A 64311-nucleotide genomic window follows, 5' to 3' on the forward strand; every position below is an offset into this window, starting at 1 on the left:
TGACAGGACTTGGCTGAAAGCCTTCTTCAGGTTTCTAATTAAATGTTTATTCTTCAAGCTTGTTAATAAAAGTGCCTGCTATTATCCAATAGACCAAAACACACTGTTGAAATTAGTGTCCACTAAATAGCTGCCAAGTAGGTAGTGCAATTACTGAACATGTTGCTATCAATTACCACCAGTGATGGTTATCTGCTCAAAAGAGACATTGTGGCAGTGTAGTTCCAGTGCAGTTTATCTGATTCCATCCTCTGTCTGTCTCATAATGCTAACTGGCATTAATGAATATGCTTGACCATGCTGATAGGGTGTGTCTATGACATGCACCATATGTTAGGTCTTGCCCGGTTAATACATCCTGATTGTCATCTAGCGAGATGGAGCGATCATGCTGGGTGATTGCCCTAAACATATGCTGGTATGCAGATGTTTCGCCCTCGTTAATTAAGCCTTGTGAACAGCTCATCTCCTGTCGCTCCTGCAGTGTCTTGTGTGTTTTGTGTGTTTGTGTTCAAAGAGCATGCATGGGTGTACAGACTGTTCGTCTGCAGTCTTTCTGTGCTGACTGGTGCAAAACAAGGGGAGGAAAATTATGACATACCCTGTGACAGCCTCTAGGGACTCTGAATGAGATGATCTATGATGGAATAATGATTATTTTAGACTCTTATTTGGTTTAAACTGAATGAAATCACCATCGTTTGGTTATAGGGAAAATTAAATATAAATGATCACTTTATTTATTTACATTATTGCCATAAAATGTCATATATATATATATATATATATATATATATATATATATATATAATATATATATATAAATTAAAATATATTATTAAAATGTATTATTAATTTAAAATTATTGTTTTATTGTATCAAATGAATGCAAATTCAATTAGTCATAATGTCAAAACATTATGACCATTTCAAAACACTGCTTTATGAAGCTTCGGAGCGTTATGAATATTTTGTGTCGAATCAGCGGTTCGGAGAGCCAAAGTCACGTGATTTCAGCAGTCTGGCAGTTTGACACGTGATCTGAATCATGATTCAACACAAAAGATTCATAACGCTCCGAAGCTTCCTGAAGCAGTGTTTTGAAATCAGCCATCACTATGTACAAACCTGTTACAAACCCAAACAACTGTGACACTGTACAAATTGTGAATAAAAAAGGAATGCAATAATTTACAAATCTCATAAACTTATATTTTATTCACAATAGAATATAGATAACATGTCAAATGTTGAAAGTGAGACATTTTGAAATGTCATGCCAAATATTGGCTCATTTTGGATTTCATGAGAGCTACACATTTCAAAAAAGTTGGGACAGGTAGCAAAAAGAGGCTGGAAAAGTTAAATGTACATATAAGGAACAGCTGGAGGACCAATTTGCAACTTATTACATCAATTGGCAACATGATTGGTTATAAAAAGAGAGTGGCAGTGTGTCTCAGAAGTCAAGATGGGCAGAGGATCACCAATTTCCCCCAATGCTGCGGCGAAAAATAGTGGAGCAATATCAGAAAGGAGTTTCTCAGAGAAAAATTGCAAAGAGTTTGAAGTTATCATCATCTACAGTGCATAATATCATCCAAAGATTCAGAGAATCTGGAACAATCTCTGTGCATAAGGGTCAAGGCCGGAAAACCATACTGGATGCCTGTGATCTTCAGGCCCTTAGACGGCACTGCATCACATACAGGAATGCTACTGTAATGGAAATCACAACATGGGCTCAGGAATACTTCCAGAAAACACAATCCACCGTGCCATTCGCCGTTGCCGGCTTAAACTCTATAGGTCAAAAAAGAAGCCATATCTAAACATGATCCAGAAGCGCAGGCGTTTTCTCTGGGCCAAGGCTCATTTAAAATGGACTGTGGCAAAGTGGAAAACTGTTCTGTGGTCAGACAAATCAAAATTTGAACTTCTTTTTGGAAAACTGGGACGCCATGTCATCCGGACTAAAGAGGACAAGGACAACCCAAGTTGTTATCAGCGCTCAGTTCAGAAGCCTGCATCTCTGATGGTATGGGGTTGCATGAGTGCGTGTGGCATGGGCAGCTTACACATCTGGAAAGGCACCATCAATGCTGAAAGGTATATCCAAGTTCTAGAACAACATATGCTCCCATCCAGACGTCGTCTCTTTCAGGGAAGACCTTGCATTTTCCAACATGACAATGCCAGACCACATACTGCATCAATTACAACATCATGACTGCGTAGAAGAAGGACCCGGGTACTGAAATGGCCAGCCTGCAGTCCAGATCTTTCACCCATAGAAAACATTTGGCGCATCATAAAGAGGAAGATGCGACAAAGAAGACCTAAGACAGTTGAGCAACTAGAAGCCTGTATTAGACAAGAATGGGACAACATTCCTATTCCTAAACTTGAGCAATTTGTCTCCTCAGTCCCCAGACATTTGCAGACTGTTATAAAAAGAAGAGGGGATGCCACACAGTGGTAAACATGGCCTTGTCCCAACTTTTTTGAGATGTGTTGATGCCATGAAATTTCAAATCAACTTATTTTTCCCTTAAAATTATACAATTTCTCAGTTTAAACATTTGATATGTCATCTGTGTTGTATTCTGAATAAAATGTTGAAATTTGAAACTTCCACATCATTGCATTCTGTTTTTATTCACAATTTGTACAGTGTCCCAACTTTTTTGGAATCGGGTTTGTATCTTTAAATCGTTGTGTTTGCTTGTCAATGCATTTTAGTTTGTATAAGCCAAACTATGTGAGATAATGCATAAGCAATGATGTTCTTGAATTCAAATTAGTAAATTGTGTCTTGAATTACAACCGTGTCCGAAATTGAAACTGACCATTTGGTTTCTCTTTACAATGAAGAAGCCATGCCAGTTGCATTACTTACACTGATACAGCATTTAGGCAAGTAAAATGTAAATTAGACATGATATGTGTTTCTGGAGAACTGATTATGCACACTATTTGTATAATTCCATTAGACTGAGATGTAATATTCATAGATTTTAAAATACACTGTACAAGACTACTTTGGTTCCCAGATCTGTCTCATATACATATCTATATACAGTGCACAGTTTTATTTTTTAAATGAGTACACCCCCTCTGAAACTTCTGAAAGTCAACAATTAGTCAATTACTTAGAAGACATGTTAGGGTTCTTTAGAGATTTAATGTTCCATTTACCAAAGAAGCATGTCAAAATTAGATTTTCTTATCAAGGTGATAAAATGTTGTGTAGCAAAAATGAGTACACCCTCCTAAAAGTTACTAAATAAACCAAAATAAAAAAAAATTCTGGTCCCAGGTGAAAAAAAGTAAATTTCTATAATGTACTTAAAGTGCTCTATTTTCGTGCACTAATTTTGTACTTAATATACAAAAAAATCTTCTTTAGTACTACTTAAGATAATCTTAAGAACATCTAAGTGTACTCAACTGTGCTATTTTGAGACACCATGAAATATGAACTTAAATGTGCTTGTAATATACTATCTCTGTATTTAAAAAATGTATTTAGATACTACTTATAGTACATTTGAACCCATAGTGTACTACAAGTGGTAACTAAATACATTTTTTATTAAGTACAAAATTAAGAAAATAGAGCACATTATAGAAATGTACTTTTTTCACCTGGGGTGTAAGTTTAAGGCAATGTTTGATCAACAGGTAAGTATGTTGAAGCAAAACATTTAAAGAGAAGTCATTTCTTAAATCATTCTCAGACTTAATGCTGATAACACTTGGGAGAGAACTGTCAAGAGACTTATATCTTAGCACAAAAGAGGACAGTGGTACAAGAGGATTACCAAATCATTGTTTTAAGTGTGAAAATATAGCAAAAGTAACACAGAAATTCTAAAACAATGGACTTGTGACAAGGCCCCTGAAATAATCAGGCCTTCATTTTAAGCTTTCATTTAGTGATGAGGGATTTTTTTGCTAGACAGAGAGCAGGAGAAATACCAAGCGAGTGTCTCAGAGCCAGCAAAATCTATGAAAAGAGTGACTGTTTATCTCAAAGAGTACGATTCAGCCTGCAGAAATGACATGCATGGTTGTTGATGTTCTCACTGGAACTACCTACTGTAGCCAAAGCACAAAAAAGTGAGTTAGCCATTTCCAAAGCCCATATTTACAAAATATAGATTCTGGGAATCAATACTCTGGTCTCATGAGACCAAATCAATTATTTTGGATCTAACAGCATCCAAAATGTTATGGTGTTGCTAGAGGAGGAGTACAGTGAGAAGTGCCTGGTTCCCACAGTAAAGTTCAGTGGTAGTAAAGCTCTTATATAGGGATGTATGAGTGCTGAAGGTGTGAGGGAGTTGTGCTTTATCAATGCTGTCATGAATTCCCACAACACTGTGTAATTTAATACACAAACTTGAAACAGAATATGTTACCCTTTCCTCATTCCCTGCATTTTGGGCATTTTTTCAGCATGAAAATGAGGATATGCATTCTCCCAAGGTGAAAAACCTTGTGTGGACATGTATTGCACTCAATCTTAACACTCTTGAGCACCTGTGGGGGATTCTGTAGAGATGAGTTGAGCAACACTCCCCATTAAAGATCAGGAGCTCATCATCCAGGAGTTAAACAGGACAGATGTGACAATTTGTCATGAACTTGTACACAAGAAGGGTCAGAGCAGTATATTTAAAATTATGGAGGGCATACTAAGTGCTAGAATATTATAACATTTGTTGAATTAAATCTAGGGTGTACTCAGTTCTGCAATCCTTAATTTAAACAAAATTGGCTAATTTACTTATTTTATGACTATTAATAACATAACAGTTTTTATTATGTATATGTTTAATACATTTTAGTTTTGTCATCTTTCCATGAATTGTATTAGTGATCATAAAGAAAATACTGTACATCTTTTGTATTTGTTCAGAGGGGGTGTACTCATTTATGCTGTGCACTGTAAATATATTTGAACTGGACTGCATAGCTCAGTGAGTTTTCACATTAAACAGATCAGCAGTCATACAATGCCACTTTTTTAAGTTTCTTTATAGACATGAGGACATCTCAGGTGCACAGCACAACACAAGAGGTTTCTATCTTCAGGCAGTGTCTGTGATGTTACTTTGAGTCACATGTACTTTGGAAGTAGGACAAGTTTTTTAAAGCGCCTCTGACGTACTGAGGCTCTGAGTGCAGCTTCTGACCTTGGGACTGCTGATCTGGCAATAAAGAAGCAGGAGGTAACTCACCTAACATCTGCTTTTATATCACCTTCTGTAATGACTGATGTCCAAGCACTGGCAGATGGTCCTGATGGGGATTCTGAAAGAATGACAAAAGTATTCTGTTACCTCTAAATAACCTTCATGATTAAGCAAAAAAAAAAAAAGTTTGACTCAGAAACAAAGGCGTTTGAAAGTGAATTTCCAATGATGTTGAACAGAGATGGAATGGTGGTGTGATTTTGTCAGATTTCATCTTCCTTTATTGAACATTTTAATGAACAGATTCCACAGGGAATTCCGTGCACAGAGCCAGAACCAATTCTGACAGATGGAACAATCAGCGTGACATATAGAAGAATGAGCCAGGAATCTGATAGCTCGAGACCACCATGTGTGGACAGTATGGCCAGCCTGAGCTCCAACTCCACCGATTGCCCAATTTGCAATGAATCGTACAGCTCCACGGGTGAGCAAAGTGTGGAATTCCTGAACTGTGACCATAAAGAGTGCCAACTCAGTTTGATCAACATGCTGAAACGTGCCACAGACTCTAGCCGTGTTAAATGCCTCCTGTGTCACCAGAAAACCCCTCTTTTACTCTGGGAGACCTATAGAGAAATCTTCATAATTCTCATCTGAGACAGAGCGGTTGATTTAGAGGCTTGCGCAAATAGACGAATGAGATTCAGCAATGCTAGATAATGTAATTTAACATAGCTCCCTTATTCTTGTTTGCCTGGCCATTCTTGCAATAGCCCTGTTGTCTGCTTTTGCAAAATAGCCGCAGGCAGAGAACTCCAACTGTGAACTAATTTATTGAACTTGACAACAGATGCCACTAAATTTTTTTTTAAAGAATTGTGAGTGGTGCTTGCCCATGCAAAACCCATTGCCAAAATGCTAGGGTGTTCTGGGTGGTTGCCAGGGTGTTGCTATGTGGTTGCTAAGGTGTTCTCATCCCTAGATATGACTTTGCTCCCTCCTTCAATGTCAGTCTGTATTAAATATATAATATAATATAATATAATATAATATAATATAATATAATATAATATAATATAATATAATATAATATAATATAATATAATATAATATAATATAATATAATATAATATAATATGCACAAGTTTTGATACTTAGGGCTACCTGAAATATGAACAATTAATAAATCTGTTTTCTATTTAAATATATTTAAAATGTAATTTATTCCTGTGATGCAAAACTGCATTTTCAGCAGCCATTACTCCAGTCTTAAGTGACACATGAATCCTATATTCTAATAAACTATATTTTATATATAACATTTTCAAAAATAAGTAAAACAAGTAAACAGTAAAAGAAAAATCAATAAATGATCACACATCACTCTGCACAACCTTGAAACACTGTCAAATCTTCCATGTTCCCTGTCATCAATAATTAGGACACGCTTGCATACAGAATTTTAAAGAGTCTCAAAATTCACTGACAGAGCCACATATATCATTGTCTAGATCCTCACAGATGACTTTTGATATGGATTAAAACGGTCAAAAATAGAGCAGCTATATTGTGCCTCGCTTTAAGAACAGACAGTCCTCTTTCTCATTTTAAATAGCATATTTTTGGTGTAACATTTGGCTGGTTGAAAGTTCTCCTCTTGGTCTGCGTCCTAGATTTCTGAAGAAGAGATTGGACATCATTTATAACCATAGCAACCCTCTGAGGTTGGTGCAATGCCACAGTACTTCTGTGTGCATACTTTAACCCAAGATGTTCGTCATCTTGATTTTTATTAATTTACCCAATCTTTCCAGAAAAACTTCAGATTTACAGGTTGTAGGCAGAGGTGATCATCTGAACAAGACATTATTACTGTTTTCCATCTGCTTACACTCTATATTCATGTAGAATATTTATGTAAAAGACACATTTTTGCATTTAGGCTACACATACAATTTGCAGTGCTAGACCAAGTCACTATTTATGGCGATAGAAGGACCGGGATGGAAGGGTCAGTCATCAATAATAGATTGACATACCACATACATGAGAAACACATCATGTAGGTCTGCAGTTGACATCTAGGACACACCAGAACAGAAATTTTTCTTCTTAAACCAATACCAGCCTGAAAACACACACACACACAGACAATATGATGAATAATTCTGGTTTGCTGAAGCAATATACTTAAAACATGTGATACTGGTATTATTAAATGGGTCATTATGTAAACAATAATTTTATCCAATATTTAAAAGGTGCAGTAGGTAAGCAGCACAAGCTTGTTGTTTTGATTCAGTAAGAACTGCAAAAAGTGGCTGCTGTTTGTTTGTGGTGCTCTGTGACTGACATCTGTCAACATAAACTCTGCACAGCATGAAACGAGCTGAAGACATATGAACAGGTGTCGAATCTGCACAAACAGGGTGTGTGAGGGTATGTAAAAACATGTTGACAGGCAGGTAGGACATCATATTATTTCATTCGGACCAAATATAATAATTTTATGAACATTTTATGGTCCTACGCCTTCCACAGACTATATATATATATATATATATATATATATATATATATATATATATATATACACATTTAGACCATTTCAAATAGTTATTGATATCTAACAAAAAATGTTTCTGTAGATAATCACCTATTGCATCTTTAATTTGTGTTAATACATTATGCATTCATGATGCATGTCATTACCCCCGTGTTTAAAAACTAAATTAGCAAATACTTTATTTGTAATATAGCAAATATAATACTACAGTCACAAAATTGAGAGGACAGTTAGTTGTGGTTTATTTGTCGAAATACAAACACGTTCATTTGAAGAAAAATATTAAATTAACTGTAATTAACTGAGATATTCCGCTTATTTAAATGAGATTTACAGAATGCTCAGGATATTACTTGACATAATGTTTATATTATGACCTGTTGCATTCCCAAGTTATATGTCAACCATGTTACCATCATATTCTCCCCTTTTAAAGTAATAAATGATTGCTTAAATGTGTATATTTGTAGCAATAGCCAACAATACATTGTATGGGTCAATACATTGTAAAATCATTAGGATATTAAGTAAAGATCATGTTCCATGAAGATATTTTGTAAATTTCCTACCGTAAATATATAAAAAATGCATTTTTGTGAGTGGATATGCATAGCTAAGGGATTCATTTGGACAACTTTAAAGGCGATTTGCTCAATCTTTTGATTTTTTTGCACCCTCAATATTCCAGATTTTCAAATAGTTGTATCTCGACCAAATATCGTCCCAAACCATACATCAATGGAAAGCTTATTCAGAATTCAGATGATGTATAAATCTCAATAGGTTTCTTATGACTGGTTTTATGGTCCAGAGTTACAAATAAAAAATGTATATACATTTTTTTTTTCAATAAAAAAAAATTCTGTCAACTTTCAAATTTCTGAAGGCTAAATATACGCCAACATACATTAAAAAATGAATTAATTTAGCTTCTTTAAGTATGTTTAAGTATTTATTAACACTTAAACATTTATTAACAGTTTAAAACACTCTTACAAAATCCCCTTATAAACTTGACTTTAAACATCACCCTATCATTTCCTTTTTCTGCTTATTTTGCCACACAAACACATTAGAGGTGTGTCATCTCCTAACTAGTCTTAACTATTCTTTGGTAAATGGTCTGTCTGTATGTGTGTGCATGTGTGTGTGTGTGAATGAGTGTGTGTTGGCAGGAACGTCATTATATAACGGCTGCAGTGCAGGCTGGGCCAGCTGTATTGATGTGCAGAGATGTGGGTGTGGGGGGGGAGGGAGCAAAACACGGCCGAGGCCAGTGAGAACCTTGTCGCTTGGTCAGCCTTTTGTGTGGCTCCCAGCAAGAGAGAGACATCCAAGTATTACAACACCTCAGACAGCGAGGTAGCACGCGCCACTAGCAGCGCATTCACGGCTAAACTCACACTCTTATGCCATTTTAAAAACATAAACAGAATACCTACAAATCATTCTTGAGATAATATCATCCATAAATCAGCTTGGTTTAGATTTCTAATGATTTTTCTCTGCTACAGACTACAATTAGACTTTATAAATGCATAGTAAATAACCCCCCCCAATCCCCCCCCCCCCCCCCCCATACCCCCTGAGGCGCATGATACATTATTTAAAGTCGACGGCATAACTAGATCAATTGTGACCTAATTTACAAATCCCCTCTTCATATCAGGCTGTGACATTCACATGTAGAGGGATTATTTCCCACGGATAATGAAATATTAATAAGGTTTCGATTGCAGGTTCTCTAACACAGGGAAATTAAATCAAATCACAATGAGGGAAGCATGACAAAATCACAACACAAAACAAGTGCGTACGTACAAAAAAAATCTGTATATTAATAGGCCAAAATTAACTATTCAAGGTGTTTAAATGATTTGTGGCGCATGTTTTATGGCGCGCTACTGTCACTTTGTCTCATTAACACCGTGCATTGCCAGCGCGTACAAAATGCCTACATGTGAATACTTTGAAACTTCACACTTCAGGAGAGAGGCTTGTTTCCTTGGTAACCGTTTTTTCCCCTTTTGTCCTTATGTGCCTATCAGTGCATAATGCTGCTCAGCACATGCACCTGCATAGAAAGGACTACCCTTTTTACCGCAAGCGAGCATACACATTTTTTTTTTCAAAGCACTGCTCTTGTTTGGAGGTTTGACATGCAATATGCATCTCTGAAAATAAATCAAAAATAAAGAGTTTTGCACAGATGCTCTTTGAAAACAGACAGCACTTAAAGCCTGGGATGCTCAGGGAAGAGACCTCTCAGACCTGCCATTTTATGTAATTACTTTGAAAGTCTATGTTTGAGAGACGGAGCAATGATTTCATGATTGAAAATGCTGAAATATAGATGCCGTGCTTACATAATTGATCATCAGATCTAAAATACAACTATGAGCATTGGTGGTAACATTTAGCCATCTTAAGTCAGTCTTGTGGGAGGCTAAAAATAAAGGAGCCAAAAAGTCAAGGAGAACCTGCACTAGTTTAGACAACCATGTGTGGGTGCTTTAAAGACACTGATATAAATACAGATAAAAATTTTGCCAAGAGGGTTCTTTGCTGAGCCTTGAAGAACCTTCATTTTTATATCTGGGCCTCTCTTATAAAATATACTTTATCTATATTTTTTTGTCTTAAACAGTGTTATGGGAAAGAATATAAGAAAGTACCTCAGTTTGACCATGCATTAACCCCTTATACAAGGTTTTTAACCCATTTAATTCCAAATTTTCTAAGTCAGCACATGTATATACTTCTTGACAACACTCAAAAAATGCTGACCCAAATTTGACAAACCAAGCCACTGGGTTACATTTTTAACCCAATGGTTGAGTTTGTCCATATTTGACCCAAATTTTTTTAGAGTGAAAAAATACACACAAAAGTTACACTCTAAAAATGCTGGGTTAAAAACAACCCAAGTTGGGTTGAAAATGGACAAACCCAGCAAATGGGTTGTTTTAACCCAGCGGTTGGGTTAAATTTTATTTAACTCAACTATTTACTTAAAATGAACCCAAAGTATTTTGGAAATTAACATTTATTAATGTTTAATAAATGATCAAGTTTAACAAATAATAATTAAACAATAAACATTTATTAAATTGATTATTATTAATAAATGTTTAACTTTTGATTATTATTGTTGCCTCTAGTAATCATGTGTCTGATTTTTAAGTTCAAATCTATTTTGGGTCCATTTTAGGCCAGCCATATAGTCATTTTAAAACAGTAGTTGGGTTAAAGGGTTAGTTCACCCAAATGAGTAATAAATGACATTATTTTCATTTTTGGGTGAACTAACCTTTTAAATAAAACTGCCCAGCACATTGGGCAAACATGTAACCCAACCGCTTGGTTAAAACAACAAAATCATTGGGTTTGTCCATTTTCAACCCAACTTGGGATGTTTTTAACCCAGCAGTGTATGAAATCATGTGTTTCATTCCTGGTCACACTTATACAAGTTGCTCAATTGCACCTAATAGAAAGTAATATAATATAATCCAGTAATCCAAGAACAGAATTCAATGTAACATCTCCAAATGTGAATAAACCAGTATAATGGGCCTCTTGTTTTTAACCATGTTTGTGACCATGATTTATATAAGAGCAATTTACAATAATAATAGACCCTTTAAACATTATATGTACCAAATATGATATATTATGAGATGTTTTTCATGCTTCGTTCAATTTTTCAGGGGGCACACAACATCTCTGGTCATGTAAAAACGTTTCATTTCATTTACAGTTGGCAACTATTTGTAATTTACAGCAGTAACTCTTATTAGACCCATCAAATTGAGAAGTAAATCGTCAAAATGCTATCGATAGGATTAAATGGGTTAGAAACACTGGAATATATTGATAAGTGGTCGCCTCGAGACTGTCAAAACCATATGTCTTTTTTTACCCATATTTATGCTGTTATGAAAACACAATTCGCATTTACTCTAAATGGAAAAACTATTCTCCCTCTTTTTTTTAATTTCACGCTTGGATTGTTTGTGACATCGATGCGTTTTAATTCGAGCACAACGCCAACGCGAAAAACTGTAGGAGGTGCGGGGGCGCGCGTAAAAGAGCGCGCACAGCTGTCAGCACCAAGGACAGCGCTCCGCCGCAGAACAACAGCCGACGCGCAAAGAGACGGACGATACGAGACGCATCACTGGTTTCTGCTGCCAGGCTTCATGTAGTATGTGACTTTCTTTCTCTGCCTGTCTGCAGCCTGACTTCAAGGGGGAATTCAGAAAAAGGCTGCAGTGAATGCCGGTCTCTCAGATGCCATCGCCTAAATGAACTGGGCACCATGAACATATCGCTGCAGTGTGCGTGAATATCGCACCTGGGATTCTATAACTGCAACACTGGACATTGCGTTCATTCTCCTCAACCCAATAGCCCCCACACGAGGCTCCGGCAGCGATACTAGAGGAGGATACTGGAGCTCTCCGTGCGCTCTTCTGGCCATACACACGATGCGTCTGCTTCTGCTGGCTGCGTTATTCTCCTGCTCCTGCGTGCGAGGCGGCTGCGAGCCCAAGATTGTGAACATTGGGGCCGTCCTGAGCCAGAAGAGATACGAGCAGGTGTTCAAGGATGCGGTTACCCAGGCGAACCTGGTGTACGGAAGGGATAAATTCAAGTTGACCGCCATCTCCGTCACTCACAAAGCCAATGCGATTCAGATGGCGCTGTCTGTGTGCGAGGATCTTATTTCCAGTCAGGTGGGATTTTTAGTATCTTCTTTGAGCTGTGGAACTTCCATGTGGCAAGATCCAGTCTTAAATGACACGAATTTAAAAGTTGCCTGAGGGGGAAACATTTCCATGCAATATGCACCATTTAGAGTGAATTAATTTATGTTGCTTTCATAAGGCGGTGTTTTAAAATGCATGTTACAAGTATCACTTTTAAGTTACTGAAAAGAGTGGCATTAAATATGCAAATATATGCATTAGAAAGAGCTACAAATATACTGATGCCAATTAATAATTTCTAAGCAATTACTGCATGGTGGAAAGTGATCATCATATGACCCTTAAAATGACTTCTGTTAGCATAGCTTGATTTAGTCATAATAAATAATATGTTTGACTTTAATCAATCCAGTTAATTGAAATGTTTCCACTTGATGCATGTTTTTTAGGTTAGATAGAAAAAAAACTTTTAGACAAACATATTTACAGTATAAATACACAGATATTGAAGGGTGTTTTGTCATTTTAGAAAAAAAAAATGCTGAAAATATCAGTTGTTACCATGTATAAGAAGCCATTTCTACATATTCTGACCTCTTAATAAAATGTAGCACTGCTGATTGAGTCATATTGTATATATATATTATTTTTGACTTGAATAAAACCTGTTAATTCGGATGTTACCACAAGAAGCACATTTTTTTAGGTTAGTCAATAACATTTTTACAGTTTAGGCATTGACCTGCGGAGACTTCCTTGGACAGTCGAACTTGGTTTGGATTGTGGCAGTAGATTGAAGCTGCATAATTTGTTTAGAGGTCTAAATAGGACAGCCTGTCAGTTGATGATCCACGCAGGTCAATAGACTCAGTGGGAGGAAAGGTTAACCTACTGTAGCTGACCCCACAGAGCTTTAATGTCAGGAATGAGTGAGATGACCACACTGGCCGAGGGCAGCAGCTGCAAAATAAACTAGGTGACGCATGAAAAATCAATGATTTTCGATGTAAGCAGTTTCTATTTTCACATCACTGTATTACTGTATTACTGCGCTTGATGAAAATAAAGATGGGGGTGGAGGGGTCAACATAGTATCAGTATCTGCAAAGATGTCTTTGGAGTGGATGCCTCAGACTTACAGCTAATGTTCAGTATAAATATTCTGTTAAAGGATTAGATCAGTTCAGAATTAGAATTTCCTGATAATTTACTCACCTCCATGTCATCCAAGATGTTAAGAAATTAAGGTTTTTGAGGAAAATATTCCAAGATTTTTCTCCATATAGTGGACTTCAATGGGGACCAGTGGGTTGAAGGTCCAAATTGTAGTTTCAGTCCAGCTTCAAAGGGCTCTACACGATTCCAGATGAGGTATAAGGGTCTTATCTAGTGAAACAATCAGTCATTTTCTATATATAAAAAAAAAAAAAAATTATATATATATATATTGACCACAAATGCTCGTCTTGCACTGCATCACGTGTGACCTCTTCAACGTGATTACGCAATGTGTGGTGCATCGCAGAGCAGTGATACAACATTACTGATCGTTTCGCTAGATAAGACCCTTATTCCTCGGCTGGGATCGTGTAGAGCCTTTTGAAGCTGCAATGAGACTGCAATTTGGACCTTCAACCCGTTGGTAACTGTTGAAGTCCACTATATGGCAAAAAATCCTGGAATGTTTTCCTCAAAAACCTTAATTTCTTTTTCGACTGAAGAAAGAAAGACATAAACATCTTGGATGACATCATGGATGAAATTTTAAAGCTGCAGTCCGTAAGTTTCGCCTCTTTGTCGCCATCTCTGTTTGAAACCTGCAATTGCAGTTGTTTGCGGAATTATCATCTTTATGTGGGTTGTGCCTCGGCACGACTCCTCAGAGCGGATGAATCTAATGTTTGTTGTCAGTCACTAGTCTGGCTATCACCAGACCAAGCTCAATTTAAAATTGAACATTGGTCTAGGGAGTTTGCTATGTATTTCCTACTGCACAAGAGGCGTGATCAACGAGCATTAGTCACGCAATTGGATAGTCCTTCAACCAATCAGATTGACGTACTTTGCAGAGCGATGCGAAAACTCAGACAGGTTTACCGTGTGTCTCAATCAGCTCCCTAGTTCAGTAGTCAGGGCACTGATCAGGGAATCAGCCACATTCACTTTCATGATATACTGATTCACGACCTAGGGAACTAGGAAGCGGATTGAGACGCAGGTTTAGTTTGTATTGGTTTGTAGCATTGATCCGCGGTTTGCAGAAGCAGCAATGGCATCGAGCGATTTTTACAGGTTGTGCAAAAAAACATGAAAGTGATCGGTATTTACACCCACTCGAGCAATTTGTTTGTTCAGTGTAAATGAACGCGGAATATAGCCGCCCTAAACTACGTCATTGTCATGACAACCAAAAAGAATTCCAGTCAGCTCAGGTGGCGCGAGATTCAAGAAGCAGGGAGACGAAACATATAGAGCAAATAATAAAAATATTGTCTACCATCAAGGGGCATTGAAGTAAAAGAGTCCTGTACTCACATCGTGAAGCAAACCACCAAAATAACAGCAGAGAATCATTGTGTGTCATTAATCGCTGTTTGTAATCTTCCTATGAAGAGACTGTCGGATCAACGCTCTGCTACATTTCTCTCAGATAGGGTAAATGCTTAACACAATTGGCATCACTGTGATTGTTCATTGTTATTTTGGAGTGACGGTCGTGCGAGAGACAGGTAGATCAGATAGAATTTGAAAGCTGCTTGCTTTCGCTTCTCTATCGTCATCGTGTTATACCCGCCAATAGCGAGCAAGGTGGATAAGCCAGTCTGTGATTGGTTCCCGCAAAAGTGTAACAGCGCAGCAGAAATGAATGCACGGGTTTCCAGACTGAGTTGCTGAGTGAAATCAAATCGCCGGCAGATCAGGCTGGGTTTACCCAGACTAGTCAGTCACCACATTCGTGTCGATACTGTACTTCGGAATCACAGATTGTAGTCTTGAAGTATGACCAAAGTAAGAACTTTCATCGGAAAATGTTATCTGAACAAGTAAATAACATGTCTGCCACTTTTGTTCTGACCAAATCAGGGGAAAAAAGCATCACAATAAATCACACTGCCAATGGTGATTAAATCTAGCGATCGCTTTGCTTGGATCATGTCAAACCGTGCAAATTATTATTATTGTTATATTTTGTTCTAAAATTTTTAATGTTAACAACATCAGCATTGTGTGACTGTGTATTTAGTGTTTATTAGCATTATCTGTAGATTTCAATTTCTGTACAGTCTAATCTCTAACATTAATTTGTCATACCATACAATACACCATCAAAATGATAAGTTTAATTATTGCAGCTGCTGTGAGAAAAGGCTATAAATGATCCGCCTCACATGCGATATAAAGACACAAAGACACAAAATGACACAAAGAAGAATGGCGGCATGTTCGAATTTCCCGCAGTACCACCTGAATTATTATTAACATGCTTTTTATCAGATAAAGCACAATTTTTAGGATAGCCAACACAATAGATCACCATTGAGTTTTGAGGGTTTTTTTATGGCATGCTATCCGGTTGTCTGACGTCACGCGGCAGCGCTTCCGGGTCCTAACGCTCTATCTCATACCACAAGAAAACAACAAATGATGCTAATATACATACACGATGTGGTGTAATACTAAAAAAAATATATATAATTATAACCTTTATCTCCATACCAAAATTCCAGATGGCCAGACAATGATTCATCTTTTATAAATCATTAAAATATTAATATCTTTGACGCTGTGAGCATGGAGACTGTTGTGTAGACTGTAAGTATTTAAAATGTTTAACTTTTTTAAATGATTGATGTTTAAAATGAATAAATAGCGCTCATAAACGGCCGTCGATGGCATTCTCAAGTGAAACGAGTCGAGGCTTGGACCCGGAAACGGCGTTCTTTACGTTACGACTTAAACAAGCGGATAGCCTGAGAAGTGTAAGAGGAGAAACCTTCAAGTACTGCAGTAGCAATGCCCTACATGAAGTGTAAATGAGAGATATTTTCACTACTGAATAACTACTGTCACACTCGTGGGAGTAATTCAGCCTGATGCGTTGCTTCATTAAAAGCCTGCACACGCAAAACTCACATTAAGCGGTTCCGCTTTAAGTGCTCTCTGGGTTGGTGATGTCATTACAAATGTGCTGAGGTAGGAGTCTATCTCAGGGCTGGATACTGCACTGAACAAAAACTGGGCCTAACATGAATCACTCCCTCCCGTCCTTTTCGCTCTGCCTTGCTCACTCTCTCGCTAATATTCACACCAACCTCCCCCGGTCAACCCAATGGGTGTTCAGCACTCAATTATGTACGTACCTTTAACAAATCTGGGCCCTAAGGTTGTGCAGCTTGTTAGCAGAATGTCAAGATAATTGCTGAATTAATTTGGTTGTGTGAGATTCCTTCATGCGAAACTGCTGTATCGCTCTGTCTGTATCGCCTTTGGCTCACTGACATCTCTGCCCACTCTGAAGAAGAGACATTCAATGACAGATGGAGCCAGTGCCGGAGGGTCTCTCTGGAAAAACATAATGTTGCCAAACCTTTTTTTTCTCGTTGTTTTTCCTTCTCAATACAGCATATTTTCTGAAAAACAATGACTAATTCATCTATCTGTCTGTCTGTCTGTATATATGGCTAGCACTCAAATGCTCAGCATGCTGATGAAAACTATTCAAATTAAGTACCTTTAGTACAATTGGAACTCTCCTTTTAATATATGATAGACAGATTCCTCCTTGTCTTTCTTGCTCCCTTGAGTCCAATCAAAGATCCTTCATCTTCAATCAATTTGTCAATCGGTCTGACTGTGAAGTGATTTATAGATTTAGTCAGAGAATGAGCCCAGATCCATGAGTCATACCTGTATTTGTATATGAACCAGTTCTGTGATCCTGTTCGCAGGTGTACGCCATCCTGGTGAGCCATCCACCACAGTCTAATGACCATCTGACGCCCACTCCAGTCTCCTACACCGCAGGGTTCTACCGCATACCTGTAGTTGGGCTCACCACCAGGATGTCCATTTACTCAGACAAGGTTGGCTGCATTGAGAGAGAAATTGAATTACTCTGTTTCAGAATGAATCATTGATTTTCAACTATAGGCACATTGGTCTCTGTAAGCATTTAGAAAAGCACTTCTTTTAACATGATTGAAACAATTGGAAATGACACATTTTCAAAAGATGCTCACAAGTGATATTTACATGTCTTTCTGTGTATCGGTGGTGGAGGGTTTCAGTGACTCTTTCTGCAGGTTCTAACACCAGCAGGTGTCGACAAGTGACTTTCTATGAGTGATTCAGTGAATCATTAATTCAACAGATTCATTCAAATGGAATGATTCACAAACGAGGGTCAATGCAATGCTGGATTTGCACAAAAGATTAACATGACGGCACATGCTAGTCGATGAGTTGAATCAACACCACAGCAGCTACATAAATTTATCCACTAACCATTCAGAAACGTCCAGATGCATTCTAAATGTTGTAACTTCTTCCTGAGTCTCTCCATCAGTGTCTGACTCTGGTTTGAACAATGTAGGGCTGAACACCGTTACTGACAATCATCATTTTGTCTGCGTGAGATTCTCCAGCTTTGTTGTTGTTGAGCAACCGAAGTGCGAGCTTTTAAAGCTCCGCCCTCTTCTGGAAAGTGGGCCGGGAGCAGCAGCTCATTTGCATTTAAAGGGACACACAAAATCAGCATGTTTTTCCTCACACCCAAATAGGGGCAAATTTAATGATCTGTGGGGTATTTTGAGCTGAAATTTCATATACACATTCTGGGGACACTAGAGACTTGTATTACATCTTGTGAAAGGGGCATAATAATAATGTGAAAAAAATGCCTGTAGTTGAAGAAACACCCTTTTATTATTTTATTAAAATAAAAACATTGTCATTTTTAAACTTTACAGTATGTCTCCCACCTTTCTTCTTTTCTCTCGATCCTTCTTCCAGAGCATCCATCTCTCGTTCCTGCGTACAGTGCCACCATATTCCCACCAGGCACATGTGTGGTTTGACATGATGCGGGAGTTCCGCTGGAATCACATCATTCTAATCGTCAGTGACGACCATGAAGGCAGAGCAGCGCAGAAAAGACTAGAAACTCTTCTGGAAGAGAGAGAGACCAAGGTAAGATACTTCTTCCAGTTCCAGGATTCCCAGTGTGTGCTTGTATGCAGGTGTGTGTGTATCAAACGCAAAGGTCTTCTATGTACGTAACTGTTTTAATTTTTTGTCATGTGATCACATCTCTCATGCCATTTTGTAAATGTTGGCTAACATTCTAAAACCAAAGGAGTCAACCATGTCTAATGTGGTCTGATTTGAATTAACGTGCGTTATTTGCTCATTTCATGTTGCTTTCTACCATAGTCAAAAACTCCTGTGTCTTTCCACAACAGGAGCAAAATGAAAACCATAACCTGGGGCGTTGCAAAGCATCAGTGACTCTTTAAACATATTTATGCCATGTGTTTACACAATATAAACTGGTATTTTTGTAGCCTTGAGCCATAGATATAATTCGTCATTTGGTTCAGAGCTGTGACTACTTCATAAATACAGTGGTGCATTGTGGGAATTTTGCTCTTGCAGAGGTTCTGTTCAGTTTCCTTGGGGATGAAAGCTAAATCACCATCCCACATCCCCCTGCTCAGCGCTGAGGTAATTATTGTTGCCCTCATTGCTGCGAGAGATTATTAACAGTGAAACTATTTAGGTATGGTGCGAATTGAGCTACTTACCCACAGAGACGTTTCTGGTGATAGAATACTGCTGAAATACCACATAACTGCTTTATTTTTATTTCTTTTTCATTTTATTCTTATTATTATCAGAGGCATCATGCATCTTTTATAGAGGGGTCACCAACTGTGTCTTATTAGAGAAAAAACATGAAAAATGGTGTGCAGAATGCATTAAAATGTATTTAACGACTAAATATTTAAATACTTAAATATATATATACACTACACATATATACACTACACCAGTCAAAAGTTTGGAAACATTACTATTTTTAATGTTTTTGAAAGAAATCTCTTATGCTATTCAAGCCTGCATTTATTTGATCAAAATGGTTTTCTAATTTAATATATTCAATAATGTTTTTCTGTTTTAATATACTTTAAAATATAAGTTAAGCAGCACAACTGTTTCCAACATTGATAATCTGAAGGATCATGTGATACTGAAGACTGGAGTAATGGCGCATGAAAATTCAGCTTTGCATCACATAAATAAATGAAATTTTTAAGTATATTAAAATAGAAAAACATTATTTAAAAATTGCAATAATATTTCACAATATTACAGTTTTTCTGTATTTTTTATTAAATAAGTGCAGGCTTTCTGAGCATAAGAGACTTCTTTCGAAAACGGTAATGTCGTAATATCATATATATATATATATATATATATATATATATATATATATATATATATATATATATATATATATATATATATATATATATATGCCCCATGTAAAGCACAGATGTGCTAAATAAATAAATTTGCCTAGGTTTTTATCACATTTTTGTAGTTGAGTAATTAGTAGGAATGAGTCATTGCTATTTATCATGCATGAAACGTTTCTGCTTCTTGATTTACTGCAATGTGAAATTAGGTTTGATTAAGGCTTTGAGAAGTTAAAATTACAGTAAATTCCCCAAATACTTTTTGTACATTTTTTGCTGTCATACTTACAGCTTTATTAAAAAGGCTTTATTTGGTCTTTTTTTGCACTGCTACTCACGTTTTTAAATTGCCTTCTGAATCATAGAATAGAGTTTCTTAAACCTGGCAGCCATTTTGTGGTGCTTGTATAATGTGCATTTATATCAGCCGCTTTTTTTTCTTTTCTATTTTTTAGAGGTGCAACTTAATTTATTCAATTCAGAACATCATGCTGTCTTCTAAACATTCAGAAAAAAAAATTGTGGTACAGCACTTTGTCAATGAAAAGATACACCTTTGTATCTGATACTAATATGCACCCTTTAGGGATAAATAAATCACAATGGTGTATCACTGATATAAGAAACAAGCTAAAAGTAGAATTTTTCTTATAGTGTATTTATATTGTATGTCTGAACTCTTTTTAATTTATGTACAAAATGGTTGCTCCTGTCATCACAGTATTTTTGGTAATTTTGTTTGTAATCTTTATTGAGAATGCAATAACTACCTCTGAAATGACAGCTGTTCCTTTATTGTCACTTATGCCGTATGAGTTACTGGATCATGTTAAGTGATAACCAAATAGCTAAGTTTTAGTAACACCAATTCACATTGACTTTAAGAAGAATATTTATACCATAATCACTTTTAAAAGTTATAGAGAAATGAAAGCAAGACCACTTATCTGAATGTCTAAAATACTGTATTCAATAATGTATACAGTAGCTCACAGAACAGCTACATCCCTCACATTTTTTAAATATTTTATTATATCTTTTCATGTGACAACACTGAAGAAATGACACTTTGCTACAATGTAAAGTAGTGAGTGTACAGCTTGTTTGACAGTGTAAATTTGCTGTCCCCTTAAAATAACTCAACACACAGCCATTAATGTCTAAACCGCTGGTCACAAAAGTGAGCACACCCCTGAGTGAAAATGTCCAAATTGGGCCCAAAGTGTCAATATTTTGTGTGGCCACTATTATTTTTCAGCCCTGCCTTAAGCCTCTTGGGCATGGATTTCACCAGAGCTTCACAGGTCGCCACTGGAGTCCTCTTCCACTCCTCCATGACGACATCACGGATCTGGTGGATATTAGAGACCTTGCGCTCGTCCACCTTCCGTTTGAGGATGCCCCACAGATGCTCAAAAGGGTTTAGGTCTGGAGACATGCTTGGCCAGTCCATCACCTTATTTGAGGTGGGTTTGGGGTCGTTATCAAGTTGGAATACTGCCCTGCGGCCCAGTCTCCGAAGGGAGGGGATCATGCTCTGCTTCAGTAGGCTTCCTTCTGGGACGACAGCCATGCAGACCAATTTGATGCAGTGTGCGGCGTATGGTCTGAGCACTGACAGGCTGACCCCCACCCCTTCAACCTCTGCATCACTCATATGTCTGTTTCCCAAACACAACCTCTGGATATGACGCTGAGCATGTGCACTCAACTTCTTTGGTCGACCTTGGCGAGGCCTGTTCTGAGTGGAACCTGTCTTGTTAAGCTGCTGTATGGTCTTGGCCACCATGCTGCAGCTCAGCTTCAGGGTCTTGGCAATCCTCTCATAGCCTACACCATCTTTAGGTAGACCAACAATTCTTTTTTTCAGATCCTCAGAGGGTTCTTTGCCATGAGGTGCCATGTTGAACTTCCAGTGACCAGTATGAGAGAGTGAGAGCGATAATACCAAATGTAACATACCTGCTCCCCATTCACACCTGAGACCTTGTAACACTAATGAGTCACATGACACTGGGGAGAGAAAATGGCTATTTGGGCCCAATTTGTACATTTTCACTTAGGGGTGTACTCACTTTTGTGGCAAGCGGCTGTGTGTTGAGTTATTTTGAGGGGACAGCAAATTTACACTGTTATACATGCTGTACACTCACTACTTTACATTGTAGCACAGTATAATTTCTTCAGTTTTGTTACATGAAAAGATATAATAAAATATTTACAAAAATGTGAGGGGTGTACTCACTTCTGTGAGATACCGTATTTATAAATGTGAGGAAAGCTATAACAGCTAAAGTTATAGCTGCATGTCTACATAACAGTGCTGAAATTTCAGATTATTATATTCTAATGCATTTCAGACTGAGACTATTTTTATGCATTATGCGCCAAGGATCATTTTCATATTCCTTCTACTATCAGTTTACACAAGTGTCAGTTATAATGAGCTATTTCCAGCCTATGCACAGTGGGGGTTCATGGCTGCAGCATGAGTTTAGTTAAAGAGGTGCTCAGGAAAGGCCACTGTCTATTCACCTTTCTAATTTCCTTTGAGGTGCCATAATGAGCAAATGCCACAACACGCATATAGGTCATGCATAATTTCAGAAGCTTGAAACGAGAATCACATGAGAGCATGTCCAGTCTATCGCGGTATTAGGGCAGTGTTGTGTGTCTGTGCAAGGGAAGGTTTATTTATATGACTGCAAAATGGCACCGTTTGAGCCGGGGTTTCCCCCTGAGGCCACTGCCCTCAAAAACACAGCAGAACTCAAGATGGTGCAGGAGAAAAAGGTCCTCTTAGTGTGCTTCTGCAATCATACCGCACTCTGCATTAATATTAAGCGATTTGTTAACTTGGCAGCCCGTCACGGTAGTCTGTGATCTGTATTGAATTTGAAGTAACATCACATCAATAATTCAGTAGGCATTCACGCGCTGCTGCGGGTAGTTGATCTGGATTGATGAAAACGCACCACTTGGTTCCTTAAGTTTGTAATGTTGTTGGGTTTTCTAGCTTTGTTTAGGTCTGCGATCTTATGTCAGATGGTCTATGATGTTTTTTGCAAGTCCCAGTGTTAGGGATTCAAATTTGGAGCAGAAAAGTGAAAATTTGTTGGTTGCTTTACTGCCCACCATTTTCAACTGTTTATAATATTCTTCTGTGTCTGCATATTTTCTCTGTGCACATTACTCATCAGAATAAAAAAAGGAACTATGAAAACCAAGACCAACTGTCCTTTGACAACAAGAGAGGACCTAAGGTATATTTGCATGGTCAATGCACGCCGCCCTCCAAAATCTCTAAACGTAGCTACTAGAAACAGCCCAACCAATCACCGGCCAACCCAGAAATGCCCTTCTCTTGGTAGCACGTGTTTCTTGTTACGTTGAGACGTTACTTTTCCCTTTTTTTATGATTTAAATAAAGAATGGATTTCTTTTGAACGATTATTATTTCCGTTTAAAAAAAATTTAAAACGCTCCGCTTCTTTCATTACCATTTTTTCCTTTTTAATAAAGGATGATGCATGATTTAAAAAAAAAAAAGCAAGCCCATTCCTTTGTGGAGATCCGATAGTTTGGGACACAACACTCTCTCAGATTCTTCTTCCTATTGCAGCATCCCCTCGTTGCTCTTTTTTTTTCTCGACTCTTTTTCTTTGGGGAAATGACGTCCTCTCACCTGTCACTCCCCTTTCCACCTGGTTTTAGTTTCCGGTTGCATCGGTTTCACTCCCCGAAACCTCTAACATGCACGTCCTTCTCTGAAGCCTTGATAACCCTCAGTTTGCATGCGACAATGCCGAAGTTTTAAATTTGTTTTGTTTTTCAAGCTTTTTTATTCTTTTATTTTTCATTTTGAAGCAGTTTCCCTGGAACTTTATAATTTTCTCCCCACCCCCCCCCCCCCCCCCCCAAAAAAAACAAAAAAACAGAACCAACTAAACCAACCAAAAGTGCTTAATGAGGCAGCATGGTTCAGTTATGGAAGTAAATAGCCACTTTGACTGATTGTGTACCCCAATCTCAGGCCGAGAAAGTGCTTCAGTTCAACCAAGAGACTAACTTAACTGCTCTGCTCCTGGAGGCCAAAGAGCTGGAGGCTCGAGTGATCATTCTCTCTGCCAGGTAAGAGGTTTACCGCATGATGTTACGTCAGCAGCCCACCAAAATCTCTGTAGTTCACTCTTCACTCTGTATAATTACCTGCAAAATAGTAATGAATCAGAATGAGACATTCACATATTTATTATTCTTTTCACCCTGCTGAATAGACCAGCATATGTTGTGTTTTGGTTACTTGTGTTTCTTAAAGGAATATTCTAGGTTCAATACAAGACTAGTTAAATGAACGCAACTTGTGGCTTGATGTTTATTGCCACAAAAAGAATTTCAATTTTTGTTTTTGCTTTCTTTATAGGGCTTGACATTAACATTTTTGCTCACCAGCCAATGTGGCCAGTGGTTTTCCAAAGTTACTAGCCACTAAGAATTTTCACTAGCCACACATGGGGAAAAACTGCCATATAGATATTTTTAATATTATCTCAAAATTTGGCAGCAGGTATATTAGGCTGCTGTCACTTTAAGACCTGATGCACGGATCCATTATACTTTTAAACATGCATTGTCTTTCTCAACTGTTTACATTCAATTAAAAGGTTAGTTCACCCAAAAATGAAAATTCAGTCATTAATTACTCACCCTCATGTCGTTCCACACCCTTAAGACCTTTGTTCATCTTCGGAACACAAATTAAGATATTTTTGATAAAATCCGATGGCTTAGTGAGGCCAGCAAGATAATTAACACTTTCATATACCCAGAAAGCTACTAAAGACATATTTAAAACATTTCGGAGAGTGTATCTAACTGCCAAAGTCACATGATTTCAGTAAACAAGGCTTTGTTACGTCATAAATGTTTTGAAATTTCAATAGTTCACCACTGGGGGGCGTGACTTTGGCAGTTTGATACGTGCTCTGAATCACTGATTCAAAACAAAAGATTTGTAAAGCTTCAAATCTTCAGTCACTAGATATTGTTGAATAAAGTCGCTATTTTGTTTTCTCAGTATTCTCAGTAGTATTCATAACATTAAGGCTGAACCACTGTAATCACATGAACTGTTTTAAAAATGTTTTTAGTAGCTTTCTGGGCATTGAAAGTGTTAATTATCTTGCTGGCAATGGAGGCCTCACTGAGCCATCGGATTTTATCATTTGTAGCCATTTGACATTATTTTGTGTGTATTTGACTGTTTAAGCACAATAAGCAGCAAAAAAGAACTCAGTTTATGTTAGGCTTAGGCTTAGGCTTTACAGTATGTGCGTGCACTTTGGTGTGAGCACAAAATCTGCGGGAATGTGTAAATTTATGCGCAGTATATGCAATCCCACGCCAAAAATTTAAGCCCTATAACACCAACAATATTCATCCAGAGCAAATGAAACATGTGAGTGAGGGGAGGCGGGTTTGTGTGTCAAATCACTGTCAGAGAGATGAGAGAGCGAGAAAGCGCAGCTGTTATCGTGTATCTATTCTGCGGAAAATAAGTATTGGAAGCATTTCAAATATTTTTGTAATGATATGTATCGAAAAAATCTTTATTTTTGACAACACTACATTGTACTTAGTTTATATTATATATAAAATTCAGCCCACCAAAGTGGCTATTAGAAGTGATTGCGTTACACGCCACTGCTGAAATCCACCCACATTTGGCGGGTGTTAATATCAAGCCCTATATATAGCTTAACTAGCAAGACTTTATTGGTCAAAAAGATTTATTAGAAAATCCATGTTGGCAACAGGTTTTTCTATGCTGGCCCACCAGCAAGACCAGCACGAAAACCAGTACTACCCAGCTGGTCTTTTCAGCAGGATAGGCCTTAGAACACTTTGAAATAAATACAACTGAAAAGTCAAAACCATGGGTTTACAAAACAATTTCATACTTCATACTTCTCATATTTATGTCAGCTGTTATAAACCTGTCTATCTGCCTTTAGTGAGGAAGATGCAGCCGCCGTGTACAAAACAGCGCGCTTCCTCAACATGACAGGCTCAGGCTATGTATGGCTGGTCGGGGAGCGTGAGATGTCCGGTAAAGCTTTGAGCGAAGCCCCTGATGGTACGTACGCCTACCTCAGTATAACTGAGACAGAAGCAGAGGAAAAGAAGCCATTTGTCTCAGTTGTTCTGTTAACTTTGACTAGAGAGGTTTTATTGATGAAGCAAGTTGTGGATGTCAGTGTGTGTATGTGTGTTTGTATATAAATTAGCCGTTTAAACATTTAAGCACTTGATGTGTTTAAAGGTTTTAAACGAGTCACTTTAGATTACACCATAACAGTTGCTTTCTCTGGTTCACTGGCAAGATTAATTATAATTGTGAATTCAATGTTGACCTCTAGAGGTTTAATGAAGAAGTTCCCATAAAGATGTTACTGTCATGAAGTAGATTTTTGCTGAAAATGTGTGTGTTAATTCATAGAGTGTGGTTTTATCATATCATGTTTATTATATTAATAGTCTGGCTTTCGTGAATTTAAAAAGGGTGTTTTTTCAACCCTCCCTTTGACGTGTTTCTGGTATTGGTAAGCTATAAATGGCCTTTTATGTCCCAGGCACTGCACAAGTCATGTTTCTTTAACCCTCTGGTGCTCTTCGGTCAATTTTTTATTTTTTTTTTACTTCATTGGAATGAGACGAAACTTTGTAAAGGTTTTGGCAGTAGCTATGTGAACACACACACACAAAATCACGGACATGATTCTAAAAGGTTAAATGGTCCTGAAAAAAATTGACCGCATTGTAAATGAATGGGAAACTAAATTCATCTAGTGGAAACTATTGGTACTGCACCCATACAAATTCTTACTGAAAACCACAACTTGTTTAGATTTATGCCTTTGATTTTCTCACCGTTTTAGAGTAAAAAGTGTTTTGGAAAATATATAGTTCATATAAAATTCAAAAATAATATTTTTGCGCATTTTTCATAACAATAAATGTAAAATTCTAACTTTTTTTTAAATTCAATTTTTAAAACTTTTTTCACTTCAGCAATAAACTGCCAAGTGTCGTCTTTATAAAAAGACCAAACTTTGTGAAAAAAAAGACCAAGGTGTGTGCTCCAAAGTATTCAAGATTTATTTCATTTCAGGTCTTTGCTCAAAAAGTGAATCAATGGATTATAACTATAGCATAAATATAATTTAGTACCATAAAATCCCCTAAAAAATAAAAAATATTAATAAAACATAATGGAACTAAATATAGTACATTAATTTCATTTTTTTTTTTTTTTTATAATTCAGTCATTTTTGACCGCCACACGAAGAGCACCAGTTTACACTATTGTCGTTGTTGCTCCCAATACACTACCTTTTACCCTGACAGTGTTTTTCTTGTCTATGTTAAACACTTGTGGAGTTTTCACAGTAAACGTTTGGAGATTTCTTACAGAACTGGATCTATCAAACCCTGCTCCAACAACAAAAACTCAGCTGAAGTTGGATTTATGTATGAAGTATACCTTAATTCTGATATATTTCATCAATCAGTGTGTGTTAGCATCTCACCAGTCGGACTTACCACAGTTTGGGAGTAGGTGGCGCTAGTGTGTTCATTTCAAATCCAACCTCAAGGGTCAAAGCTTGCATTTTGGGCAAAATGTCGCCCAAGAGTAATGTACCTGTGAAGAACCAAAAACCATTAATTTTACATGCTGACTCTAATTGGCTAAATCTACCAGTAAAAAAGAGTTGACAAAACATGATTTGACATTGATTTGAGAGTCATTTACCCATGCTGGCTCAAAGGGCGACCCTATGGGTTTTTTGCGTTGGAAAGGGCTCCTAAATGTCAGGGATGAACAGCTCACTGCTTAATTTTTGACGTCAACACATAGGGCTGATTGGCCTCCAGCTCATCAACGGCAAGAATGAGTCAGCACACATCAGCGATGCCGTTGCAGTCGTAGCCCAGTCCATCCAAGAGCTCTTTGAGAAAGAGAACATCACAGAACCTCCAAGGGGCTGCGTGGGAAATACCAACATCTGGAAGACAGGGCCACTCTTTAAAAGGTTAGTACTACTAAAGATCATGCATGCAGCTGACCTGTTTAATTTGATTTTGTATGATTTGTTTTTATTTTTCCTCAACGTCCAGCTTGAGGGGGCATCTGCCTCATTCTTTGATGGGTTTTGACAACCACAGACAGATGTTCAATGTGATCTAATGCGCTGTCACAACACATGATATCTATGCAATTTTTCATGCATCACATCCATATACAAAAAAGTTACTCACGGGTCATTACTGGCTGCACTCCACAGGGTATTGATGTCTTCTAAGTACCCTGAGGGCCTAACAGGACGCGTTGAGTTCAATGATGACGGTGACAGAAAATACGCTCATTACAGCATTCTCAACTACCAGAAGAGCAGACTGATTCAAGTCGGCATTTACAATGGAACACAAGTACAAGTCTTTTCTTTAACAGTGTTTAATTTATAATTCCATAACATGGGTCTTCAATCTTGCATTAGTTCCTGTGAGACATACAAACATAAATTTTAGGTTTCAAGCCAACACTAAGTATTTCCTAAACTGTATTCAGAGCCAACTCTGTAATGGCATTTTTGGAATCTATACAGGCAAATTATTTCAGATTAAAGGATTGAACAAAGTTTATGATTATGACTATAAGCCTGTTAATTATCTGCTACAACTATCTTTATTAGGTGGTGATGAATAAACAGAGGAAGATTATTTGGCCTGGAGGTGAAACAGAGAGACCGAGAGGATTCCAGATGTCTACTCGATTAAAGGTACAGAGTTCACTTTGTTTATCCAAAACTTGCTAAAAATTTAGGGCCATGAATCAGGAAATTACCTGAATGCTTGATATAGGTTTCATATAGGTAAACTCAACAAAATCGCATCTATCTTTTACAGATAGTGACCATTCATCAGGAACCCTTTGTGTATGTGAAGCCAACAACGCTGGAAGGGACCTGCAAGGAAGAGTACACACCTAACGGAGTCTTAATTAAAAAGGTGATCTGCACTGGACCAAATGAGACCATCCCAGGTAACCCATCAGGGACGTTTATAATGTCACTGTGCTTTTCTACATCTGCCATCTGGAGATACATACATACATATATATGCAGCAGGTATTTATATATGTATGAATGTAACAAGTGTGACATGACTCATGCGTGTTTGTGTGAAAGTATGTTTTAAATCCGATTCTGTGTGTGTTTTACATGGTAAGTGTGTGACTGACTATATATGCTTGATGCAAAATGTGTGTGCATGTGCTGGATGTTTCCAAACTATGTGTGTGTGTGTGTGTGTGTGTGTGTGTTGCTTGGGCTTCCATCGTAGCATTCTGCTTTGTGTATAGTGACAGCTGTGGGTATGCCTTGTGTTGCAGCCATTATAAGCTACAGGTAAAGTGTGAAAGTCAATATGGAAGGATTGTTCTTCTTTTAGATGCTAATGCTCCCATTTGGCTATTGAGTCATTCTGAGATCATAATTTATGCGGAAATATATCCATTCTAACCACAAGAGTTGCGGCTACTTCACTTTAATTCAGCCAGTACCATAGAAACTGGAGCAAATTAATTTGCAAAGCTTGTTAATATTTTATTAAGTTATCGTTGCAAAAAATCTATGACTGGCTGAGTAGCAGAGCGAAAGCTGTACTTGGAAATGGAATTGATCAGACCTCAATGCTGTCTTACAGTTGAGAGCACTGCCATCTAAAAGAGAAAGACAATCTCTGAATAAATGAATGATTTTAGCATTGGGGTGAGTGGAGTAAGAATGGTGGGCTTTCAAAATAGAGATTTTCCTCATAGAACTTTTTCAGATGGAATGAAATTTCACTTTTTCTGGTTTGGTTACAGGACGCCCAATTGTTCCCCAATGTTGCTACGGATTTTGTGTCGACCTTCTGATCAAACTGGCAATGACCATGAACTTCACCTATGAAGTACACCTGGTGGCAGATGGGAAATTTGGAACACAGGAAAGAGTAAGTATACTTTCCTATTTTGTGAAGTATAAGCAACCTGATTATCATATGAAAAATTCATAGAACCAGTAATATTGCTTTCTATTTATCATTTGGTGATATAGGTAAATAACAGTAACAAGAAGGAGTGGAACGGCATGATGGGTGAGCTCCTGGGTGGCCTTGCTGATATGATCGTTGCTCCCTTGACGATCAACAATGAACGAGCCCAGTACATAGAATTCTCCAAGCCTTTTAAATACCAGGGACTGACTATCCTTGTGAAAAAGGTACAATTTCACTACCACATTCTATCTGTACTTTACAGATCATCAGTTTAACTTGTTGAAAACTGCAGCATTGCCAGTCACCACTTGCTAGTCTTGTTACAGTATTGCTGGTACCTACCAGAGCAGATATTGAGTGAGTAGAATGTGCTAAATGTATATAAGTGGTCGTGCAATGTGTTTTTCAGGAAATTCCTCGTAGTACACTGGACTCGTTCATGCAGCCATTTCAGAGTACACTGTGGCTACTGGTGGGTCTGTCGGTACATGTGGTGGCGGTGATGCTTTACCTACTAGACCGGTTCAGGTACAACAAGACATTGGGTTGAGAGTTTTGCTAGCTGTTCCATGTGTGCCCACAGGGTGCTGTGTGTGTGTGTGTTGTTTGTTCTGTCTTTTTAGGTAGTTTGTTTCACTCATTGGAATCATGTAGAACCTTTGTTTCAGGATGTCTCCACAGTACATGAGAGTGCTGAACATGTTTTAGTGTCAGTGTTTCGCCATGGAGGTGGGGGAGGTTGGGTGGCTGCACTCTGTGAGCCTGTTCTCTTTTCCCTCTCTTGTCATTTCCTGTCTGCTCTCTTTCTCTTTGCTTTTATAATTCTCTCTATGGTACTGGCAAGTGCTATTTGACTTGAAAAATTGGTTCTCTTTGGGATACTGGAGAATATATTTCAAGACTACTTATGGGTTCTTTCCCTATTCTCTATTTGATCATGTTCACTGTTTCACCTGTTTTTCCCAGCCCATTTGGAAGGTTTAAAGTAAACAGCGAAGAAGAAGAAGAGGATGCCCTCACCTTATCTTCAGCTATGTGGTTTTCCTGGGGCGTTTTGTTGAACTCTGGAATCGGAGAAGGTGTTATGAAAGTCAAACTTTGCTTCTGATCATGTTAAATTAAACAAGTCAGTTTTATTTGACATATGTTTGACTACTTACATGTTGTCCAGGTGCCCCACGTAGTTTTTCAGCGAGAATCTTAGGAATGGTGTGGGCTGGCTTCGCTATGATTATAGTAGCATCTTATACTGCCAACCTGGCTGCCTTCCTGGTGTTGGACCGGCCTGAGGAGCGCATCACCGGCATCAATGACCCAAGGGTATGATTCTCTAAGCACTTGAAGTACCCAAGTAAAGTTTTCTAAGATGTATACAGTAAGTTTGGATTTTTTTTTCCAGCTGAGGAACCCATCAGACAAGTTCATCTATGCCACAGTGAAGCAGAGTTCGGTGGATATTTACTTCCGGCGACAAGTTGAGCTGAGCACCATGTACCGCCACATGGAGAAGCACAACTACGAGAGCGCCGCTGAAGCCATCCAGGCTGTTCGGGACAAGTGAGTCCCTGCTGGGTAGACACCAGCAGGTCTGGCCTCAGGGTCAGTCAATCAGTCACAATCAGTCTTAAGGGTCCTGGGCCTGTAGGTCTCAGGTATATAAATCAGTGCCAGAACTTGCTGCACTAACCTGTGACCCTGGCCCATATCCCTGCTCAGGAGAGGCCCAGCTATATGCCACACATAACTTATATTAATAATGAGTTAAAGAACACCTTTTTCAGGTTTTCAGCAAATACGTCATTGAGGGAATCCAATGGGGGACAAAGCTCCACTCGTCCGGCATTGGATTTCATTTGCCTATGAGGTGGCAGTCTAGTTTCCTGGTAACACAAGTCGCACAAGAGGGGTGGGTGGGGTGGGTGTGTTGTTTCTCACTGTACTGTTGCACCGTAACCCCCCACCCTTCCCGTCCTCCTCCCTTCCCCCTGCCCCCACAGCAAGCTGCATGCTTTCATCTGGGACTCTGCGGTGCTGGAGTTTGAAGCCTCGCAGAAGTGCGACCTGGTGACCACGGGAGAGCTGTTTTTCCGTTCGGGCTTTGGCATAGGCATGCGCAAGGACAGCCCCTGGAAACAGAATGTGTCCCTGGCTATTCTCAGGTCTGTCCCAGCCGAAGCAGCATATTGTATGCTTCTGTATAGTTTTATGTATGTATAAAATATCATCATTGGACACTTACTCTGTGTATTTCCCCTTTTCCATCCCTGCTCTGTTGTCTGTGTGCTTGAACATATAGGTTTATGTGTGTATGTGCTAGTGGTTGTGGTGACTTTGTGGGATTTATCGGTACTTTCTGCCAACAGCAACTTATTAACTTTTGAACTTCTCTTCCTGCTCTCCACCACCCCTTGCAGTTCCCATGAGAATGGCTTCATGGAGGACCTAGATAAAACCTGGGTGAGATACCAGGAGTGTGACTCAAGGAGCAATGCCCCAGCCACACTCACCTTTGAGAATATGGCAGGTATGGTCCATTTCAGGTACAGAGAAACCTAAAAGAGATTGGACAAAAAAGGTACAGTAGGTAAAGTATTGGCGACTTTTTTTGTCCAATGCTTTTAGTTGTTATTTTATGCTCACCTGTGTTAGTGTTCACATTTGTAACAAACTCATTAACCTTTAACATCCATACATTTTGCATGGTTTTCAGCAGCAGGCCCTAAATATAAGGGCAATACATGTAGGATTCCATCACACAGAGGCTCCACCCCCTCCAGCTCCTCAATGGGTTGATTCAAAGAGTACTGTGTCTCCATTAATTGTCTGACAGTCTCCTTCATCCCTCTCATTCACAGGTGTCTTCATGCTAGTTGCTGGAGGCATTGCAGCAGGCATCTTCCTCATCTTCATCGAAATTGCATATAAGCGCCATAAAGACGCCCGCAGGAAGCAGATGCAGCTAGCCTTTGCGGCCGTCAATGTTTGGAGGAAGAACCTACAGGTAAGGCAGCTCTCTCCTACACAACAAGAGGTAAAAAGAAGGGTGAACATGAGGGAATGACCTCCCAACAGACTTTTACATAAGAACTACTTTTTGTACAAGGGCTTTAGTTCAAAAATGTTTCATACATAACTTTGCTAAAAACAGATCCTTGGTTGCACTGTTAAACAGATCCATGGTTGCACTGTTTGGTGTGGTGACCAAAGGTGGACCAACTTACATTGCGTGCTTCTAAAAGGGCCAACAAAGAAAAACAGCCTCTTTCCCAATTTCTGGGCTGGTCTAGGTTGTGTAGGCTGCTTTGGTTCAATCAGCCGCCTTCTTCTTATCTGTACCAACAGGACAATAAGGAGAGCTCAGGGAGTCAAGCTGTGGGTGCGGCTGGGACTCCATCTTTAGTATGTAAAACAAGCTGATCCATCTTGTTGCCACGTCATCCTTGCTATGCGAATTAGTATATATAAAAATTGCTGATATGCTCAGTTCATCAAAATATAAAGCTGCTTTCATGGCATGAACCACTTAAATGCTTCAAACCACTTAGCGTATTATGGTTAGTTTAAATAAAAATCCTTGAAGATAATGTAGGCTGCCAAATTAATGTTTACAATATTAAAAAGTTAATGTTGATTTGGTATACTATTAGCATATGTCATCAAGCCATGATAAAGAGAACAGAAAGCCATTTAGAAAACAGGACAGAGCACTAATTGTCATCATTAGCAATAGATGTTCCAGCCTATACCATTAAAAAGTGCAAGAGTTATAATATGACATAAAACATATTATAAAAGCAAATATTTCAAAAGCCTTGTCCAGCACAATTCCATGCTATCTAAAACAGTCCAATCGAAATGTCTGCTACAAACTCTTGCTCATCTGTGTGTCCTTTGAGGCCAATGTCTTCTAGTGGGAAGTCCTGGGAGGTCTTCCCAGTGGGACTGTGATATTTGGTGAGGGGTAGGCCAATGGGGTGGGGCTGGGTAGAAGTATAGTGAGGCTGTGAAAGCCTCAAGCTGCTTCTTTATTCACAATGACAAAATGTCAGAACTGCTGCAATAGAATAAACAGCAGTGGCAGTGAAAGGTAAGATCACAGTCGCTTGTCTTTGTGACCAGGTCAATTTACTGTCAATGTCTGTCATCTGCCTCACATGTACAGTGGTGGTCAGAATTATTGGCACCCTTGGTAAATATGATCAAAGATGACTGTAAAAATAAATCTGCATCGTTTATCTTTTTGATCTTTAATTCATAAAATTAGCAAAAATCTAACCTTTCATTGAAGGAAAAGAATTGAAAGTGGGGGGGAAATCACATTATGAAGTAAATGTTTTTATCCAAAACACATTGGCCACAATTATTGGCACCCTTTTATTCAATACTTTTTGCAACCTTCTTTTGCCATGATAACAGCTCTGAGTCTTCTCCTATAATGCCTGATGAGTTTGGAGATCACCTGACAAGAGATCAGAGACCATTCCTTCATACAGAATCTCTCCAGATCCTTCAGATTCCAGCTCCATGTTGGTGCTTCTTCTCTTCAGTTCTCTCCACTCATTTTCTTTAGGGTTCAGGTCAGGGGACTGGGACGGCCATGGCAGAAGCTTCATTTTGTGTTCAGTGACCCATTTTTGTGTTGGATTTGATGTTTGTTTTGGATCACTGTCCTGATAGAAGATCCAACTACAGCTCATTATTGGATATCTAGCAGAAGCGGTCAAGTTTTGATTTTTTATCTGTTGGTATTAGATAGAATCCATGATACCCTGTATCTAAACAAGATGTCCAGCACCTCCAGCAGAAAAATAGGCATTTTAAAGATCCAGCAGTATATTTGACCGTGGACATAGGGTACTTTTTATCCATGTGTGCACCAAACCCATCTGGTGGGTTTGCTGCCAAAAAGCTCTTTTTTAGTTTCATCTGACCATAGAAGCTGGTCCCGTTTGAAATTCCAGTCTTGTCTGACAACTGAATATGCTGGAGATTGTCTCTGGATGAGAGCAGAGGATTTTTCTTGAAACCCTCCCTAACAACTTGGGGGATGTAGGTGCTGTTTAATATTTTTTTAGGCTCTCCAGCTGCGATCCTTGAAGAGTCTTTGTCCACTCAAACTTTCCTCCTCACCGTGCATTAGGACGATTTAGACACACATCCCCTTCCAGGCAGATTTGTAACATCTTTTGTTGATTGGAACTTCTTAATTATTGCCGTGATAGTGGAAATGGGGATTTTCAATCCTTTAACTATTTTCTTACAGCCACTTTCTATTTTGTGAAGCTCAGCAATCTTTTGCTGCACATCAGAACTATATTCTTTGGTTTTACTCATTGTGATGAATGATAACGGGAATTTGGCCTTTGTGTTTCCTCATGTTTATACTCCTGTGTAACAGGAAGTCTGTACAATGGCTGGACAATTTCATGTACATGAACACCCTGGTGTGCCAAAAAAAATGTAAATATGAATGGGAATATACTTCAGATATATTTTACTCTTAAAAAAATTCTAGGGGTGCCAATAATTGTGGCCAACGTGTTTTGGAGAAAAACATTTATTTCATAATGTGATTTTCCCCCCACTTTTATAAATTAAAGATCAAAAGGAGGATGGCTCCAATGCAGATTTGAAAACAATGCAGATTTATTTTTACAGTCATCTTTGATCATATTTACCAAGGGTGGCAATAATTCTGACCACCACTGTATAATTGTCTCTGTATGTATATGCATGTAGGGTCTTATGCAGAAAGGTCAAGCAAACAAAATATGGAGGACAAAAAAACAACAACAACAACAACAAAAAACATTTAATTTGAAGTGTAGAAGATCTATGCCAGGTTAAATGTTAAGCCTTTACACACCAAGCCAACGGTCGCAGTTTTGGTTCGTCGGCCGACTAAGTTGAATCGCCGTCGGTCAGTTATGCCATTTAAACATTCTGATTGGCTGTTCAGCTACTGCCACCTGCTGGTAAGGAAATGCATTTCTTCTTACGCAGGCACAGAACAGACGTGCTACTTGGCCGTCGGGTGTTAAGCGTCGGTTTGGTGTATCAGGGCAGCTTTGGACCTAGATGCTGCTGACGTGAGCTAACCCCGCAGTCTGCTTTCGTCGCCACTAGTTCATCGGCGTCGGCTTGGTGTGTTCCGGACTTTAAGTTATCACTAATGTTAGTTTGTATGGATCATTCACGGAGGCTTATCAGAACGGTTTTTGTCAGCTCTTCCTTTCTGCATAGGAACTTACACAATCTTTTGATAGTGATATCTTTGTGAGCTTGCGTGTATAAATGTTATAAATGTTTTGTTTGTATACTCCAGTATGAATGTTCATATTCAAATACCCCATTTGCACTTCTGTGTACTGCACCTTCATACATGGAACTGCGTGTAACACGCACACACTGCACTTCTGAATAACCTGCCCAATTTGCAGTTTTGTCCAATGGGCTGTTCTAATGTTATCTTAAAAGTGCAGAAATGTCAAAAACATGCAGCCCACATTTCAATGGTTAATGGTTGTCTCTTGGAGCAGAGCCCATTCAGAAGTGCACTGCCTTCAGGAAAATGAGAAAACAAAAGGGGAACATTGAAAAAAGGATGAAACTAAATGAAGCGTGAATGAGATACTATGTCGAGGCTTGCAGCCAGTTATGTGTCTCACTGTTCCGGTGGTCTACGTGGGTCCAGCATGCTAATGCACAGACAGTGCTCTGACGACAGCCAAACAGGGCTTATTGCTTCTTTTTTTTTGTGAAAAGCATAAAATTGATGCAGGAAACACAATAGTGTGTTTAACAAGTTGTTCTTAGACTGCAAAAACATTGTGGTAAGTCCCAAAGTGGGAGATTTTTAATTGGTAGCAGGGGTCAAATGATATTCTGAACAAAACAAATGTGAAGATGATCCTGAGAGTCTTCCATCAGCCAAAGTCAACTGTATGCTTGTCCACATTTTGCTTTCTTTGTCCACACCCTTGCTCCTACTGCCCTCTGCATGAGTCTAAATGAAATTCACACCACGCTTAACCCAACTCTCCAATACCCTGATACAGTACGTCCCCTATGCGTGGTGGGAATTTCCGTTATACCCTACAAAAAGTATAACGCTCAAAGAGGGTTCTTATAAGTATTCATGTATTGATCAGTATTATTTCATATCCTGTGCTTTTATTGGTTGCTCTACTTCCCTATAAGAGTGTTTTGTTTTGTGATATTACAGAATGCTTGGCTTTGATGTCATTATTTCCTCAGCAAGCTCATTTTGCTGTTTTCTGCTTTTGCTTATGGATCTTTAAGTCATATGATCTTTAAAGCAAGTGGATAAATATTTATTTATTTTTCTTTTTTCCTCCCCAATGCAGCCCTCTTCCTCTGTAGAGACTCAGGATGTAAGAATACCTTAATTCGACCTTTTCTTACACAAACACACCCAGTCTTGTGCTATACCTTCGTACCATTTGTAGAGGTCAGAGAGTAGCCGTGTGGGGCACCTTTGTTGGACGGTGGGAGGGAAGGGGGCAAAAAGATCCTAATCTTCTTCTGTGCCTAAAACCATAAAGTGTTGACAGCAAGTATTTATGAAACAGATGCCAAGGAAGATCATTTGAGAATGCAAAAGTCCTGCCACTCTTTGCAACCAAATCTCTTGCATTCTACCAATTCTTAGTCTCTTTATGACTTCCATTCATATTTATAGATTGTTGGGTTTAAGATAGATTATCTATGGGGAATGAGGGGATGTGGTTTTGGCAGTTGAAAACCAGCCAAAGAACATGAATAATTGTTCTACGTATATTTATTTTAGGATAGGAAAAGTGGTAGAGCAGACAGCGACCCAAAAAAGAAACCCTCTTTTAGGTCCATCAGTACCACCCTGGCCTCCAGCATCAAGAGACGTAGGTCCTCCAAAGACACGGTAAGGAGGTTAAGGAATGGCATCTCTTTTTACTCGACCGGTCTCTCTTCCTCTTTCTGCGTCTGTCTTTCTCTCGTCCTATTCTTCCGCTCCTCTCTCTGTATCTACTTTCTTCTGTCTTAAATGACATGTCATGTCTGAAACCAAGAGAGCCGCACTTCTCTCTGGTTATTCCTCCATTCCTGGCATCTTGGCCACGGCCACGTGTCTGTCAGTCAGTCATCGAGTCACCATCCAGACCTCATCTGTCAGTTAGGACTTAAGAGCATAGCCATCCTTAAGAGTTAAGCTGAAAGGTTTTAGGACCCCAATGATGTCAGAATCAGGAAAAAGGTTCTAACCTAAGAGCTGTTCCAAGAGGAGGGGGCGCTGCACAACGCCTGATGTTTCTGGGCTGCTTCTCTCCCTATTGCAACCTCTCAATGTGGAGCGTGTGTGTTAGTGCGGGTGGATGTGTGTGCCTCTTTTTGGTGGGATGTTGTGCGTATTTGTGTTTCTCGTCCGCAAACCTGCCTGACGTGATTGATATTATGAACAGTCAAATCCTGCGATGTTTGTTTCCCCGACGGCATGCTTTGGTGTTGTGGTGTTTGATCAGAGCAACCGATACCATGCGGACTAACTTTTTTTTTTTTTTAACAGAACAACTTCCCTTTCAGACTTTGGAATCATCAATTATCAATGATTTTCTTTTGCACAACTGTTTTGTTTAAGGTCCTAACAAAGTTTATTTCAAGGAATGACAATTTAAATGAAGATCTTGTCACCATTTACTCACCCTCATGTTGTACCAAATCTGTCTGATTTTCTTTCTGCCATGGAAACACAAAAGGGAGATGTTTAGTGGAATGTCCAAGTTGCTTTTCTCCATTTGACCAAAGCCTGACAAGCTTTAAAAAAACATTTATCTGCTATATTCCAAGTCTTATAAATAAGTCACAAAACTAATGTCATTTGATATCAATAACAGAAAAGATAATGTGACATGCCAAGTTTGAATTAAATTTGAGATCTATGAAAACTTTCAGCGAATAATGGCTTAAATTTCAGTCTGATCCTCACACAAAATTGTGTGGCTTTAGAAGATTTGGAATATTGTGCCAACCACAAAATTGTTATTATTATATCATTAATCATTACATAATAATTAATATTAATATATAGTTCTAAACAAAATGGATCCATATACTATGAACTAGTATTTATACTAAAAACAATAATCTCATATTTAATGTAATATAAACAGACAAATTCTACAAATTTCATAACAAATTTTCTGTTTGTTTGTTTTTTTCTTGTCTTTTTCACTAAAATGCAATTTTCTCACATTTTGTTTAGGAATTATTTTACATATTTTTTCCCTTTTAAATGTTTAAGAGAATGGGGAAAGTGGGGTGGGGTGGTGCACGGTGAAGAAAAGGCACAGTAATCCAGGTGAAAAGAGAAAAAACAGAGTAACCATCCACAGTGTTTAATCATCCTTTTATTTTTTGATATCAGTGTCGCCTTTCTTTCTATATAAGTGGATGTATATGGATATATAACTGTCGACGTCCCCCACATGATGTACATGCTACACAGCCTCTCTCTTCCTCTGCAAGCATGCAATATATCTGTCGTAGAAGTAGAGACTCTGTTTTGGTTGCCTTAGTAGAAGTAGTTGCATTTATTTGTGGTAATGATGATACACACACTTTTTGTCTCTTTTGCTGATTCACTGTCTCTCACCAGGGGGCACTGTGGGCTTGATTTGGAAGTGCCAACAGCAAGCCTTCTAAGTGAACATAACAAGAACTCTCTCATTCTCTCTAAGGCGTGCTAAGGGCATTCTTGATGCAACACCAAACAAGGAAAAAAAGAAAGAGAAAGAAAGAAAGAGAAAACCTCCCGGTGTCATCAGAAGTATTGCTGAATACATCTATTCTGCAATATGACGATGACGATTTTGACAATGAGAACTTTTGCCTTAAGCTTTAGCTTTTAGAGTTGTTGCATCATATTTTGAGCTTATATGCTTAATTATTGGCAATGCCATAGCAATAAAAACAGTAAGCTATAAAAGAGGACACATGCTATAATTAGTAAGGTAAATATTAAATGCATAATTAATATGCATAATTTATTATATATATATATATATATTTTTTGAACTTAAACATCCAAACATTGCATGTGTCCTTGGTTTTTTGCAATTTTGAACAATTTTGCTATTTTTAAAATTTATAGCAAATCTGAAAATCTTTGCTGCTGCTTTTCCATCAATATATGCATTTTGCTTTATATAGAAATTGTATTCCTTAGGTATATACATATTAGATTTATTTCACATTCAGTCTTGATTAACAGACTGCAAAAGTGTTTCACTTACAGCTTAACCAAAAAAGCTCTCTGTGCCTCAGTTTCACAGTTTGCCACAGCAAGGAACAGAATAAAAAAATATAACAATGAAATATACTGTCAGATCAAAATACTTTAATAAAACTGTCCTTGCAGTTGCAACATGGCAAGCCTCACTGAGAGACATTTTATAGCTTACAAAAATGAAAATTGAAAGTAAAAAACATGTTTTGTTGTGGTAATTGCCTTCTGACTGGGCACCTGCATGTCATTGAGTGTTTTGTCAACCCGGAACTGCAGATGCCCATGTGAGAAACCAGCTTGTTGCCCTTCTAACACGTCTAAGCTTGAGATGAGGAAACAGGAACTGCAACTGAATAAGAATTAAATCAATATTATAGATACAAATAAACAGTGGCCCAAAAACTATTTAGACATTTAAGCCAAATTTAAAAATTTACTAATGTCATTGCATTAGATGACAAAATAACATATGAAAGCACCTGGTATCTGACCTGAACTAACTTTACGTCAAATATTTTGTTTGCTAGGTTTTAAATTATAAATAAAATAGATCTAAAGCTGTTCAAAATGAAAACCAAAAGTATTTGAACTAGTGCTGTCAAAATTAGCGCTTTAACGCATGCGATTTTTATTTTCAGTTTAAACGTGTTAAAAATATTTAACGGAATTAAAGGGATAGTTCACCCAAAAATGAAAATTTGATGTTTATCTGCTTACCCCCAGTGCATCCAAGATGTAGGTGACTTTGTTTCTTCAGTAGAACACAAATGATGATTTTTAACTCCAACCGTTGCCGTCTGTCATTCAAATAATGCTAGTGGATGGGAACTTCTACTATAAGAGTAAATAAAACTTGCATAGACAAGTCCAAATTAAACCCTGCGGCTCGTGACGACACATTGATGTCCTATGATGTATTATTGATGTATTAGAGGTCAAAAATTATATAAATACTGTTCGGTTTCTCGCACAAACCGATCGTTTCGTGTCTTAGGACATCAATGTGTCGTAACGAGCCGCAGGGTTTAATTTGGACTTGTCTATGCAAGTTTTATTTACTCTTATAGTAGAAGTTCCCATCCACTAGCATTATTTGAATGACAGACGGCAACGGTTGGAGTTAAAAATCATCATTTGTGTTCTACTGAAGAAACAAAGTCACCTACATCTTGGATGCGCTTGGGGTAAGCAAATAAACATCAAATTAACGCAGCATCCATTTCTTCTGTCCTAATTTGGCTAGTGTTACATTATATGATCACGCTCTTATTCACACAAATGCTAAGGCATCCAAAGGCCTCAAGACTAACGAGAACACGCTATCTGTGAATGTAGTGTCTGTTTGACACACACACGACTCACACACGAAAGACTGTTTGACACACACACGACTCACACACGAAAGACGTGCGCCAGTATTTGAGTTCTCTTTCGAGTTTGTACAAACAATAACACACATTATACACAAAAAGTTGTGATCTGCGTCATGGCGGTCACAACAGCCTAATAAACCAGCTGCTCTAATGCCTGTCATTAAAGGGTTAGTTCACCCAAAAATTGAATTTCTGTCATTAAGTACTCACCCTCATGTCCTCCCAAACCTGTAAGACCCTTGTTCATCTTCAGAACACAAATTAAGATATTTTCGATGAAATCCGAGGGTATCTGATTCACACATAGGCAGCAACGTCATTGCACCTTTTGAGGTATAGAAAGGTAGAAAAGACATCGATAAAATAGTCAACGTGACTACAGTGGTTCAACCTTAATGTTATGAAGCGATGAGAATACTTGTTGTGCACAAAAACAAAACAAAAATAATGACTTTATTCAACAAATTTGTAAAATTTTGTAATTTATTCAATGCAATTATTGTACTTAACACAAAAGTGTTTAGTAGTGAAGTGTCCGTTTTCACTCTAGAAAATCACTGCAAGAGCTTAATAAAACACAGTTCAAGTGTGCATTAAAATATTATCCATAAACTATCTCTCCCTTGCATTATCATCAACATACACAGCGAATTATACAGAAATACTCATTACAACTAACAGTAAACAAATATATAAAGACCTTATGCCTTTTCAGGTGGTGCTTAATAAACTGGTAAACTTTATATCCGTAAATCAACTCCGATGAACAGTAATAAAGTGCTCTCACCTTCATTACTGCCGTATCCAGTATCACTCTGGAGACTGTAAGCTGGATCACGAACTGATCTATCCTTGAATAACAACTTTTTAGCAGAACCTCTGTTTAGTATTGTCCCTTTGTATTGACATTCGTTCACAAAGCAGTCCGGTGTGAAATGATTCGCACAGACATAAACTAATTTCGGTAGAGTTGTGGGAGCATTTTCTTCGAAAACAAAATGAATCCACCTCGTCTTCAGCGGCTCAGATTTAGGGAGTAAATAGGGAGAGCTATGTGGATTAATAAATCCAGCTACAGAACACCTAAAACTCTTGGGAGACGTTTTCATCAGTGCAGCAATGGCGGACTGTGTACAACTCGCTGTGAAGGATCTGGAAACAGCTTGTTCTGAGACACTGCTTATGATATATGGGGATTAAAAAAAGGAGTTTTATCACTATAGGGTGGTTGTGTACACACACTGCCAACACACATTTATAGCCAAACACCATGCAAAAGTGAATTTTGCATAATAGGTCCCCTTTAAAGCCTAATGTTGAAATTGATATCTTTTAGTTACACTGTAATGTTGAATGTCTATAATTATTGTTTGAAAAATGTATTTCATAGAGACATTAGTACCAGTATTAGTATCAGTGATACTGGCCTTCATTCATAAAACAATGCCGTTAAACAAATATTTACTGTCTTTAAGTTGTTGTTACATTAATTTGGAGAGTAACTGTGAAATTATTACAATATATTTAAAACTCCAATGTTTTTTAATCGTGATTATTTGCAATTAATTACAGAAAAATATGCGTTTTATTAGTTATTTTTTTAATCGATTGATAGCACTAATTTGAACACTTTCTGGTTGTCAAAAATTGTACCATGACAATGTCCATAGTGATAAACTACTGTGTTTACTCTGCTAGGGCGCCTGTTTGAACATAAGGGGAAATGATACTATATATCCACTAGAAACCACAATGAGCCAAGTGGGTTAAAAGCAATGGTAAAAATAGCTTGGGAAAAGGTCACTGGTTAGCATCACTGATTTACAGATGCCACTTGGTTTATATTTCACTATGTAATGCAATGACATTCATATATATTTAGGTGCATTGCAAGTGTCCAAATACATTTTGACTTTTGACCCAATACTGATGATATAAATACACACAAAGGTTATTAGGTGACCTAAAAACCATCTCACAGCAGAGAACCTGCTTCCTCTTCTTTGAATATTATTCTAAAAACCTCCTAAGGCAGCAGGATAGCTAGAAGAACACCACTGTTTCAAATTTTATAAACCTCCTTGGATGTAATAGAATATTTAAGTGTTCGTTCAACTGCAAAACAAATGTTTTCAAGTCCTGGCCTAAAGGCAAAATTTAGCTAAATGCATTATGACGACAGCTGAAGCATTCAACGACTGAGTCCTTGTTTCTGATTTGCATGCTATGTGCTGCCTTGGGGGTAAAGAAGGACATTTCATTCTTTTGGGGAAGAGGAAAAGTAACAATCGCACTAATGCTCTCTATTCTATGTGTTTTCTACCTTCTCTCTCTTTCTACAGCAATTCCCACCCACAGACATTACGGGCCAACTCAACTTGTCAGACCCGTCTGTCAGCACGGTGGTGTGAGGCAGAGAGAGAGGGGGAGAGTTTAACATAAAGACATGTTCATTCTTTAGAGAAAAACAAGATGGAACTAGAGAGGAGCATTGTAGTACCACTCCTCTAGGTTTTGCACTATGGATCCATCACGAACGAGAACTACTGAGCCATTTCACCTTTATGGAGAGCCAATGGACCTTGTCGGAACTTGACGGGGGACTGAAGGGGATGGCATGACACTTCAATGCACTGGAACGCTGCCAACACACAGACCATATAAACACATAAACACATACACCTTCACGTTTGATGCTAAACTTAGTATACACTATCATCATCATTCCATCCACCATTCCATCCACTACTTCTGTATAAATTCTTTATGATTATGTAGAAATATTTCTTATTAGTATTAGTGATTATTCCTATGTTGATTTAGTGGTTTAAGTATTGTACAGTATAATTTAGAACAAAGAGCAAAACTTTTCATGTCTCAAGGCCGATTCTAAGGCCGGTATTTAATGAATTTAACTAGATGTAATAGGTATAAGATTAATTATATTCATCATATACATATGACTTTGAAACATATTTATCTTCTTTAGATTTTTTATTGTTTTACTTGCTTTCTGTTTTTATTCTTTGTCTATATAATCTATAAAGCAAAATGTCAGCAAATCAAGCACATAAGCTGTGCTGTTTCAAATATCATTGTCTTTCATATTCTATCATCCCTCTGCATGTAATATGCATGCAAATGTGTCCCTCAAGGATTATGGACAACAGAAATATATTGTATACCCCTCCACACATCAGAAAAGAATACAACTAAAATTTTATATTTAAGATGTGGCTAATTGCACATCAAGCAAACTCTCCTTCAAACTCCACTAATACGAACAGTTCTTCCTCTTTAAAGTTCGTACGCAGTCGTTCTCAACTTCAGTCTGAAGGGTGCATCAAGGGGCCGAGTTTTTCCATCCAACTAGCACTTGGTATCTCATGTAAAATCATCTCTGTGTGTCATCCCAATAGACAATCCCAGAGATCTTTTACATGAGAAAACCCCAAGTGTGCCCCTTTATTTTTGACACTGGTGCTGCAGTTTCGTATACACCTATTGGTTAGATGGCAAAACTGGCCCGTTCCCAAGTTCTGGGGTTGAGAAACATCAACAAAAGCTGTACAAATAAGGTCTGATTACTGTAAATGTTCACTTATATGACCTATGGAAACTCCCCTGTATGAGAGATCACCTACCTAGCACTTTAATGTGAATCTGTCAGAAGCTATATGCATATGGAAATTATGCAATTTGCCAAATGTTGATTGTAATACTCGTACTTGATATGAAAATGCACATTTGAGAATGTGAAATCTGTTATATGTAACTGTCAGCTGTTGGATTTTAACAAAACACTCCTTTTCTAGTTTTCATATATCAATTTAGACAGATTTGTTTCTGATATTTCAGAGTTAAACTGTCAAATTCTTCTAGTGCATACTGCAGATATCATCTGTTTACTAACTGTTGACTTATACTACTTTAGGTTTTAGCCTTTTCATACTGACAGGTATGTTTTTCTCATTGCTTGGGTCAATGAATTTGGTTTGTACTTAAGAGGAACAAATGTATTATACCTGATTTCAGGGCATGTGAACATTGAATTCAGTTTATGTTGCCTGGACTGCTAGATTGCCATATGACTTTAAGAAAATGTTGATAAGGAGGTGTTTTTATGAGAAATTGTCACACTGTTAAATGACACACAACCACAATAAGATAAAAAATTACATCACACATTAAAAAAAAACATATCCTGAGCATTAGTCTTACTAAAATAAGTGCTACATCTGTTTCAGTTCATTTAGATATTTCTACAAATGAACACATATCTTTGCATTTTGTCAACAATATTTAGAAATAACATTTATGTGTGCCAATAAATTTGTGCCATGTCAGTTGCAGACCACAACTAACTGTCTTCTCAATTCTGTGAGCATAAGGTGTGTAATATTATATTGAGATTTGAGCATTTATCCAAATCACTTATCATATATAACTACAGTGTACAAAGACATACACAGAGAGTAGCTACGACAGTAAATAAAGACTATCCATTTCCCATAAAGTTCAATAGTTAGCTACTGATAGTCCTGTGGAGAGGTGGAGATGCATAAATTAGTCAGACGTTTGCGTTATGGGGGTAGTGGTCAAAAAGTGACTTGTTTACCTCGCAATATGAATTTGAAAGTATGAGGAAAACGCCTGACAGCCTATTTAAGAGGCGGTATCATTAGAGAGGACAGACTGTTCTTCTGAAAAACACTGGCGTCTGTAACAGGTGAGTTTGCTGTGCACAACTACTTGATAGATCAATTATTAAAACATGTTCACTCTGTACAAATGATTTTAAACTGTTTAACCATCTAGCGACACGACAAACTGTTTCATTATTGTCAATAATGTGCGCGCTTGCGATGTAAACAGAGTCGTATCATCTTACCCGGTCTTTACGAGTCGCTCATTCTCTCTCTATTCGACTGACTGAACGCAGGTGGGGAGATTCTCCCATCCAAAACAATCCCTTTTTTGCCCTAAAACGTTGTACTTCTCCTCCTGAGTAAATCATAAAAGTGTAAAAGTGAAAGTGGAATTTTTTGTAGCGGTGTTTACTCTTTTTTACTTTCACTCAACTAATTAAGTTTGCGCCAAAATATGCTGCAAGATCCTTCTGTCATAAAACTGTCGTCGCTGTCGTAAATCAAGTTCACTGAAAAAGAAATTAAACATACAACATAAAGATTCTTCAAATTCCGTGGTAATTTGTTATGGATTTACATCAGTAACGATTTATTTATAAAGAAAATTCAAATGGTGCTGGTTTGTGGAAAACTCACGTTTCTACGGGGTTGCCATGGCATTGCTACGTAGTTGCTAAGGGGTTTGAGATGTTTTAGTTTGTTTCTATGCAGTTGCTGGGGTGTTCTGGGTGGCTTCTTAACTGGTTCAGTTCCAAAGAGTCCACCCCGAAGTCTCTATTATGATATTCTAGATGGTTTGGTTGGCTCTGCTCCCTCTTTCAGCAGATGTGTGTGTGTGTGTGTGTGTGTGAGTGGTCCTGGTAAACCCTACATTATGGGGACAAACCATTATGTCCTCATAATGATAGTTGTACCAGTGTGTGTTTGTGTGTTTGTTGTTGTTGTTACTATACTAGGCTGCTTAATTTAACCATATCACTGTATGTTTATTTTTCAGACACTGACTAGCAGGTGATAGTGACAGTTGCTTTGTGTTCAAGAAGCTTTTTCGTTCTATGATGATGGGTGAGAGAGAAGCATGCTTATTTTCACCTGTTGCTCCCGCTGGGACCTGGATTAAACACTGGCTGTCCACTCACTTCACACCTAAACCCTCACTGGAGGAAGCATCCCACAGTGACCACTGGTCATCTCACCCATTTTGCACCAGAAAGAGACTTGTGGTGGCCCTTCTGGTCATTTTGGCCTTGGTTGTCATGATGCTGCTTCTACTGCTCAATTATTATTGCATTATGGTCTGGCACATGTGTCAAGAGGGGGAGACTGTTCTCCCAATATTTCAAAACACTACGCCTGAGCTGGAAAAGCGGGACTGAGATTTTACACGTTTGAATGTTTGTTTTTTTTTGTTGTTGGTGTTTTTGTTTTTTTAAGATTTGGTGCACCCATCTGGGATGCATTTATGTGTTATGCTGCTGTTTTTGAGGAAGTGAAATGACAGTTTTCAGTGTGATATTGTTGTGTATTTGTTATTTATGAAGGAAATTATTCACACTGTCAGGTTACTCAGCTCCTGAATATTTAGTTTTGTATTTATATAAATGACTTCCTAAGGCTTGAAAATGATGCCACTATTGACGTGACTATATATATATATATATATATATATATATATATATATATATATTCTCCATCTATTTCAAATTGTTAATCTTTATCTAGTGGTGCTTGAAATGTAGTTAAATACTGTTCATAAAATGGTTCTTGTTCCAAACTTTGTGTTGACTGCTTGTTAATCTTTAAACTTGAATGTTTCATGAGAAATGTTTTCAGTTCTCATTGCAAGCACTCAGATCATAATATCACTTAGTACATGCTTTTATTGAACAGATTGTATTGTAAACACTAAAATGAAAACATAACCTTTGCCATATTCTTGACATCTTGTTAAAGGGACAGTCCACCCAAAAATGAAAATTCTGTCATCATTTACTCACCAAGTAGTTCCAAACCTGCATGAATTTCTTTGTTCTGCTGAACACAAAGGAAGATATTCGAAAGAATGTCAGTCACCAAACAGATCTAGCCTCCCATTTAAACTACTTGAGGGTGAGTAAATGATGACAGAATTTTCATTTTTGGGTGGACTAAATTTACAATCTGGTTGTTTGGCCTTATTTTAGTCATTCTGTTTTGTCATAAAATAAGGATGACTGCTCATGCATTCTAGTGCACAGTAATTCACCAAAATGTAGATGATGTCACACATTTCTTCATCCTCCCTTTTCAACACCAAACAGGAAATTCTTACAACACATAGAGTAGTGCATTGTGAATACAAAGTAGGCCTGTTAATGCAAAGTGCTCCTGCTCTTGGCAGGAATTATCCTATTCAGATCATGTTGTCTGTGTCAGTTGAATAGAGGCAGTGAACACTGAATGAAGAGAAACCTTTTAAATAAAACCGTTCTCCATCACATTAGCCCCTGCTGCTGCACAACAATGGCTATGACTCAAGATTCTAGTCTGCACCAGTGGACACACCTTCAGAAGTCACATTTTAAACAGATGATATAAAAGATCATTTATGAATGTTTGGAATACTTCCTCATTTAACAAAGATAAAAATCTATAATTAGTGCAGGACGTGCTCTCCTTCTACTCTAATCTACAACAATCTAGTTTGTTCTTGAGCGGTTGAAAAAATAAAGTATGTGCATACACACACACACACATATATATATATATATATATATATATATATATATATATATATATATATATATATATATATATATATATATATATATATATATACACACACACAATGTTTCTTTGACAATACTGTAACTAACTGTTTCTATTAGTTGGGATTATAGAGAAGAATGTACTCTTGCAAAGGAAAAGGCTGGGTGGAGGGGTTGCCCTTCCTCCTTCACCATCAGAATTGCACCAGGCAGACCCAATCTCTACTGATGGATAAACTATTTGTTAAGTTTGTTGCCTCAGGAACGCTCCTTCTGTTTGGAATTGTGTCTATTCTACTCCTAACTGTACCTATACATGAACTGAGAGAGCCTCCGCAGTACATGGTAAATATTATTACTTGTAAATTCTTGAAAATTAAACATTTAAAACATTTTCTTTCTTTCTTATCTCCTTCCTTCCTTCCTTCCTTCCTTAAGCTAACTTGTTTATGCAGTTTATCTTGATTAGAGGGAGGCATGATTTTGGCAAATTATACAAATTAGGAATGTGTTGTTTTGAGCACACACTAATATGCCATGCTAGTTGTATAATGGGTTTTTTTTCTCTCTCAAAGTAGTTCTGAATAGTACTTTACCTATGTATATACTTTCACATTCACCCTCAGATAGGAATTCATATCCAATCTCTGGGTCATAGGTAGCAACATCAAATCTGAAAGCCAGATCCTGAACCCCAAGTACAAATCTGAACTTACATTATAACCAGGTACAGTGTATTTAGTCAGTTTTGTAGCCATGGGGATGGAGAGATAGCCTTCACATGGTAAACATTGATAAAAGTAATTTTGTTTCTTCCTATTGTGAACCCTGGAACAAATGAAGATGCACACTCAGAACAGTTTGTTATATCAGATTGTTCTGGGAATTGCATCTCCAGGAGTGTGTCATCGGTCACCAGGTACATGTAAACCTCTGGGAACTGTGGGTAAATAAATGTGTGACAGGTCACGGAAACACATTATGTACAAAATATTATTAGTTATTGTACTGGAAATATGCTGGCTATCTCAAAATTTAGTGGCTTCTGTGAAAAAATCACAGTCAGAACATTTGTTATGACAACACATTCTAATCGCATTTAAAAAATCGAAGTGAACATGGATTTTTACATTTTTTGGGCTCTTTCTTTCTCCCATTGCAGTATGGGATTGTGCTGGATGCTGGCTCCTCACATACAGCCTTGTACACCTACAGATGGCCAGCGGACAAATTAAATGGCACAGGCGTGGTCGCCCAGCATAGCGAGTGTCATGTCAAAGGTCAAAGGATTTGCTGAAATTCTTTACATTTATAGGCAGAATAATGGTGAAAAGATATTTGCCATACAGATAAACATCTAAACCAAACACAAAAGCACAAATATGCATGTTATGTTTCAAGATATTTTAACACAGTTTCAGATGCAAAGACTATACAATATATTTTCAGGCATATGAAACTTTTTCACTCTGTGCTCTTATAAGTTTGTTTAAGATTTTCTCTATTGTTTAGCTACTATTTAAGTTTTTTGTATAATAGTAAATAAATAAATATGTGTCTTGTGTTTCTTTGGTGCAGGAGGAGGAATCTCAGCTTATGCTGGTCAGCGGGGTGCAGCAGGCCGCAGCCTCGAGGCATGCTTGAAGCAGGCCATGCGGGACATTCCCCCGGATAGACATCACCGCACCCCTGTATATCTGGGAGCTACTGCTGGCATGAGACTTCTGGAGTTAGTGTGTTTTTTCTTCTTATGTTGCTACATGATGTTTTGAATGTTTTTATGCATACATAAAAATAAAGTTTTTAAAGAAAACTTCTTTTCTGGATGTCAAAACTAAAGGTAATTTTGCTGCACTCTAAAAAACACTGGGTTAAAAACAACTCAATTGTTGGGTAAATATAGGAAAGAACACATGTTGGATTAATTTTACCCAGCAAACTGGGTTGTTTATTTAACCCAGCATTGGGTTGATTCATTTATAATACTAGCTTATGTTTTCTTCATACATTAATTAATGTTTACGGATTAACTTAAATCCTCTTTTTTTAAATAGTCCACGCTGCCACTGGTTTGCGTGATAATTCCTTTATTTGCGATCATATTTAATAGTAGGCTATAGCATATATTTTATATCGTTTTAATACATATTGCCTACATTTAAGTTCATTTAACAAATATTAGAAGTAAAAAAAAATAAACATTTAGAAGAAATTCAAGAGTAATCGACCAGTCTCTGTTGTCCTGTTTCCACCGTAACGGCGCTGGATCTCGTGCCGGAGATGGCTCGCGTTCGGCGGGGAAACTGCTAACTTCAGACCGCCGCTTGCGTTTCACTCGTAGCCGAAAAATGCTGTGACTGGCTCCATAACCTGTCCATAACAATCAGCGTGCAGTTCTGGCAACATATTTTAACATCCTAAGTATTTATATTCTGTATCTTTTTGAATAAAATCAAAAAAGTATGCAAGGTATCAGGCGTTTCCATCACGGGAAAGGAAAGGACCGATGCGACACACGTTTAGGTGATTCACAGAGTGGCCCTGTATGTTGCTTTGCATAAAATTAAATGATATACAGAAGAATAACGCTTTTTTAGATAAAATAAAACATACACAATCCTGGATTTTACCGAAGACATTCACCAAATTTTCTCTGCTGAAGAGGTCGCAAAAAGGCCGCGATAAATAATTTAACCCCTAGGCCTAGGTTATTATTACGTCTGACCCAGGATCTGGGTAAAACAAAAACCACCCAAACACTGGGTTGTTACGTCTGACCCAGGATCTGGGTAAAAAAAACACCACCCAAACACTGGGTTATTATGTCTGACTCAGGAGCTGGGTAACACAAAATCTACCCAAACACTGGGTTGTTACATCTGACCCAGCATCTGTGTAAAACAAAAATCACCCAAACACTGGGTTATTAGGTCTGACCCAGGATCTGGGTAAAACAAAAACCGCCCAAACACTGGGTTGTTAAGTCTGACCCAGGATCTGGGTAAAACAAAAACCACCCAAACACTGGGTTATTATGTCTGACTCAGGAGCTGGGTAACACAAAATCTACCCGAACACTGGGTTGTTACATCTGACCCAGCATCTGTGTAAAACAAAAATCACCCAAACACTGGGTTATTAGGTCTGACCCAGGATCTGGGTAAAACAAAAACCGCCCAAACACTGGGTTGTTAAGTCTGACCCAGGATCTGGGTAAAACAAAAACCACCCAAACACTGGGTTGTTACGTCTGACCCAGGATCTGGGTAAAACAAAAACCACCCAAACACTGGGTTGTTACGTCTGACCCATGATCTGGGTAAAACAAACACCACCCAAACACTGGGTTATTATGTCTGACTCAGGAGCTGGGTAACACAAAATCTACCCAAACACTGGGTTGGTACATCTGACCCAGGATCTGTGTAAAACAAAAACCACCCAAACACTGGGTTATTAGGTCTGACCCAGGATCTGGGTAAAACAACAACCACCCAAACACTGGGTTGTTACGTCTGACCCAGGATCTGGGTAAAACAAAAACCACCCAAACACTGGGTTATTATGTCTGATCCAGGAGCTAGGTAACACAAAAACCACCAAAACACTGGGTGGTTACATCTGACCCAGCATCTGTGTAAAACAAAAACCACCCAAACACTGGGTTATTATGTCTGACCCTGTGTAAAACAAAAACCAACCAAACACTGGATTATTATGTCTGACCCAGGAGCTGGGTAACACAAAAACTACCCAAACACTGGGTTGTTACGTCTGACCCAGGATCTGGGTAAAACAAAAACCACCCAAACATTGGGTTGTTACGTCTGACCCAGGATCTGGGTAAAACAAACACCACCCAAACACTGGGTTATTATGTCTGACTCAGGAGCTGGGTAACACAAAATCTACCCAAACACTGGGTTGGTACATCTGACCCAGGATCTGTGTAAAACAAAAACCACCCAAACACTGGGTTATTAGGTCTGACCCAGGATCTGGGTAAAACAAAAACCACCAAAACACTGGGTGGTTACATCTGACCCAGCATCTGTGTAAAACAAAAACCAACCAAACACTGGGTTATTAGGTCTGACCCAGGATCTGGGTAACACAAAAACCACCAAAACACTGGGTGGTTACATCTGACCCAGCATCTGTGTAAAACAAAAACCACCCAAACACTGGGTTATTATGTCTGACCCTGTGTAAAACAAAAACCAACCAAACACTGGATTATTATGTCTGACCCAGGAGCTGGGTAACACAAAAACTACCCAAACACTGGAAATTAAAAACCCAAAGAAATGACCCAAAAAGCTCAATGCAGGACTTGGGTAGAAAACTAAAAAATATTTTTTAGAATGTGAAATAATATACATTTTTCAGGAAGATTAATAGTAATATTTCGAGATATTTGAGAGGCTGCTCACTGCAGAGCCATGGGTGGAGCGTGAAGTCCACCTTCCTCTCTTGGATGTAATGCTGCGTTCACGCCACCTCGTATTTACCGGAATCTTGAAAAATGACAACACGTGACATTATATTCGGAGCTGTTCACATCCTTTTGGTCCTTGGACTGGGAATTATGCGTTTCCATCAACGCCTAAATGAATCTACAGTGGTCAGGTGGTACAGCGGCCACGTGGTACATCTGGGAGCTTTCAGAAAACTCCCAGCTTACAAGCTGTAATTACAAACTCTACAAGGACATGAACGCTTTTTACAAGCTAGAATTGCTAGGAATTACGAGGCCGCGTGAATGAACCTTAATTTGGGTGTAATGGGTGAAGCTAAGATCAAACCACACCCTAAATCTACTCATAACTCTATCCCTCCACCCATTAGATCCACAGAGGTGGTGCTGGACTAGGTCAAGCTCAACCCTTGATGTCCAGAGAAATGGATTTCATTTGGCTCTGAAATATTTCAATATAATTTCAGACACAAAGCTTCAGTAAAATGTGAAGGGTAAAGTCTGATTTATCTACAATATATACTCTTCCATATAAAACATTTTTCAGATCTATTCTGCCAAGACCAAACATATTAATATTGTCATATCCATTACAATGCCAAACACTCAAGAGAGTTGACATGACAGAAATGTAGTGGCTTAAGTATCAAAAACATTTCAATTTAGACTATGTTTTGGCTGTAAATATTTATATGTAATAATTATGTGGTCTGCCAAATGACTTTTTTCACTGTCTTTTACTTTCTCCAGAATTACCAATCCTGATAGAGCATCTCAGGTTCTTCAAGAAGTCGAACAAAAAATCAAATCCTTTCCATTCAGCTTTCGAGGAGCAGTAATTTTGAGTGGTCAAGAAGAGGGGGTTTACGGTTGGGTCACTGTGAACTACCTCCTTGAAAACTTCATAAAGGTACTTTAATATTGTTAGAGTATGATCTTTTCTTGTCAGTGAAACAGACCATATGAATTATACTTAAAGGTGTCCTAGAACATTCTTTCACAAGATGTAATATAAGTCTAAGGTGTCCCCTGAATGTGTCTGTGAAGTTTCAGCTCAAAATACCCCATAGATTTATATGCCTATTTTGGGGCATCATTTAATATGCGCCGATTCAGGCTGCGCCCCTTTAAATCTCGCGCTCCCTGTCCCCCGAGCTCTCGACTCTAAATCAGTACATAAACAAAGTTCACACAGCTAATGTAACCCTCAAAATGGATCTTTACAAAATGTTCGTCATGCATGCTGCATGCATGCTTCGGATCATGTGATGATAGTATTTATTTGAATGTTTATATTTGATTCTGAATGAGTTTGAGGCTATGCTCTGTGGCTAAAGCTAACATTACACACTGTTGGAGAGGTTTATAAAGAATGAAGTTGTTTATGCATTATACAGACTGCAAGTGTTTAAAAATGAGACAGTCTTGTCTCCGTGAATACAATAAGAAACGATGGTAACTGTAACCACATTAAACAGTACATTAGCAACATACTAACGAAACATTTAGAAAGACAATTCACAAATATCACTAAAAATATCATGATATGTTGTTCTTGCTTGCTTACCTAGTCTGATGATTCAGCTGTGCACATCCAGATGTACTGTCGTTGTCTAATGCCTTGAACATGAGCTGGCATATGCAAATATTGGCGGCGTACATATTAATGATCCCGACTGTTACGTAACAGTCGGTGTTATGTTGAGATTCGCCTGAGGTCTTTTAAACAAATGAGATTTAAATAAGAAGGAGGAAACAATGGTGTTTGAGACTCACTGTATGTCACTTCCATGTACTGAACTCTTGTTATTTAACTATGCCGAGGTAAATTCAGTTTTTGATTCTAGGGCACCTTTAAGCTTTGTCACTACTTTTTATTACAGACTTTTAAATATTAAGCCAGTGTTTTGATTTATGGTATTCTTGCTAGTTTCTTAACTGCTTGGGCCATCTAGTGGCCATTTTCTGTCTTTTTCTGCTCATTTCCACACTATGTAGTATGGCTATGTGGGCCGGTGGCTTAACCCTGGCAGAAAGACAGTCGGAGCGCTGGATTTAGGTGGGGCGTCCACACAGATCACCTTTGAGACTCCCGAGACAGTTGAAAATGAAAGAAACCATATGACTTTGCGTCTCTACGGGCAAGAGTATTCCCTCTACACACATAGTTACCTGTGTTATGGTAAAGAAGAGGCTCTGCGCATGATCCTGGCCTACCTGGTTACAGTATGATGCATCACAAACCAAATGATTCTGCAATATATATATATATATGTATGTAGACACCATTTTGTATATTGGTGATAGACTTTTTAGGATTCTTTTTGTCCTGTGAATAAATCAATTTACATAGTATGTGTTAATTTCAGTCACAGGGTAATACTAGCAAAGTGTACCATCCCTGCTACCCATCTGACTTCACTGACGTCTTCAAGCTTGAGGAAGTGTTTGACTCGCCTTGTGTAGCGTCAAGGAGACCCAAAACCTACGATCCTCATTCGTGGATCAGAGTGCAAGGCACCGGGGACTACCAAAGTTGCACTGGCAACACTTCTGAAATATTTTCCTTCCACTTCTGCCCCTTTTCTCAGTGTTCCTTTAATGGAGTTTTCCAGCCCAACATCAGCGGGGGCTTCATGGTGAGGGGCCCAGAAATGGCCAAAATGGATCATATGAGTAGCATGAATAGCGTCTTATGCATTTCTCTTTCTTTCAGGCCTTCTCTGCCTATTTCTTCACTCACAGTTATCTCCAGCAAAGTACAGGGATAAAGATTAGCACCTCTGCTCAGCTAGAGGAGGCTACACAGGCTGTGTGCAGTATGACCATAGAAGAGGTATAATTTGTGAGTGTGTGTGCATGTGTCTGAGAGTGAGAATAGCAATTTGCCAATAAATCACATAATGTCCACATCACACTTAAATAAAAAGAAAAAGAAACAGTTATATATTTATTTTGCATTATTCTCATGACATCCCCAAATCATATTGTGTCTGCATTTATTTATTTAGTTAATTTATTTTCAACCCGAATTCTGGAAATGTTGCGACGTTTTTTAAATTTGAATAAAATGAAAACTAAAAGACTTTCAAATCACATGAGCCAATATTTTATTAACAATAGAACATAGATAACATAAATGTTTAAACAGAGACATTTTACACTTTTATCCACTAAATGAGCTAATTTCAAATTTGATGCCTGCTACAGCTCTCAAAAAAGTTGGCACAGAGGCAAAAATGGCTGAAAAAGCAGGAAATTTTGAAAAGATTCAGCTGGGAGAACATCTAGCAACTAATTAAGTTAATTGATATCAAGTCTGTAACATGATTAGCTACAAAGGGATGTCTTAGAGAGGCAGAGTCTCTCAGAAGTAAAGATAGGCAGAGCTGTGAAAGAGTGGAATACTTCAAAAACAATGTTCCTCGATGTCAAATTGCAAATGCTTTGCAAGTCTCATCATCTACAGAGCATAACATCATCAGAAGATTCAGAGAAACTGGAGAAATCTCTGTGCGTAAGGGACAAGGCCGAAGACCTTTATTGGATGCCCGTGGTTTTCGGGCCCTCCGACGACACTGCATCACTCATCGGCATGATTGTGTCAATGACATTACTAAATGGGCCCAGGAATACTTCCAGAAACCACTGTCGGTAAACACAATCTGCCGTGCCATCTGCAGATGCCAACTAAAGCTCTATCATGCAAAAAGGAAGCCATATGTGAATGTGGTCCAGAAGCGCCGCCGTGTCCTGTGGGACAAGGCTCATTTAAAATGGACAGTTTCAAAGTGGAAAAGTGTGCTATGGTCAGACGAGTCACCATTTAACATTCTTGTTTGACATTTAGCCTCCGGGCTAAAGAGGAGGGAGACCTTCCAGCGTTATCAGCGTTCAGTCCAAAAGCAAGCATCTCTGATAAGTGCATACGATATGGGCAGCTTGCATATTTTGGAAGGCAGTCCAGATCTTCACATATAGAGAAAAATATGTCAAAGACAACCATGAACTTTTCAGCATCTGGAAACCTATATCAGGTAAGAATGGGACCAAATTTCAACACCAAAACTCCAGAAACTCATAACCTCGATGCCCAGACCTCTTCACACTGTTTTAAAAAGAAGAGGAGATGCTACACCATGGTAAACATGCCAACTATTTTGAGACCTGTAGCAGGCATCAAATTTGAAATTAGCTCATTTTTTGCATCAAATTGTAAAAATTTCTCATTTTAAACATTTGTTATGTTATCTATGTTCTATTGTGAATAAAATATTTAGTTTTAATTCTATTCACATTTTAAAAACATCCCAACATTTCCAGAATTTTTTGGTTGTAGTTAGTTATAGTTTGTTAATTTTATTATGTTAGAAAGTTCATTTTAGTTTTTATACGACTGGCCAACATATAACTACTATAGTTAAAAAAAGTAGTAGTTCTAGCTCATTGTTGCACTGCATATCTGAAGTCCTGTATATCTAATTAATATCTCCTGTTCATTATAGATGACCAGGAAATCCCCCCACTTGAAAAAATACCTGAAGGATTATTGTGCAGTTGCAGTGTATATACAAGTGCTAATGCTTAGGGGTTATAGCTTTGATGAACATTCTTTCCAAAATGTTGCTTTCCAGAAAAAGGTGAGTTGATCAACATGGTTTTCATATACTTGTACATCACAGAACCAGTTTATCTTCTGAATTTGGCAAGACAAACCGTTTCTCCAGTTTGCTGCTGATTAAATGAAAAATGTATTATGTGAATGTGCAGTATGCAGAACCACACCACACTTCAATCTCTACTCTGTTACAGGCAGGTGAGGCCTCTGTGGGCTGGGCTCTGGGTTATATACTCAGTGTGAGCAGCCTTCTTCCAGAGGAATCTGCCGGAATCAGAAAGGGCTTGTGTCCTGCGGCATGGATCTGTTTGTTGATTCTCCTAACCGTCCTCCTCACTGCCAACGTCTGTTACATGGCTCTCCTAGTGATCCGGAGGAAAAGGAGGAATGGAGGTGTCTCATAGCACACTGTTATACTGTTGTTTTCTGTGTCTTGTTTTTCTGTTTGGGCAGACTTGTTGCTGCATCAAACCATCTGAAAGTTATACGAAATTAAATTCATGAGACAAGACATTAATAAAACTAAGCGCTATAATATATAAACATGATAATCCTTCTTTACTATGGTATACGACATTTGAACACTGTATTATGGTTCCATCACAGTAACTTCGTTACTATTTTAACTTTTTTTTTTTATCTTATGTGAGACACTAATTAACTTTACTGAAAGAATTTTATGTCTTTTCTGTCTCTAGTGTCTTCAGTGATCCAGAACTGTAGTTATCTATTTTTGCCCAGTTCATATTTTTCTTCAGTTAATGTACAATAAGAAATTCATGGCACTTCACCTATTTCTCAGACTGAAGGAATAAATCATAATGTTAATTATTCACCAAGCTGAATTCATTTCAGAGGCAGGTTACTGATTTTATTTTACTTTCTTATGATTTTACAGTAGTAATATCTGAATGCTTTTTTTAAATAGAAAAACTATGCTTATACCATTATAATGTTTTAATATAATTGCATACTTACTTTCTATAACATAGTGCATCATTATATATTTTAATAACACAAAGATTCGATTGAATTATAAGTATTTGATCTTCAATAATATAAAACACCAGATGGTGGCAGTAAGCATCTGCTCAATTCAGTGGCTGCCTGGCACGTAAAGAAACGTGATCCTACTGCGCATGCGTTCACCACCTCCCTTCATATCTTAGCCATTGCCATGTAGGGCTCTGGCATTTTAGCTAAAACAGCTTCAGTTTTGATTTATTTCCAGGTTTAAAGAAATGTCCGAGCTTAAAGCTAGTGTATCGTGTTCTCCGCAGTGTGCGGAAACAGACAATATCAAAAATACAGACGATATCAATCCAGAAACAGTACAAAACACTAACACCAATATTTCTCAGGTTGAAGAAGGTGAGTCTATCAGTTGAAACCCTTCAAAAACTTCAAAAATGCAGTCATATGGAGTTTATTTGCATCGAATGTTTGTGTTTGAGTTGTTTGAGATGGATTCATGGGTGGTAATAAAGCTTAGCGAGCCAACAAGCTAGGCTAGGCTAAATATTAGTACCCATTATTCACCTTAAACAACCACCACAAAAATCCCTTTTTATACAAGTCTTGTGTGTTTAAGTCGATTATCGGCTGAAAATACACGATAAGACATAAAACGTGGGTTGAATGAATCAGAAAAACATCGTTTAGATCGATTAATTCGACGATTAAACAATCTAGCCAGGCAGCTAATGTATTATTATTATTATTATTATTTTGCCTATAATTATTATTCTGGAAAATGGTTTTGAAAAACAGCTCGTTTGTGCAAATTTAAACGTTTTAATTAGTTTTCAGTAGTTACATTTTTAACTAACGTTAATGTCATTTTGTTTAATAAAAAAATCTAGTATCCCATATAGAGCAATGTATATTTTCTGTTAGACAATAATTTATGTTAAACAATAAACATTAATCAAAATTTAGTTGTTGTTTTTTTTTTAATGCAATTTTAGTATCCACAATCTTGTAACATATTTGTGACTAAATTGTTTGAGAGTACACATTCAGGAACAAACAGCCTGAGTGAATTGAATCACCATTTTATGCAAATAATGGACGTGGAATTCATGTAAGTTTGATGTATTTTACAGTAACATGAACATCACTCTTTTATTTAGAGATATGTACATTACAGCAGTACATTCATTAAAACAATGGCAAAAGAAGCCACTGCATGCACAAATTGTTTCTTTAGGGGTGCACAATATCATTTATGGGACGTTTTTAAATATCAGTTTCAGTAGTTTAGTTCTTACTTTATAATCTTGTGTCTAGATTCAGTTGTAACATTTAAAGCTATTGGACTTTAACTGTTTTTTTTTTTTAATAATATAAAATTTTAATATTTGTCATTAAGCAGTCAAGCATAGCATGAAAATCGATGCATCCTTAATTCTGAAAAAATATGTTAAAATAAGTTTTTTTATTTTGACTAGTTCCATTAGTCTTAGACCACAAGAGCCTGATACACTATTATCAGTAGATATTGCTTGCACAAATTCATGAAATATGAGCAGAACGAATTCCTCTGTAAATGGTCTGTAAAACCATTCTTGTCGTATTTAGATCAGTTCCAACGATTTATGTAAGAATGAATTCATGAACAAAATTAATTCTGCTCATGCTCATCACTTGTTAAATCACAATTTAGCCAGTTATACTGGTATTTCTAAGAGATACAATACAGTACTCTCCATTTTTTTGTGGCTAGTGTTACTGAATGTCTCACTTTTGTATCTAAAATCTATTTCTAATCATAAATGTCATGCTCTATGAAAATCTGATTGGTAGAAATTTGCTAATGGGATCCTGTATGCACAAATCACATCATTCATGCTACCCTGCACAAAATTATGTTGAGATTATTTCAGACCTTAAAGCAACCCTGTTTAAATGTGTACATTATTTACACTTTTACTGTCTGATTTTCCTGCAGGGTCTCAGAATGACAGTGATCTTCTCAAAGGCTTGTTGACTGATAACTTCTGTCACGTGTGTGAAGCAACCCTGATTCATGAGTCCCAGAGAATTTCTCATTATGAGGTTTGTGAAATCAAGTTTTTCTGTTTCAAGTTTCTCTGTTTCAAATTCAGGGCTGCTGTCATATTTCTAACACTGCTTTCTATGCTACCAGGGGAAAAAGCATGCACAAAGGGTCAGGATGTACCTGAATAACAAAGCTAAAATGATCAAGCCGAGCCAAGAAGTTGGAGGCCTATTGGTATGTAACAGATCATACAGGGCTGGGACAATAAATCAGTGTATCATGAATCCAGAAAGGATTCTGGATCAATTCTGAGATTTTCTGAATGTATCAGGATTCTCTCTCGAATCGATTCTGAGCTTAGTTTTTAACAGCAGATGGCACTGCGTGCTTTAGAAACAGCTGTACTCTTCCAATTCCTTACACCACTTGAACCTAAAATAACCATTCAGAAAGATTGAAAAGGTTGAATTGAATTACAAGGATGTTTGCAGTGGGCTGTTTACATCAATCTCACATCATAAAAACATTCTGAGGTTCAAGCACATTCTCAGACTCAGTCGAATGCACGAGCGCTCTTCATCCTGAGCATTTGAGCATGCGGTTAAAAATGAGCCTAGAGCGCCATCTGCTGTTAAAAACTAAGCTCAGAACCGATTTGAGAGAGAATCGCAATGTATTTGGAAAATCTCAATGGATTTAGTTTCCCAGCCCTACAGAATATGCATATATTACTTTTAAAGGTTTTTAAAGATTAGTTTGCTTCAGAATTCAAATTTCCTGATAATTTACTCACCCCCATGTCATCCAAGAGGTTTATGTCTTTCTTTCTTCACTCGAAAAGAATTTAAGATTTTTGATGAAAACATTCCAGGATTTTTCTCCATAGAGTGGACTTCACCGGGGACCAACGGATTGAAGGTCTAAAGTGCAGTTTTAGTGCATCTTTAAAGGGCTCTACATGATCCCAGCCGAGGAATAAGAGTCTAATCTAGTGAAACAATCAGTCATTTTCTTAAAAAAAAAAAACTATATACTTTTTAACCACAAATGCTCATCTTGCACTGCTCTGCGATGCACCATGCATTACATAATTGCGTTAGAAAGTTAGAAAAACTCAATCTCATTTTTTCTCCAACTTCAAAATCGTCCGACATCATTGTTTTACCCTTTTTACCATCGTTGTTTTTGTAAAGGTTTGACTTAATCTTTGCACGTTCGCATTGTAAACACTGGATCGGTACTTCCGCCTATGTCATGAATGACCTTTCCAAAATTATTATGTAATATATGGCGCATCGCAGAGCAGTAATACATGAGCATTTGTGGTTGAAAAATATACAATTTTTTTTTTTTTTTTTTTTTTAAGTAAACGACTGATCGTTTCACTAGATAAGACCCTTATTCCTCATCTGGGATCATGTGGAGTCCTTTGAAGCTGCAGTGAAGTTGGAGAAAAAAATGAGATTGAGTTTTTCTAACTTTCTAATGCAATTATGTAATGCATGGTGCATCGCAGAGCAGTGCAAGATGAGCATTTGTGGTTAAAAAGTCCACTATATGGAGAAAAATCCTGGAATGTTTTCCACAGAAACCTTAATTTCTCTTCGACTGAAGAAAGAAAGACTTAAACATCTTGAATGACGTGAAGGTGAATACATTTTTAGGAAATTTTAATTCTGAAGTGAATTTTTAAGCAGAGGTGAGGGTCTCAAGTCGCAAATTGAATGACTAAATAAAGAAAATGACTTGATTTGGACTTGAAGACAAAAACTCGAGACTTTACTTGAACTGTATGACTAGAGAATGACTTTATAAAGTAGTTACATTATTTTTATATATATCATTGTAACATCAATTGATGAACAAACGGAACCACTGACACCATTTAGGAGAGTCTATGCAATTGCGTGACACTGCACAAGCACAGAAAAAAAATACAGCTCGGTAAATACAGAGGGTAAAAGAACATCTCCCAAGATTGTTTCTTTTGGATATAAACACTTTGAAATTGACCACATTTATAAATGGAGATTTGCTGTGTGCATAATAATTGGCAAAGGATATCGGATATGACCTATACATCCTCAAACTTCATTCACCACTTCAAAAAGGAAAGCTATGTAAGCTAACCTGTTTGTTATAGTTAAATCTGAGAGAATAATAGTCAAAACAGCATGTTTCTCTATACAAAAGTATGTTTATTTCAATTATGCCAGTTGAAGCTTAAGGCTGACAATAGATTATCCATTTTGTGTTTATTTTTGTTATAGAGAGGTCTGTCTGCAGAAAAGTTCTGCGAGCTATGCAGCATGGTGTTCAGCTCTCCCACTGTAGCCAAGTCGCACTACGAGGGCAAAGTTCATGCCAAGAACATGAGAAAAACCAATCCTCCACCACCTGGAGGTAAGTAAAATCAAACTGGGATCTGTTGAATTTGGCTCTTCACCATTGTGAGCAAAACCTCTCATAAACGCCTTTTAAATTATTCTACTTTTAGCGCCCGTCGTAGAATCCACATCTCCTGTTGCCCTCCCATCAGTGAATACTGTGCAAAATCCAATCAGTCAGGAGCAGAGCGACACTTCTGGTTTGGCCGATCAAGAGGTTGACCTCAATGATCCCAATAAGTACTGTGCTCTGTGCAGTGCTTCCTTCAACAACCCTCTGGTTGCTCAACAGCACTACAGCGGCCGGAAACATCAGCGGAACCAGTCCCGACAGGAAATGCTGGATCAGATGGGGGAACAGTCAGAACATGGTATACATTAAAATACATCTACATCAACCAAATTAATTAATATTAAAATTAATAAATGTTAAACCCTATTTCTTGTACTATTTTGTTTTTCTCTCACTACACACTACAGTGAGCTCCCTGACTTGTCCGATTTGCTGTCTGACGCTCAGCTCAATAGAGATGTACCAGGCACACATGCAGGGTAACAAACACTCCGTCAAGTGAGTGACATTACTCTTATTAGTTATTTCATTTTATGCCTTATTGTGTCAGCCACTAGGGTTTGTACCTTGTTTTAGGAGACTGAGGCCACATCCACACTTTCCCTAATCTTTTTTTTCTTCCTCGCTCTAAAAAAAAATTCCA

The 64311-nt window shown here is 37.8% G+C and overlaps 3 protein-coding genes and 1 long non-coding RNA gene across 8 annotated transcripts in view; 3 read left to right on the forward strand and 1 right to left on the reverse strand.

The window, feature by feature from the left end:
- Positions 1 to 605: 605 nt before the first annotated feature.
- LOC137012713 (uncharacterized) lies at positions 606 to 7288 on the reverse strand. Its single transcript, XR_010893599.1, has 3 exons — positions 7244 to 7288; positions 5247 to 5319; positions 606 to 637 (listed from the first exon to the last, which is right to left on the reverse strand). It is a non-coding gene; the product is annotated as an uncharacterized lncRNA (long non-coding RNA).
- Positions 7289 to 12072: 4784 nt separating this feature from the next.
- Positions 12073 to 45310, forward strand: grin1a (glutamate receptor, ionotropic, N-methyl D-aspartate 1a). 5 transcript variants are annotated; one of them, XM_067376113.1, is made up of 21 exons: positions 12151 to 12509; positions 17432 to 17566; positions 18495 to 18671; positions 23161 to 23223; positions 23994 to 24091; positions 25975 to 26096; positions 27879 to 28053; positions 28306 to 28450; positions 28714 to 28800; positions 28928 to 29063; positions 29889 to 30016; positions 30121 to 30285; positions 30471 to 30589; positions 31028 to 31140; positions 31233 to 31381; positions 31461 to 31618; positions 32059 to 32220; positions 32476 to 32585; positions 32917 to 33062; positions 37872 to 37982; positions 44059 to 45310. In XM_067376113.1, the coding sequence occupies exons 1-21, from the start codon at positions 12261 to 12263 to the stop codon at positions 44125 to 44127; spliced, it is 2817 nt and encodes a 938-aa protein (XP_067232214.1). In that variant the 5' UTR covers positions 12151 to 12260; the 3' UTR covers positions 44128 to 45310. The 5 variants fall into 5 exon arrangements, with proteins under 5 accessions (XP_067232210.1, XP_067232212.1, XP_067232211.1 ...); XM_067376109.1 differs by lacking the exon at positions 37872 to 37982 and having other exon boundaries at positions 12073 to 12509; positions 28928 to 29072; positions 29886 to 30016; positions 32059 to 32268; XM_067376111.1 differs by lacking the exon at positions 37872 to 37982 and having other exon boundaries at positions 12073 to 12509; positions 28928 to 29072; positions 29886 to 30016.
- A 4030-nt stretch (positions 45311 to 49340) lies between these two features.
- entpd2b (ectonucleoside triphosphate diphosphohydrolase 2b) lies at positions 49341 to 58728 on the forward strand. The gene is made up of 9 exons (XM_067376114.1): positions 49341 to 49457; positions 50275 to 50392; positions 50691 to 50841; positions 54340 to 54499; positions 55588 to 55815; positions 55959 to 56228; positions 56306 to 56425; positions 58095 to 58229; positions 58402 to 58728. The coding sequence occupies exons 1-9, from the start codon at positions 49341 to 49343 to the stop codon at positions 58609 to 58611; spliced, it is 1509 nt and encodes a 502-aa protein (XP_067232215.1). The 3' UTR covers positions 58612 to 58728.
- A 621-nt stretch (positions 58729 to 59349) lies between these two features.
- The window catches only part of zmat1 (zinc finger matrin-type 1), an 8789-nt gene continuing 3827 nt past the window's right edge, over positions 59350 to 64311 (forward strand). Inside the window, exons 1-6 of the mRNA XM_067376023.1 lie at positions 59350 to 59578; positions 61158 to 61264; positions 61356 to 61442; positions 63479 to 63611; positions 63706 to 63966; positions 64076 to 64166. Of these exons, the coding sequence (XP_067232124.1) occupies positions 59449 to 59578; positions 61158 to 61264; positions 61356 to 61442; positions 63479 to 63611; positions 63706 to 63966; positions 64076 to 64166 (809 nt within the window). The 5' untranslated portion in view covers positions 59350 to 59448. The remainder of the gene's footprint in view (positions 59579 to 61157; positions 61265 to 61355; positions 61443 to 63478; positions 63612 to 63705; positions 63967 to 64075; positions 64167 to 64311) is intronic.

The sequence above is a fragment of the Chanodichthys erythropterus genome, chromosome 22 (assembly GCF_024489055.1).
Source record: "Chanodichthys erythropterus isolate Z2021 chromosome 22, ASM2448905v1, whole genome shotgun sequence".
In the NCBI taxonomy this organism is placed as follows: domain Eukaryota; kingdom Metazoa; phylum Chordata; class Actinopteri; order Cypriniformes; family Xenocyprididae; genus Chanodichthys; species Chanodichthys erythropterus.

Coding starts and splice junctions, on each gene's coding strand:
- grin1a (XM_067376113.1), top strand. CDS start 12,261: ATGCGTCTGCTTCTGCTGGCTGCGTTATTCTCCTGCTCCTGCGTGCGA. Junction 29,064..29,888: donor ACCAAATGAGACCATCCCAG/GTAACCCATCAG, acceptor GTTTGGTTACAG/GACGCCCAATTGTTCCCCAA. Junction 31,141..31,232: donor GAACTCTGGAATCGGAGAAG/GTGTTATGAAAG, acceptor CATGTTGTCCAG/GTGCCCCACGTAGTTTTTCA.
- entpd2b (XM_067376114.1), top strand. CDS start 49,341: ATGGATAAACTATTTGTTAAGTTTGTTGCCTCAGGAACGCTCCTTCTG. Junction 50,842..54,339: donor GCTGGCATGAGACTTCTGGA/GTTAGTGTGTTT, acceptor TACTTTCTCCAG/AATTACCAATCCTGATAGAG. Junction 55,816..55,958: donor TCCTGGCCTACCTGGTTACA/GTATGATGCATC, acceptor TGTTAATTTCAG/TCACAGGGTAATACTAGCAA.